The sequence below is a fragment of the Diceros bicornis genome, chromosome 31 (assembly GCF_020826845.1).
Source record: "Diceros bicornis minor isolate mBicDic1 chromosome 31, mDicBic1.mat.cur, whole genome shotgun sequence".
Classification (NCBI taxonomy): Eukaryota; Metazoa; Chordata; class Mammalia; order Perissodactyla; family Rhinocerotidae; genus Diceros; species Diceros bicornis.
This window is the reverse complement of record NC_080770.1, coordinates 18,524,354-18,596,442: the sequence shown is the minus strand read 5'-3', so window position 1 is coordinate 18,596,442 and position 72,089 is coordinate 18,524,354. Positions and strand designations below refer to the sequence as shown.

At 38.8% G+C, this 72,089-nt stretch overlaps 2 pseudogenes; both read left to right on the top strand.

The window, feature by feature from the left end:
* The first annotated feature begins 42,376 nt into the window (after positions 1–42,376).
* Positions 42,377–43,308, top strand: LOC131395667 (olfactory receptor 9G19-like; annotated as a pseudogene).
* Positions 43,309–51,343: 8,035 nt separating this feature from the next.
* On the top strand, positions 51,344–52,283 carry LOC131395089 (olfactory receptor 9G4-like; annotated as a pseudogene).
* Positions 52,284–72,089: the final 19,806 nt, after the last annotated feature.

Genomic DNA, 72,089 nt, shown 5'->3' with positions numbered 1-72,089 from the left:
TTCTGTGTGACCAGGTGAGTACCCTGTGGACCTGGTACCAACAGGTTCCGGCAGCCTCCGCTGTGCAGAAGACCTGCTAGTGGGCTTTCCTGGGCTCAGGTTGTCAGCACATGGACACTGAGAGTGAGGGTATCTTGAGAAAAGTTATTGATGTTTGATGGATTATATTCGAGTGAAAGATGGTAAGCTGTGTGTGGTTCTGTGTGGTAAATATTTCAGTAAGTAGAGTTATATGCAAATAAGAACACATAAAACAAGTGTAAATAACTGCAAATGTGTATTATAGTAGAAAATATAGATTTACTTGCATTGCATAATACTCAAAAGTCAGGATTTATATATAATATAAATACAGAAATGTTTTGCGTGTGTATGTAGTATTAGAAGACATCCCATTAAATATTAGCAGGGATACTCAGCAACATTCCTTAGACCCATTCAACTTGACTTCTGAAGTCCTATAAATCCTCTACAAAAATTTGAAATATAGGAGCATTGAGGGAAAAAGATGATTGGAACTTCTTTGTATTAATAACAAATTTAACATTGAATTTGCCAGTAGCCAGATTTATTGTGAGCATTTTTTTCTTTATGACATTTCAAATCATTTGGAGGAGTACTAAGCAACACTGTAGATTGCAGGGCAGGGCACTAGTCTCTAAAATGACTGTCCTCACCACCTTGCCTTGTAAAGGGAATTAACTTTGTTTCTTGAAACTTTTCTGAAATAACGGTCTGGTGATTCACGTTGCAGAGAATCTTGTTAAGTAATTTTGTATTTAGTTGTTGGCCTCTACTAATTGTGTGTGTATGTGTGTGTGCCTTTTTCATTCTAGCTTTCCTGTGATGTTCTTGAGGGTAATGTGTGCTTGTCATGCAATAGATAGTCTTTGAGTTTATAATTTATGGTGACCCACCATCCTTGTTTACTCAGGACAGAGGGGTTTTCCAGGACACAGGACGTTTAGTGTTCAAACCAGGGCAGTCCTAGACAAACCGGGATGGTTCCTCATCTGATGAGCTAGGCCCTGGGCCACATACATGGGGACCTGGAGAACCAGAGAGACCTTGTCCCACCTCCGTGGAATTTATATTGTATTTGGGAATTTGGATTTTAGACAGTTAATGATGAGAGTGATGTGGGAGTTTGGTACAAGGTGACTCAACCTGAGGGGACAGGGAAGCCCTCTTGAGAAGGACTGATATTTAGCTTGAGAGCTAGAGATGGGACTGGATTTAGCTGGTTGGAGGGTTAGACTGGAGTGAGGGTGTGGGAGTGTGTTCAAGAGAGCGTTTCAGACAGAGGGACCCGCATGAGGACACCCCTGAAGCAGAGAGCCTGGTGTGTCCATGAACTGAGAAGAGGGATGGCTGAGCCGAGTCAACACAGGGGGAGGGGTGTGAGCCACACCGGCGAGGGGGGACAGGCAGGACCAGATCAGGGATGACTTGGGACTCTGTTCTAAGGCCAGTGGGAAGACTCTGGAGAGATGCGAGTAGAAGGAGGATGTGATTAGCGTTTGGTCTAAGCACGTGGGTTCAGATGGACTTCATGGTTAAGAATGTAGACTTAAGAGGCGAGATGGGAGGTGCTGGGAATAAGATGAGGAATAAGGTGACTGTTCCCTAGGCCTGGGTGATGGCTGTGGAGCAGGAAAGAAGTAGAAAGAAAAGACCTTGGAGTGTGGAACTGAGAGAACGTAACGGTACTTTCTTGCCTGCATGTGTCAGATGGCACAGGGCAGTGACTGTTCTCCTCGCTGCTGTCCGTGCAGACCTGCAGGCGCCCCCTCACCCAGGTCTGTGTGTTCACCCCTCTTTGTCCCTCACAGGCCCCCCTCCACATCCTAAAGGAAGTCAGGCCTTACTTGTGAGGGGGTTGTCTCACATGGGAGACACCGAGGAGGGCCTCTCCAGACATCAGAGCAGCCCCTTCAGCCTCTCCCTCAGCCTCCTCCCTTCCCCTCTCTCGCTTTCCACACCCAGAAGGACCCCTGCTCAGTATTCCATGTCCCCACGTTCTCCCTCCCCCAGGCTTGAGAAGGGTGGGGTAGCCACTGAGGTGGACATCATCTGCACCTTCCACTCTGACCCCCGCAGGTCCCGGGCTGGCCAGAGAGTGACTCTACTGGGAGCCACACCATGAGACCCAGGGCGTCACCCACCTGGGCTCCCTCACCCTGGACGGGGACAGCCTCTACGTCAGTGGTGAGGGGCTGTGCTACAGCCACACTCTCTCTCCCAGTCAGAGTTCTGTGTTCCCTCCGTTGCTCTAAAGTGAGCTATGATCCATCTCTCTATCCTCCTGGTGTGGGTTCAGTCTTCTCATCACTGTGTGATCGCTGGGTCCAGCCACCTTCCATCTCATTGCCTCCCCCCTGAACACCACTCCCTCTTCCCCTCTGCTTTCCCCACAAAGCTCCCTACATCCTCCCTCTCCCTTAATCCTTTATGTTCACCCCAACCCTTGCTCAGCTCCTCTCGCCTTCTCTCCACAGATTACACCTATGGAGCCGCAGCCCCGACTACCACCAGTGAGTATTCCTGGCCCTGATCTCTTGGGTCCCGTCCACATTTGGGGTTGGGGAGCACTTGTTCTCCTTCACCCGCTGTCCTTGGTGAGGGAAGCACCTGGAAGGGCCCTAATTCATCCCTTCTCTCCCTCCCGGGTTCTGGTGGAGAGTCCCAGCCCAGGGTGAGAAAGCCTTAGACACAGACATGTTCTCCACCACATTCTGACCCCACGTGGTTTTCACTTTAATTCTCCTGAAGCCCCGCCCTTGGTCCTCCTTTTCCAGGTATCCCATCCGTCTGTCCAGTTTTCTGCCCGTCCATCTGTCTCTCCTCCGAGTTCACTCTCTCTTGTTCACATATCTCTCTCTCTTGGGCTCCTCTCATCCACAGGCTTGCTCATCCCTCTACTCACACAGTCACCCGTCCCCTCACTCTCATTTATGCTTCACCTGTGAATGGTGGTCCTGGGACAGCCACTGCTGGAGCCCGGGTGAGCCTGGGGGCTCCTCCCACTCTGGCCCTCCCTGATGACAGCCCTCGCCACAGCTCCCGAGCCAGCCACCACGTCCCTGCATACTTCATCATCACCTGTGCCACCAGAAGCCACCACAGGTATCTGGGGGCCCCTTTTCCTTCCCAAGAGAGGCTCTCCGGCCCCACTCCTCCACCAGCCAGTTGTGATCCAGGAGCTGGGAAGCCAGGGTGTGAAATTTTGGTTTTAGGGCAATCATGCTGATCACAAAGATTATACTGACGATTCAGTCTAAGGCCAGCCCTCAGAGAGCCCCTAGTCTTGTGAAATTAACACACCATTATAGTACAATGTGGGATGTTTCGGGGAGAGGGCCTGGTGTAATTTGGAGGGGAAGAGCTTGCTAGAGAAAGTTACACCAAAATGGAGTCTTTGAGAATAAGTAGGAGGGACCCTGGCAACTAGAGGATGAAGGGTTTTCCTGGCAGAGAGGATTCCATGATCAAAGGCTCCGGCCAGAAACAACATGCCCTATGGGGAGAATTGAAATGAATTTGGGTGCGTGAAGCATAATGTTTAACCCGCAGTAGATGGATAAAATGATACTGAAAGTTCAGCAGGAGCCAGATTGAGTAGAGCCTTGAGTGCCAGGTCAAGAAGGTTGAACTAAACACTGAAGGCCATAGGGAGCCATGGGTGGTACTAGAGCAGTGCTGGCCCTAGTGAGGTATTCATTTCAGAAAGATTCTTCTAGTGGTCCATGTAGAACATCCTTTAGACAGAGCATCCAGTGAGCCTGGTGGGGTGTTGGTCTGGGTGAAGGAAGTTAAGACCTGAGCTGGGACAGGGATGGAGAGAGGGAGTGTATGTGAGGACCAGTGCGCAACTGGAATTGGTGTTACTGGGAGGGAGGAGGAGCTGAGCAGATGTGCTGGTTCTGACTTGGGTGACCACACGGGTGGGTGGTGGTGCCACTGGGCGAGAAGACGACAGATGATAATGAGTGCAGGACTCTGGTGTGGTCTCAGGCCAGCTCTCAGTGATGGCCATCGCTCTCCCTCTCGTCTTGCAGCTTTGGGGCACAACCTGAAGACCCTCACAGTCACCTTCCCCATCTCCACCCTCCAGTATTCATCAGACAGGAGCAATGGCTCAGCCACGTTCAACTCCACTGAGAGGGTCCTGCAGAGCCTGGGGAGACCCTGGTCCCAGCAGCTCCTGGTGGGTTAAATCCCACCCAGCCCCTCCCCCAACCCCTGTCCCTCCTGCTCCTCCTCCTCCTCCTTCCTCCCCAGCTGGGTCCTTGTTCAAGAAGAGCAGCCTGGGCCTCTTCTCCTTGAGTTGCAGACTGGTCTCCCTCAGGCGAGACCCTCCCCTGAGCATTTGCCCCTAATGACCACTTTTGTCACCACCCCTCTCTGTCTCCCCCCGTCCTCCCATTTCCTCCTTCCTGTTCTGGCCCCCACCCCAGAGGTTTCAGGACCTCTCTCTAGAGTCCCCACATCCCTCTCTCCCCAGGCCTGAGAAGGATGGGGGAGCCAGCAGTGTGGACGCCGTCTGCACCTACCATCCTGACCCCGTGGGCCACCATGCCTCTGTGCTGGGAGCGGAGAGTCTCCACGTGTCTGCTCTTCCTCTCGGTGGCTCCAGGCTCTGCAGTCCAGAGTTTATCCATCCAGAGAGAGCACCAGCTACATTTCCACATCATCAGCTGGAACCTCAGCAACCCGGAGCCCACATCCTCGGAGTACACCGCCCTGCTGAGGGACACCCAGGACCAGGTGGGGTCTCCCCTCTCGCATCGCTCCTTGCCCTCAGGGCACCGTCATTCCTCCGTCTGACTTACATCTGTTACGTGATTGTTTCAACCCTTCACTTTCCCTGTGTGCCTGGGTTCTCTCAGTGTCTGGAGGTGATGTCCTAGCTGCCTTCCCCATTTCTCACATGGGTAAACTGAAGCTCAGAACGGAGATTTCTCACACAGTGAGTTAGGGGCAGAGCCAAGATTTGAAGTCATGTCTCCCTTGCCCCAAGGTCTGTGATCTTTCACTGGCTCCAGTGGCCCCCTGCGTCTCCAGGAGACCTCCATCTCACCCACTCTCCCTTGCGTTTGTTCCAGGTCACCAAGCTCTACAGAGGCAGCCAGCTGTGAGACATATTCCACTCCTGCCTGGTCACCGACTTGATGTGGGTTGAGGAGATTGGAAGCATTGGCTGAGCTTGTGGCTGATGGCTCTGAGCTCCCGTGACACATCCTTGATCTGGAAGTCACTGACATGGTGCCCATTCTGCCCCACATCCCTGTCAGCTAATCCTACCATCTCCTTCCATAGGTTTTCGGGGGTTGAGAAAAGCATTAACATTTGGGGCCACCAACCTCCAGCATCCTCCTCCTCCTCCCCTTCTGGAAACGTTCAACAAATATTAGCAGTCTAACTGTGCTCTCCAATATTGGAGCCACTAACCAGATGGGGCAATTTAAATTTTTTATACACCTATTGGGATACGATGCACATATTGTGTGTGGGGGGGGTGTATTTTTTAGGTTTTTCTAGATACAATATCTTCTCATCTGCAAAACAAATAGTTTTACCTCTTCCCTTCCAATCTGGGTTTCTTTTATTCCTTTTTCTTGCCTAATTGCCCTCATTAGAACCTCTGGTACCTGTGATTAACATAAGAGATAAGGGAAGACATCAATGTCTTGTCCCTGGTCTTAGGGGAAAATTTTCAGTCTTTCACCATTGAATATGGTGTTAGCCGTGGGTTTTTCATCGATGCTGTTTATAGGTTGAGAAAGTTTTTTTCTATTCCTAATTTGTTGAGTGTTTTCTTTTTTAGACATGAAGGGCATTGTATTTTGTGAAATTCTTTTCTGTATATGTGGTCGAGATTGCGTGGTATTGGCCCTTATTCTATTAATATGGTGTATTACATAATCAAGTTTTCAGATATTAAGCCAACCCTTCAACTAGAGGTGAGAGATTAAGATGTTCTCAAGTCTTTCCTGGGCGTGCCACACGCCTGAGCCCTTGTGGCCTTCTAGATGCCCGCAAATACCCTGGAGCTTTTCAAAGCCCCCTGTGGACATCTCATTCCCCTAATTTTTCTTCTAAGTTTTTGGCTCACCTCTTGCCTGCCTCAGCTGGTATCATTCCCTCAGGCAACTGCAATATAAAACAATTAGCCCTGATTGTTTTTAGCAAGTGCCCTGGGGACAGACTTTCCTCCCTGGGCAAGCTCTGAGTCTCGTAACATCAAGTCCTGAACATGGGGCGTTTTCGGGGAGCTGCCAGGCAGGTCAGCTAGTTGCAGTTGCGTGGGGATGGGTCTTTTCAGAGCTCCACACCCGTTATGGCTGCTGTGCTGCTGGTTGTCTCAGCTACCATGGTGCTGAGACTGACGGCTTTCAAAGTTATGGAGGCTATTGTGAGAGCAGGGTGGGAATAGTGCAAGTTATAATGCCACAAAGTTTGCTCCCGTTATCAAGATTCCACCATGTTTCTTCACTAAACCCTCCTCAGATTCTTACAAGCCTTTGATTCATTTCTAGACTTCTGAAAAGTTGATTTTGACCATTTTTACCAGTGTTCTCATTGTTTTTATGCATTTACAGACGTCCTTACTCCAAAGTTTCAAAAATGTTCTCCCTGTGGTTATTTATTTATAAATTAATTACTTGAAATGAAATTACATGAGAAATTCAGTTCCTCACTCACACACACTAGCCACATTTTAAGTGCTTGATAACAACATGGGGCTAATAATGACTTATTTGGTAGTGCAGGCAAATGTTGACATTATTGCACAAAGTTCTCTTGGACAGGACCCAGAAGCAGGGAATCTAGAATCAGGGTAGAATTCCTGACACCCTTGTTCATCCCTTGTGTCCTTCCAGGTTGGTCCCCCATGGTAACCACACTGCAGTGGACTCACTGTGTACCCAGCCGCCTTCGCACAGAGACTGGACAGAGTTGCCATCTATGAGGAATTCCTGCGGCTGACCAGAATGGTACCCAGCTGCAGAACTTTAATCTGGACGGAAAGAATGCCCTTGGGGATGGTAAGGCTCCCTGGTCGTTGGGGAAGAAAGTGAGGCCTTTCTAGGGACTCTGGAGGCCTGCGGCTGAGAGAACATTGAACTTTCTCAGGCTGGCGGGAGGTGGCATAGTCCCCCAGTCTTTAGCCACCATTGAGAGAGAGAAAAGGACACCAGTGTAGTATGGGAGGCCCTCACCTTCTCCTAGACAGCTCAGTGACCTCAAGCTAGTCACCTCCCCTCTCTGGACTTTTGTTTCCTTATCTCTGCACTGAGAGCCACTGGGCCAGATGGTCAGTGAGGGCCTCCAGCTGTGTGTGAAGCAGACTTACAGGTTTGGGAGTGGATGTGGTTTCTGATCCACAGGCTATAGTTTGCCAAGTCCTGCTCTAGATGAGCACCAATGCACTAGAACTTTCTGCAGTGGTGGAATGTTCTATATCTGTGCTGTCCAGTGCATAGCTGCATGTGGCTGTTGAGTGCTCGAAAGATGGTATTGTGACTGGTCTTTATTGTTACTGATTTTTAATGTTACTGAGGTTAGAATTTTTATTTTATTTAACTAAAATTAATTTTAATTCAAAAAGAGACTTGTTGCTGCTCCATATCAGACAGCACACCTCTAAGAGGTTGTCTGGGTAGAGGCACAAGTAGGGGGACCTGCACCCCTCCCCCCATGCCCACTCCCTCCTGGAGTTTATGTTGTAGCTGGCAAAAACAAGAATAGAGAATTGAAACTTATCAATTATTTGATCTGAACAAACTCATACTTGCAGGCGGAAATCAGAAAAGACTTCCTGCAGGAAATTACATTGTAGGTTAATCCTAGAAAATGAATATTAAGCAAATAGATAAAGGAGAAGGGAATGATGTGTTTCTAGGCACGGAAGAACAATTTTGAGTGGGAATTTACGAATTTAGAGAGATCCCATAGGCTTGCCAACTGTGATGACCCATTCTCCCTCCGGCCGTCATAAGATAGTCCGCCCCAAATTCAGTCCTCTGGGCACAGAGGTTTAATTTGGTTTAATTTATTACACTTTTGTTCTGTGATAATGGCCTTGGATTTTGTAGCAAAGTGTGCTCACTTTTTAGAGATGGAAAGTAAAATGGGGTGAAACATCATGATGTCTACTTGACTTTAATATTTCATTGAAAACATGGGATGAATCAAGGGTGGCAAGTGTTAATAATTTATACATTGATGAAATATTGTTTTAATTGGATGGAATATACATTGTGAAATCTAGATGATGGATGTTTATGCGACTGTTCCCTTTATTTTTCTGTGTCTAAAAAGTTTTATTAAAAAGAGTGAAACACACTCACATGCATTCTCCATTTCATTCACTTCCAGAATATTCTCCCAACAGAGATGACACCTTGACTGAGAAGCCTGGTAAACCTGCAGGAAGCCCCAGCCCACGGTAGGGGGCGAGTATCTTGATGCTGTGCCTCATCGAAGAGAACCATGTGCACAGGGTCTTGGATGATGAGGAAAGATGGCCAACCCTTGTCAAGGATGGTTGAGGCACAGTGGGGTCAGCAGGAGCCCTGGGGCAATGACAGGAGGTGGCTCACCCCAGCACGTGTCTCCCCAGACCACCCCGTCTGGGCCCTCATCCTCATCTGCTTGGCGGGATTCCTGATGCTCATCACAGGCCTGATCTGCTGTCTCCTGGTAAGCCATGACGTGTTGCTTGTCTTCTCACTATTGGGTTGTAAGAGCTCTTTATATATTATAAATACACGTCCTTTTCTAGGGATATGTTTTGCAGATGTTTTCTCCCAGTCTGTGCGTGGCTTGCCTTCTCCTTCACAACATGAGTCATTGAGGAAATGTAAGTGACAGTCATCATGAGATTCTACCACACTTGAGAATGGCTAAAATTAAAAAGACTGACTATAGCAAGTGTTGTTGAAGATGTCAAGTCACTGAAACTCTCATCGAGTGCTAGTGAAAATTAGCTTGGATGCGTCGTTAATAACTACATACGTCTACCCAGCCGTATAATTCTTATGTTCCTTTTAGAATTGAGTCATATATTTCTCCAAGAATTCCTTCATTTTCTAAAAATCTGAGTCCTTTCTCCTCGTCCACTGGAAGCATTTCTATATTTCTAGCCTCTAAATCACTTATTCTTTCAACCATGATATCAGCTCTATTTTTTAAGGATTCTAGATTCTTTTTTATCTCATTAATTATGTTCTTTCTATCCAGAATTTCTGCTTGTTTTTTTTTAATAGTTTCAGTCTCTTTGATGAAGTATTCCTTTTCCTCATTAATTTTATTCCTGAGTTCATCGAACTGTCTGAACATTCTTGTAACTTGGTGAGTTTCTTTATGACAGTTATTTTGAATTCTCTGTCATTTAGATTGTAAATTTCTGTGACTTCAAGTTGGTTTCTGGAGATTTGTCATTTCCTTCTGCTCTGAATTGTTACTGTAGTTTCTTATGGTGTTTGATGAACTAATCTTTTGCCTGCGTATTTGTGGTAGTATCAGGTCGCAGATTCCACCTGCTACTGCTGTGGGGGAAGCATGAGCTGTGTTTCTGATCCCCCCCATATGCTGGAAGTTGTGTGGGTACAGTGGGTGTTCCAGCCAGCTGGGAAAGCATTCACACTGGGATCAGAGCTCCCGCCACACGGAGGCAAGTACCCAGTTGTGAGAGCGCAGCACTGCTATGGGTGTTGTGCATCTGGGAAAGCATTCGCCTGTGCCCGTATATCTGCTGCTGCCTTTTCTCATGCTCATGCCAGCCTCTCTGCTTGGCGGGTGGGGCTTCTTCAAGGGTCTGAGCATTGGCCAATCACTGGGACTGCCGTGGCACGGTGGGCTCTCCAACCATCCAGGAAAACATTCAAGTGCAGATCCAGGGCTGCTGCCAACCCCTCCCAGAGTTGCACCAAGGCGCATTCCTACTTTTGGGGATGCAGCAGTACTGTTGGCTCTCACGCCAACCTGGGAAGCACTTGGGCATGTGCATAGTGCTGCCAGGGAAGGGTTGGGGATAGGAATGACTTCATAGTACATGCAATGACAAGCATAAATCTCAAAATAATTATGCTGAGTGAAAGAAGACAGTAAAAAATGAGTAGTATATGATCCCATTTATAAAAATTCGTGGAAAATACAGGAAAATCTATAGGGACATATACCGGAACACTGGTTGCTTGGGAATGAGAATGTGTTTGCAAACGGCAGGGAAGGAGAAATTAAAATGAGCATGAGGAAATTTGGGGAGGATGGGCATTCCTTTTCTTGATTGTGGTGATGGTTCAATAAGTTATAATCAAAATGTATCAAATTATTCACTTTAAATGTATACAGTTTACTGTATGTCGTTAATACCTCAATTAAGCTAGAACATGCAGGGGAAAGAGAGGGAGAGAGAGCCGAAAGAGGGAAAAGGGAAGGAAAAGAAGGACTGAGGGTGAATATTAAGTGGACAAAAGGAAGAGAGAGACACAGGAGGCATCGGGTCTCTGTGGCTTTGGCATCTCCTTCCCCTGGAGTCTCCCATACTGGGCAGCTGACTGGACCATTCTGATGCGCCCTCGTCACCTCACAAGTCACTTGTCTGCCGGCGGAAGAAGGAGGGCGACTATGAGGTCCAGTGACGACGCCTGGGCTATTACCTGCCTCATGGCGACCTACGGAAGCTGCGATGACTAGATCTGACTAGATCTGAGGTCCCCTTTTCCCAGACGGGGTCCGGAGAAGCTTGACTGGAACAGAACGAAACCACATTGGACAGACACAGGCTCCAAGCCTTTCTAGACTTGGCCCCTGACTGGCTCACAGGGGACTAAGCTGAAAGATTTCAACTTCCTTAAGTCCTGAAAGTGACTGCAACTTCTGTCCTGTGGTGTCACACCAGTTCATCCCTCAGGGACACCAGAATTGGTGAAACCAGCACAGACATTGCCATCATGTAAAATCGAATCCCCACTTCAGTGCAAGTTTTCCCTTCTTAGGAAACTTTGGAACATCCCTCCCCTTGACTCTGTGCAGCCATCACACCCCTGTCGGTTCCTCCATATTCCTCCCCCACTGAAGCACTGGCAGTCTCAGGTTCCCCTTTTCTGCTTCATTCTCTGAAGCTCAGATTCACCAGGACTTCCAGATCAATCTCCCTCAATGTCTCCTCTCCCCACTCATGGGTCCTCCATGACGGGAAACAGGCCAAGATGAGAGGAGTGTGTGAGACATGACTCTGCAGTCACCTTGGACCTTGGGAGCTGAAATGACTAGGTGTCTGGAGACCCTGAATCCCAGAGTAACACCAAGGCTCTGGGAAGAGAGTATCTGCTCTGGATGGAAAAGTGAATAAAACTCAGGCAGGGGGAAATCTGAGGGAAAAGAAAGAGTCTTTTTTCATCTTTCTCTGTACAGAGTCCAACTAGCCTCACAGCATTGGCCCCCACAACAAGCAGCCCAGAGCATCCCAGGCATGAGGCAGGCTGCGCTGTTCTGCCGTGGCTCTGTGGGAACAGATTGCATTATCTGTACACACTGTGCAGATGACCACAGCTGAAGATACCCAAGGGCTGAGAATTAAAGTCACAGTCATGCCACTCTCTCAGACTTTTTGTGTGTGAGCTTCACATTCTCAATCTTAAGCTGTGATTCTCTGAGAATGCACACTCTGAAGATTCTAATGATTAATAATAATAATATACTATTATTATACATTGCATACATTATACATTATACACTGTACATTATAATTATAAATTAATATATAATTATTATACATTAATATATTATTACAATATATTACATTATTATAACAACATCATGATAATGATTAATAATAGTTACCATTATTGACTATTTAATTTCTGCTAAGCAACATGACTGGCAAGCTCTGCGTGTATTATCTCAGTTACAGTCACCATTTTTAGAGTTTTACTCCCATTTTAAGCTAAAGATACGGAGGCTCAGAAATATTAAATAACTTGGCAAAGAAGAAAAAAAATTACTCCAAAGCTAAATTAAACACCTATTCACACTATGTGTCAAAGAAAGAAAGATGTTATCTGACCTACAAACAGTCTCCAAGTTGACCTCCCACAGGCCTGCAGTGAAAGAAGCGGTAAAGAATGTGCATCAGGAAGAAGAAATGTGAACCCAGGAAAACATAACAGGAGTCACGACGAAAGGAAAAAACAGTCTGTCTAATTTAGTATTAGTTTTAAAACAAGACATTAAAAACACATTCGAACCAAAATTCCAGATGATTACCACATGGAAGAATAGAGGAGAGAAGATTTAGCTAAAAAATAACTCATTTTTAGGGAAGATATAAATATTAAGATACTCTATTATTGTTTAACACATTGCTCTCAGAAACTGATAAATCTGTGGGGTAAAAGTAAGTAATGATAAAGAGGATTTGAAGAGTGCAACATGCTCGATCAGGCAAATAGACAAATCCCAACACACTGGCTTATTGTGAGACGTGTCATGCTGAAAACAGTCGTTCTGCTGACAGCATGATACCGCAATGGCATATCAATTTTCATGAATCAAATTTCCAACACATATAAATCTAAAAACAGGGAAAATCCAGTATTTCATTATATGCAACTGTGATTCAACGTGCAACAAATACCAGAAAAATAGAGACCCAGAAGTAGGTGTCTTTTTTGAGAATTGCTTTAAGCCAATGAAATAGAGGTCTTAATTTTGGGCATACCATCCAGGGCAAAATATCACACGTATCTAACACACATATAGATGCACATACACAAAGACTCCATAGCTATTATTTTAAAACTTTAGGATAATGTATCACACCTTGAAAAGTCTGCACAAATCATTTAACAAAGGCCCTCTTTCTAAGTGTGCAATTTAACCCTAGACCAATTTGCCCTGGGGGTTGGGGGTTTATTATCTTTTTTTTTTATCACCTGATATTAGCCTCTAGTTTTTATTTCATATCATGTGGGGGCTCAGACAACTCTATTGACTTCCTTTTAGTATGTTGAATTAACATCGTCTAAAGTGCAGATTTATATGCTGTCTTATAATTAGGCAGGGGAAACATTTGCCAGTGATACACTATGTCTATCACCACAATACAATCTATAATACAATCAGGCATAAACAGATGCAGTCACTTCACATAAAGTCTAAAAATATATCAATTTACCTACAAACTTTTGTCTGATTTCCATCAACTCTTATACCTCTAGTCATAGCTATCTTTAGGACTTTATCAATAGGTCTTGGTCTTATAATTTTGGATATGGGAACCATTCCCAGCCCGACATAATGTCCATCTTCAAAATGCATTCAGGCAAAGTTGATACAACCTCTTCATATAAAATTAGCTTAAGCATTCCAACCTTCATAATCTTATCAACACATTTTTACATTTTCTCAATTTAATTGTAACCTGAGTTAGAGTCTTAAGGTTAGTCATTATTTTATTTTTGTATTTCTTTATTAATTTAGTCTTTTTATAGGTACCAATAAAACAATTATGGTAAGAACTCTCAAATTTTTTTTTTTACAATTTAGAAGTTTTTCTAATTTAAATGATCCGTCATCTGACCACATTGACGAGTAGGATCTTAAGAGTGACTCAAACCAACAAGTCTTTTACAGCTTAACCATGGACATAAGAGCTGTCACCAAAAGAGAGTGCAAAAGAAGCAGTCCTCATAAGATCCAGAAAGTTCACTGCCAAAAATAGTCTAAGAAAGCAAAGGCCTGTATTGCACAGGCAGAGTGCACTAATAAGCAATGGAGGGTGAAACAACAAAGACCCCTAATGAAAGAAATTGGGACCCCTTATGACAAACTCCCCTGAGAGCTGACACAGCCAGACAAAGAGAGTGCTTCCTGGAAACCCAGTATATTCAACTGGCCACCGAGATGTACGTGCATCCTCTTGATGGCAGAGATCAGAAAGGTCACAAAGCCAAGCTCTCAAGACATAGACGTTTCATTATTTTTTTAAGTATCATATTATAACAATAAACAAAATACAAAATAGTAGGTAAGATGCTTTGAATTTATATAAAAATTACAAGGAATTTTTTTCCAAATTTTTGCGTGGGGAACTTGAATTTGCTTCCATGAGCATAACAGTTTTACCTCAGGTTTTTGGCTGAAATTATTATGAACGACTTCTAACAAATAATTTTTAATAATAATCTGAAAATTAATTTTTACGGCATTTACGTATTTAAAGGAGTTGAAATTAAATTTAAAGAAATCATATTAAAGCTATTCTTTTGACAAATGGCGATATTGAAATTTCTTGTTAAAATGAAAATAGAATTCAAATCCAGTTGAATGTTTATGTTACATATTTCAAAATCAGATAAATCTCGAATTTTCTGAATGTTCATGGATTGTTGGATAGTCATGTTCCAGCCTACCCATCAGTAAAATAATTAGCAGAAAGGTACAGACATATAGGGTAAATATGAAGACAGATTTGGGAGCCTGCGTGGAGCTGCTTTTTCCAGGAGATGTTGCCAGGCCCACCTCTCTATCAATTCTTGCTTGACTGCATCTCCACGGACACCTGGAGCATGTGCCATCCTGCAGCATCATGACTGCTTATCCACAATGAGGCTGTTGAAGTAGTGGTGCTACCACAGGCCAAACCAGCAGGTTGTGGTGAAGCAGAGAGCAGAGCAGTGGATGTTGGGGTTATTCTCTGTGGGGTCCGTGGGGCCTGCCCTCAGACCTTCTCTGCATGGGCTGCTTTCTGAAGAGTGCCTCGGGAGGCTGCCCGTGGTCAGAGCCTACCAGACCAGAGTGGCCAGCTGCCCCACATTTGTCCCCATATTTCTTGGCACATATATACTTTGCACTCTGATTGCAAAGCTCTTTTTGTTCACCACTGTTCCACTAGAAGAATGTCTGCTACAGAGTAGGTGCTTAGTAATATTTGTTGAATGAATGACAATAAACTGTCCAATATGTTATATTACCATATTCATCTTTATCTCAACATAAAATCTTTACTTTGTCTTTGTATGTCTAAAAAACTGACATTTATAGCAGCACTATTTGCCATAGCCAAAGTTGGAAACCACCCAAATGTCCACTGAGGGATGAATGGATTATCAAATGTGATATATCTATATATTGGAATGTTATTCAGCCTTAAAAAGGGATGAAATTCTGACACGTTACAACCAGGATGAACCTTAAATATATTATGCTTAGTGAAATAAGGCAGATACAAAAGGAGAAATATTACATGATTCCACTTATAAGAGATACTAAGAGTAGTAAAATTTATAGAGATAGAAAGTAGAATAGTGGTTACTAGGGGCTGGCGAGAGGAGGTAACGTGGAGTTATGATTTGATGGGTACAGAGTTTCGATTTGGAATGATGTAAAAATAATTCTGGAGATGAATGGTGGTGATGGTTGGGTGAATGTGAATGTACTTAATGTCACTGAATTATACACTTAAAAATAGTTAAAAGGGAAATTTTATGTTTAGTTTTACTTTACTATGATTTTTTAAAAAGGTGACTGTCAGGATTTGTGTAGAATAAGGGAACATATTTCACCTCAAAGAAGTATCCAGGTCTGTACCTTAAAAAAAAAACAGAGAACTTCAAAATGTTCTGAAAATGGCTTCTTATGACATTCATCATTGAAAGTAAAAGTTGTAGAGGCCAGGTGGCCCTAGCTGCAGATGGAATGATGAGCTATTGAAACAATAATTTCCCTCCAACAAACATTTAAGGCTAGTGACTTGTCACATTATGTCCTTTATAAGGAAATATTTTTCAGCTATTCCCAATCTCAAACAAATTTCTGTAAAATCATGAAAATATTATTTTTTCCTCTTATTAAGAAATAAAAATAAAATGTTATATATGTGTTTAAAAGTACTACACAGGGAAGAAAGAGTAAAAAAAAAAAAGGAAAAAAAAATAAGTCATCTAACTTAGTAGCAGTTATATTTGTGTAGTGAGACCACAGATGGCTGTAAAAAAATTTCTCTCTATGTTTCTGTATTGTTCAATTTTTCTGTAACGAGTGTACTTTTAAAAACATCTACTGAAAAGGGACCTTGGAATTCTCTTCAGAATGTCCACTTATATCTTTTTCAAGGATAGTAACTCTCCTCTTATTTATTTTTAATTGAGGCTAGGATTTTGGAATAAGCCTGTTTCAAACTATTTATTATCCATTACCAGTCAATAACAGTGTTTTAAGCATTGCCTTGCCAATGTATAGACTTCAAATATTTAATTTACTATTTGCTGGAGTAAAAGATGCATTAACTACTCCTGTCTCATATCTTCATTTTCCTGGTTGTAAACCTGAGACTCTGTGCCACAGATTTTGCCCCTGAAGAGGTGCTTCTACAGGCTCTTAGGAGGTTCTGGGTCTGTGGACTCTCTGGTGGGGAAGACTGTGCCAGGGAGGAGTGGGAAGGAGCAGAAAGGGGGAATTGAGAATGGGGCTGAGGAAGTTAATGCTTATAATTTTTACTTCATTTTGTTTTGTAAAATTGAGATCCAACGAATACTCTGGCAAATATGTAAGTAGCTACGTGGGAAGCCCAGGTGCATAAGGACCATCAACCACATTGACAAAGGACCATTGATCTTGTCCACATAAAGTTAAGAAAATATTGGGCTAGGAAGATCACTGGATATGAAGTCAGAGAGCAGAGTTTTATTTATTTATTTTTTTAATTTTTATTATTATTATTTTTTTTGAGGAAGATTAGCCCTGAGCTACCATACGATGCCACTCCCCCTCTTTTTGCTGAGGAAGACTGGCCCTGGGCTAACATCCATGCCCATCTTCCTCCACTTTATATGGGACACCGCCACAGCATGGCTTGACAAACAGTGCGTATGTCCACTCCCGGGATCCGAACCTGCGAACCCCGGGCCGCCGCAGCAGAGTGTATGACCTTAACTGCTATGCCACTGGGCCAGCCCCAAGATCAAAGTTTTAGATTTAACTTTGTCACTAACTTTCTGTGTGATCTCCAGAAGCTACCTTGCTTCTAGGAGGGCCTCATTTAGAAAATAGAATTATAATCATTTGTGAGCAATGAAATAAGGGTTATTTTATCAAAATTAAAATAGAATACAATTTTTTTTGCATTTATTACTATTATTTAAAATAACCAGAAAGATAAGGTCTCTATCCTTGCGAAATTTCCAATCTAATAAAGCATAGCTAATGTATAAATGACTAAAATGTATGACAGAATATAATAGCCATAAGAAGCAAATACATGGTTTGGTGGAGACTCAGTAAATAAAGAAGGAAGGAAAGAAAGAAAGAAGCTTCATATTGGATTAGGGCAGTGAATGGTTTCGTGGAGGAGGTGATCCTTGAGATTGGCAGTGAAGGTAGGACTTGGACATCTAGCAATGGTGAGAAGAATACCGGGTAGAGAAAATGGCACAGGAAGAGCATGACGATGTGACAAACAAGTGGTCTGATTTAGCTGGGATTATAGGAACTATGAAGTAAAGTGGTGGGAGATATGGATAGAAAAATCGATGGAGTCAGATTGCGGCCTATTTAGTTTGGGGAGTTGGGGCATTATTCTTTCTGTAGGAAGAGGCCACCATTTATAACATGTAGGCCTACCCAACTGGAGAGGTGGCTTTGTGTAGGATAGTCAGGAATAAAGAGCGACTAGAGGTGAGGGGACCTGGTAGGAGCTGGTGCAATAGCCTGGGTGAGAATGATAGTGATGACTAAACAATAATGACAATTAATATGTATTGAGTTCTTACTATGTTCCAGGCACATTATGTGCATTATCTCATTAAATTCCCCACTGCAGGTACTATTATTTAACGTGCTGTTGCATTTGAAATAATTGAAACTCGAGAGTTTTAATAACTTGCTGAGGATTAAGAGCTGGTGTTCAAACCTAGAAATGTCTTTGTGCAAGACACATGTTCTTCAACAGAGCAAAGATTTGAATTATAGCCTTTCTTACAGCTTCTGATTTTTATAAATTAATTTAATCTCCTGGGTTTGCCAGTTTTTGTTGAATTGGAATACATTTCTGTTTTTTTTTTGTTTTGTTTTCTTTTGTAGGGCAAGAGATCAAACCCCAAGAAGACAGGATAGCATCCAATGAACAGATAACGCTAGAAAGTGGCCCTCCTGTCTTACATCAATGTACAAAGGCATTGCCCATCCCCAGGATCAGTGCTTCTTTCCTTCCTGACCTGGATCAGGCCCCAGGAGCTAACTTTCAGAGCTAAACAGTAATTATCACCAGGGGAGTTTTGTTATTTAAATTTGCCTTGATTAATTAGTTCCTCTGAAACTTATTAGGAATGAGGCAAATAATTTCTTTCAAGTTTAGTAATTGCTGCCTCTGTGCACCCAATTGATCTTAATGATGCCCAAGGCATCTTGTTAGAAAGGGGATCAATAACCACGTTGGGCTTTGGGGCCTCAGTCTTAGATGGCAAGAATAGTTTGTCAGCATTTGGCTGTAACAATTTCTCTGAAGAATTAACTACTCATTGCTTAGGCTTCAAACTCTTATATAGTTTTTTTGAGTCACAGAAATGTTAGAAGTGAAAACTACCTTAGAGATGATCTGGGCTGAGCCTTTTCTTTGTCAAGTGAGAGAACTAATAGTTGGAGGGAGGAACTGACCTGTTCAAGGCCGTGGGGTTGGAAGCACAGCCGTGTTAAGAACCCGATCCTCCTGATGTTTAGGGCAGTTACTCCTCGCAGGGCACCGTGACAGCTGCTCATAAACAAAAGAAGGAAAGTAGGAAAGAAGGAAAGAGGGAAGGAAATGAAGGAAGAAAAAACAGCTCAAATAGCTATCATGCTAAAAGGGAATAATAAACATTTTATGATTAACTCATGACTATTCCGAAAGGACCGTCCATTGCAAAGGAAAAAAAGACAGTTATGTTCTTGTGGGATTGTAGCAATTTGTGGTAAAGAAGTAGAGGAGATATTTTTTAAAAGAGAGTCCATGCTTCCTGGTACTTTCTGATGAAGACAATAGGGGGAAGGAAATAGTTTTGAGCACAAAAATAAAGCTCAATACAGCATGAGGAAATAATTACACTTGCTCTCCTTTTCCTTTACTCTGTTCTCTTTTCTGTTCCATTTTTTTTAATTGGATCTTTCCTCTGAGAATTTGATCTAATCTTCTGAATGTATATATAGCTATGCTGCACACACACACACACACACACACACACTCACTAGAGCAAATGTATGGCAGAGAAAACATTGTACTAGCTTAGGGGGAGCTCCTAAAATGATGAAATGACGAGTTTAAATAGATACTACAATGCTAAGGTTTAAGATAAAAATAAGAGGGCTGCAATAAAAAGGCAGGTGGAATTATGCAAAAGGGTGATATGGGCCCCCATTCTTACAGCATACGCAATAATCAGCTCAATGGATTAAAGACTTAAATATAAGAACTGAAACCATAAAAACTCCTAGAATAAAACATAGGGGAAAAGATTTTTGACATTGATCTTAGCAATGATTTTTTGGATATGGCACCAAAGGCGCAGAAAACAAAAACATAAATAAACAGGTAGAACTACATCAAATTAAAAAGCTTCTGCACAACAAAGGAAACAATCAGACAATGAAAAGGCAACGTATGTATTGGGAGAAAATATTTGCAAACCATAGATATGATAAGGAGTTAGTATCCAAAATGTATAAGGAACTCAAACAACTTAATAGCAAAAAATAGACCTGATTAAAAAATGGGCAAAGAACGTGAATATTTTTCCAAAGAAGATACACAAATGGCTGATAGGTATATAAAGAGATGTTCAACATCACTAATCATCAGGGAAATGCAAATCAAACCGCAGTGAGATATCACCTCACACCCACTGGGATGACTATTATCAAAAAGACGAAAGATAAGTGTTGTTGAGGATGTGGAGAAAAGGGGACTCTTGTGCATTTTTGGTGGGAATGTAAATCGCTACATGCATTATGGAAAATAATATAGCGGTTCCTCTAAAGGTAGAACTACCATATGATCCAGCAATCCCACCTCTGAGTATATATAGATCCAAAGAAAATGTAATCAGTGTCTTGAAGAGATATCTGTGCTCCCATGCTCATTGCATCATTATTCACAGTAGCCAAGATATGGAAATAATCTAAATGTCCGTCAATGGATGCATGGATAAAGAAATCGTGAGATATATATATAGATATACTTTGCTTTAGAAATGAAGGAAATCCTGTATTTTGTGACAACATGGATGAATCTGGAGGATATTATACTAAGTGAAATAAGCCAGACTTAGAAAGAAAAATACTGCATGATCTCACTTATACGTGGAATCCAAAAAAGTCAAATTCATAAAAGTAGAGAGTGGAATAGTGGTTACCAGGGGCAGGGAGGTGGGGGAAATGAGGAGATGTTGGTCAAAGGATACAAAGTTTCAGTTATGTAGGATGAATAATATCTAGAAATCTAATGTATGGCATGGTGACTGTACTTAATAACACTTTATTTTATACTGGAAATTTGCTAAGAATGTAGATCTCAAGTGCTCTTACCACACACGCAAAAATGATAATGATGTGAGGAGATGCATATGCTAATTAGCTTAACTGTAATAATCATTCGCTATGTATATGTAAACCAAAACATCATATCGTGCACCTTAAGTATACAATTTTTATTAATAAAATAAAATTTAAAAAAAATGGGGAGTTTTATTTTCTCCCTTTTATATAATGAAAAATATAAGTAATTTGCTCTCTATGTTTGGTAACATTTATACTATTTATTGTTTGGTTTATGCTTTTATATTGAAAAATTTTATATGTTTATGGTAAATATTCCAAGGTATGCAAATGAATACACGATAAGAAGTGATCAGCTCAGCCCAGACCTCCAGCTTCCTTCTCTAACATGGATCAGTGTTAATAGCTCCTGTGTTTCCTTCCAGAGGGTTTTTATCCATTTACAAGAATATACGTGAATATGTCTTTGCACATCCAGGCAAATGGGAAGATATTGTAGACCTTGTTCTGTTTATTGCTTTTTTTAATTTGAAAAATAACTCAGAGATGATTATGTTCCAGCACATTAATTAATTAATTAATTAATTAAACTCAACAAATATTTATCAAGTGCTACTGTGCTATGTGCTGTGTAGGGGGCTATGCTAGGGTTGGAATATAATACATCACTGAGCAAAAACAGGAATGGACCCAGCCTTCTCGGGGTTTATGGTTTAAGGAAGAGACAGGAAATACGTAACCACAAATACATGTAAATTATTCAGCATAGTAGGTGCTACAAAGTAGGAATTCTTGGTCATGGATATTTTGAAGGGTATGGATTCTACAAAAGCATTTAGAGCAGCAGAGCCTGGCTAATGGAAGGTACTTCTGTTGAGTACATGTATATCCATACACTGAGCGTGTGTATTTCTTGTTCACACCACAAGGAAGCATAAATTCTCCAAGAAAGAGATCTTTTCCCCGTTAAGCTGAAGTTGGAATGTATTTTTTGGTTTTCCATGTATGGATAAAGAATTAGATGAGTAGGCAAAAGTTTTAAATATATCATTCATAAACAATGTCATTAATTATATTTAGTATGTTTATAAATATAGGCAAACCATTTTTAATTCTTTTTTATTTCTATTACATAGGTTACATTAATGCACATCTGTTACTAAAAGGAGTCGAAAACTCTCAAGAATATAGAGGAAAAATGAAAACCGCCTTCAACCTTCCTCATGTTCAGCCTCTTTCTGAACTCTTATCACGAGATAACAACCATCTCCTCCCACCTTTTAAATAAACTATGTTTTTATAGACCAGTTTTAGTTTCACAGTAAAATTTATTGGAAAGTACAGGCAATAACTCTTTTTTGACAGATTTTTTTCCCTTTTCATTTGCCTACAAAAAATATTGTGTTGTATTATCTGCGATTTTTAACAATGGCAATGCATGCTTAGCTTGGGGTTTTTAATATATATTTGTTTGATTTTTAAATAAGTGACCAAAACAATTTTAGTAGGGATGGGCTAGACTATGTTACAGTTCAAGTTCTGGTACATGCCATCTTTCTGCTACTTAGTGACTTGGAGATCCATTTCCCTTTCTTCCTTTGGCATCACCATCATCCAACGTGGCCACCATGGTATGGCAGAAGGGGAAGAGAGGGGGTGAATGATGTGGATGATTGTGTATGGGGTTTTATTTTGTATTTATATTTCCAGAAATAGAAATGGGGTACCTAACTCTTGTCATATTCCATTGGCTAAAATGTAGTCACATGATCCTGGCTTAGCTACAAAGTGGGCTGCGAAATGTAATCTTCGTGTGTGTCCAGAAGAGTAGATTGGCTTGGTGAACATCTAGCCTGTCTGTACTTAGTAGATGATAAGCTCCTTGAGAATAGGGTCAGTTTTTTCTTTTTAAGATAAAATTAAATGGAAAGACAAGCCGTTATCCTACAAATGTTTGCTTACACTGATGCTGTTATTCATACTTATGATTCGTAATCACTCTGCTCTGATTTGAAATTCTTTCATATGAAAAACAGTAAATCTTCATTTATCAAAAAGTCTTCTCTTTTTTTTTTTTCTTGTCACAACATTGATATGAAACATCAGTATACCCTTACTTACTTCCTCTTCTTGGAAATGTTTTCATAACATTGTACCTAAGTTTCTTCTTCTTCTGGATATGTTCAAAATGATAAAATGAAAAATTGACTTTAATGTTTGGCTGACAACTCTTTTCAGCAGTCAAATCTAGAAGGTTAGAGTTCTAAGGTACTCTAAAGGAAATTTCATCTAGTTTACCATTTTTTTGCCCAAATTCCTTTGGTAAAATCCATTTCAGGAAGTATCAACATCACTCTAGAAGGCATTCATTTTGAAGGATACAAATCTGAAACTTGTAGACAAATGGCTCTGAACTGTGGACCCTACTGAGAATCTAATAGACCTTCTTGAATACATAAGCACACAAAGAAGATTTCTCCTGAACATTTTCAGCAGGGAACCTTGTACACTTTGAAGCCCATCTAGTGAACAGTGGACCATCATTTAGAACTCCTGCTCCAGTAGAGGTAGAGAAAGCCATTTGGGTGAAAAAAGGGGATAGAGGACTAAGTTTTAGAGCATCTAAGACTTACAAAGTGTATTGCTAGGAGTTCTGATTATACTGGCTCTGCCACAAACTCTTTTCATGGTCTTGGGAAAGTCTTGCAACTTCTCACAATCACACTAAGCAATTGCTTTGCTCTGTAGTCATGACAACCTGAGCTATAAGCAGCAAAAGGACTCTTTCTATGTTGTTCACTGTTAGATCTCTAGTGATTTGCACACAATTGGATAAATTGTCCATAGCCACTGCTCAATAAATATTTAGGCTACATATTTCTATTTGATTCTTTTTCTGATTTGATCTAAAATCGGCATCATGAAAATAAAAAAAGGAAAATTGGCCAACCATAATTTCATTTATTCAGTCACTCATCCACGAACACTGAGAAAGTCCTCCTTCTACTACAGTTAAGTGAAGCTGAGGAAGGAGCACCTGGAAAAGGGCATCATCGGGGCACAGGTATATAGAAGTGTGGCCTTGGTCACACATACCTGGTTCACAATATACTGTGGGCTATATGGACAAGAGAGATACAGACTCCCAAAAAGGATGGAAGAGGTTTTATCACTTGTCGTACTCGCTCTCCAGCTTCCTGCCCTGAGAAATGAAGCTATTTCATAACTGCAAAGTGCAGAAGAAGAGTTAACCATTCACAAATTTATTATCTGATAAAAACAGATGCCAGGAAAACGTCCACTGATGTGAATACACTAACATGGGAAACAAAAACAATATTTTCTAGTACATTATAATAAAGTGTTTGATTGGAATAGATCATGGAGAATAAAACAAAGATCACGCAATGCTATACATAATTTCAACTATGTACCAGTTCATACATAAAGCTAATAAGAAATTAAGTATTGAAAGGGCATAACATTTTCAACACTTCATTATGGTTATTCATGGCTCATTCATAAAGAGTGTTCTTTTCACAAAATCCATTAGAGAACTTCATCAGTTCTCTCAAATGTTTCTCTTAACTTGCATATCTCAATTCTCTTTGAAGCTATTAAAATGTGATCCATATTGGTTCTTCTTCAATTGCTAAACGGTGACATGTCAGATCCTCAGAGCTCAATAGATGCATCTGCAATTTGAACGTTTATCTACCGTGAAAATTTCATTGTCAGCAATTTTCGTTATGTCTGCATTGTGTCGTCAGAGGATAACATTAAGAAATGAACAAAATTCTGACCTTCAAAGAAGTTAGCTTCTTGGTTGATCAGACTCTCTATTGTGAAGCCAAGAGGTATGCTTGAGTGTTCAGCATTTTCTAAGTTGTCATTTCTTTGAACACTTTTTATGTTTTTATGTTTCTCAGCATAACCACACAGTGATTAGGATTTGGATCGTAAATACACATTATAGAACCTCTATTTTAGATCCACTTCTTCACTGCTCTAGGCTTGCTGTCTCCTGCATTTGGGAATATCGTATCATAACAGAGTCCCCATTTTTTGGTGAGTGGCTGAGGCTGTTGTCAGTTTTTCTCCACATTCTGCCGTCTCTCATCCTTTCTTCATAGTACCAATGGGTGGAAATTTATGAATAATTAGATAGCAATTTTATATCACCAGAAAAGCTGTCATTTTTGAAATTTTAATGCCCTGTCTCCCCAAAAGAAGATATAAAAAGCACTTCAGTGTTCAAAATAGAGAAATTAAATGACACCAGCATTCATATTAGTTCTAAAATTATATATTGATTATTATGTATTCTAAATAAGATTCTAAAGACTCGTGTATTAGCTTATTTATCAAATTATTCAGAGAATGTTTAAACACAGTTGCTGTTCATTTTCTGATTTCTAAAATCAATTTCATTTCTTATGGAAATGTTATCTCATACATTTTTCTTTTTTCTCAATTTTATAACGTTTAGGAAAGTTCTCCACTGCTCTAGACAGGTTTTATCTCTGAATTGAATGAGATAATATCCATAACATGCTCAACCCTGTGTCTGGCATTTAGCAAGCACGTAGAATTGTAACTATTCCTTTATCAAGATTCGAGTTGGGGACAAGTGTGGCGGGAACTCTGACCTCAGTGTTAACTGTGCTGTGTACAGAGTGCACTATTTTGGGGGTCACCTGGTGCAAAGTAGAGGGAGGGATTAATTCTGTTTATGCAGAGGTATAGGGAATGTCAAATGTTTTAGGTTAACTCTTGACTTGAAATGTGTGGTATGAGTAGAAGCATGCCAGGTGGAACAGCATGCAAGAGCATTGCAAGCACAAGGAATAGCATGCAGAAATCTAAAGAGAGGTGGGCATGGTGGAGGCATTTCCAGGTAACAGCACAGAGTTCTGAGGGTCTGCACCACTGTGGGCATCATGGTCATAAGTAGCAGATGTGACTCCAGAGGAAGGCTGTAACTTATGAGTCTTTTGTATCTTGCAGAGGAGCTTGATCCATGATCTTGTCAAGTTGCCGTATTGGTCTGAGGTTGTTGAGAGGGGCAGGTGATTTATAATAGGGTCACAAACAACAACAGTAACGTTTTTCTATGATTTAATTTCTACTTCTAGAAGAGTAAATGACCCCTTAGTCTGGCCGTTCATTTTTCTTTTTCTTTTTTTCGGAGTCTCCCCCATCACGAAAAAGTCTCTCATAAATTGAAGAACACAGTCAGTATGAATTTGTTTCTTCTTTCTCTCCTTCCAAAAACTGGCCTCTGGATTCTAGTGCCTGACACAGTTGCACTGAGCATCTCTGTCCTCTTGTATTTCCTGTGTGGTCCTTAGCATTCTTAGGTGCTCTGTGATGTTATCTGCCTCTTGCTTTACGTTAATTCCTCTTCCATTCTGTGCTTCAAGAACGGGCATGCATGGATGAGGACTAGATGGGTTGCAGCGAATGAAGAAAGTACTCTTCAATCCCACCTGGAGTGGTGGTACACTTTAAGTCACAGTATAAAGATGACCTGTAGATTTTACAGAGAATCAAATATACAGCACTTTGCGTGACATAATATTCTTTCTTCCTTTTCTTTCCAGGGCTCAGATGTGAATCCTTGAGATTTCCATCAAAAGCTAATCTTTTCTTATTGACAAACAAAAATTACATCTATTTAAGATGTACATGATGTTTTGATATATGTATAGATCGTGAGATGATTATCACAGTAGAGCTAATTAACATGTCCATCACTTCCCATGGTTAACATTTTTTTTTTTTTTTGTGAGGAAGATCAGCCCTGAGCTAACATCTGATGCCAATCCTCCTCTTTTTTCTGAGGAAGACTGTCCCTGTGCTAACATCTGTGCCCATCTTCCTCTACTTTATATGAGACACCGCCACAGCATGGCTCGAGAAGCAGTGCGTTGGTGTGTGGCCAGGATCCGAACTGGCGAACCCTGGGCCACCGCAGTGGAGTGCGGGCACTTAACTGCTCGCGCCACCAGGCCAACCCCCCATGGTTACAATTTTTTATGAGTGGTAAGAGCAGGTAGGATTTACCCTCTTAGCAAATTCAAGTATACAATACAGTATTATTAACTATAGACACCATGCTGTACATTAGATCCCCAGCACTTATTCATCTTATGACTGAAGGTTTGTTCCTTTAGGCCAACATCTTCCCACTTCCTCTGCTGCCCAGTCCCCAGCAACCACCATTCTACTCTCTGATTCTAGAAGTTTGACTTTTTGCTTCTACATATAAGTGAGATCTGTGGTATATTTTTCTCTGAGTCTGGATCATTTCACTTAGCAATATATCCTCCAGGTTTATCCATGTTGTTGTGGATAGCAGGATTTGCTTCCTTTTTGTGGCTGATTAATAATGACTTAATCCACAATGTTCTACAAATCACCTCTGCCCCCTTGCCTTGGATCAAGTCTGCACGATTAGACTCTCTTTTCCCTAATGTTGAGGGCTGTGCAAGGAGGTTTCCTGGTTCTGTGTGTAAATTTAAATTTATAGGCCCACAACTGTGTCTTTCCTTATATTCCCTGAAATAACTAGAATTAAAATACGCAGCTTAATCTCACCCATAGACATACCTGTTTCAATCCTGTAGAAAATGGGGAACAAATATGATTTATTTTAAAGCACAGGAGTCACAACTTTAGACAAGTTTTTTGGCAGATTATTAGAGCAACTGCGTGGAGAATGGATTGCAAGTAGGAGAAACCAGTGGCCAGAAGTCTGGTGACTGCAGAATTGTCCAAGTACAGAGGGGGTGACAGAGAGATGGTGCTGATATCTTTGAGATAATGCATTGTGGTTGGTTCAGCAAAGATCGTAAAACCTGAAAACTCAAAGGAAAAAAAAAATCCAAGAGAAATTCCTGGCGGAAAACCTGACGATACCTCCTGTCTTCGTGCAAATAGTCGATTTGGGATGCGCAAGTTTGGGTATGGTATCCACCTGCAAGCAACACTCCCCCTTGTTGGGGAAGTGAAAGTAAACGTAGTTCCATTTTTTAAATTTTCATAGTTTACTAAAAACTGTTATTGAAATTATGAAAGCAATCTCCAGTAAGATTTTGGGTTTTTTATTTGTATTGTCTACAAACAGACTCCCTGAATTAAAACCATGATTCTGCTTCTTACTATCTGGGTATCATGGGTAAGTGATTTAACTTTCCTCGACAATAGTTTCCTCACCTATATGTTGGAGATAATAGTAGATACGGGGCATCGTGAGGAACAAAGGAGATAAGGAGCGCTTGTTACTGTGCCTGCCTCGTAATTAGGACTTGAATGTAAGATATGCAGTGGCCAATCAGGGGAACAAAAAGCAGAATGTGCTAAGCACTTTTATCAAAGAGGCAGATTTTAGAAAAATGCTCCTCTCTCTGATAAATTTTAGGTATTTTGAGGAAAAGGACTGTATTATGAATCATTCATTCATGCATCAATTTTTTTGTACTTCCGTATCTTTACATTTATGGCTTTCTTTGTAAGAAATTCTCTTTGTATCAGCTAGGATCTAGCCAGGAGACAGAAACCACACCAATTATTTGAACACAGAAAATTTAAATATAAAGAATTTCTAACTCGTTACTGAAGAATTAAAGAGACGTAAAGCAAAAACTTAGGTATTACAGAGGTAGCAACTTCAGAAAGCAGCTGTGGCATTTAGGAATGGGTTCAGAAAGGGAAAAGGTTGACATTATTAAAACTTAGAAAGTTGAAGGAGGGATCCTGCAGAGATAAGACTCAAACCTCAGAGAAGGGGTTTTGTTCAGCAAAGTTCAGAGGACCCTCCCTTCCCTATCTGCTGCATGGAGCTGGGACCCAGGTGTCTCAGGCTGGTATCTTTGAGGTGATGTAACAAGCCTGGTTCAACCAATGTAAGAAAAACTGCAAACTGGAATGAAATTCTCCTACTGGAACAAAATTGCTATGCTCTGGGTGGGGAAACATTGCTAGGGAGACACTGAGTGGAATAGGGAGTAAAAACAGAAAGGAGCAAGTCTTTTATACCTCTTGCAGGTTTCCAGCCTCTTTGCACCCTTTGTAGGTAGAATCAATCAGGAGACGAGTGGCAAGGAAGTAATGTGGTTTGCAGAGTCCCAGCCCAAGCATCCTAGAACAGAGTATAAGAGTGGGTTTGAAGCTGAGCGGCAATAGCTTATTAACTGGCACATGCTTCAACCAATTGATAAATTTTTACAAAGTTTTCAACAGAAATAAATATCTCCTTCATTTTACAAGCTTTATTAGGCACATAAACAATTCCTTTATTTCCCTTCATATCTAATACATGCCTTTTTCCCATCATTATACCTTTTAGATAAAACTGTAATTACATCTCATATATTTTATTGCACTTTTTTGATGATAGATGATTGTTTCTCCCACGAGACTATTATCTCCTTGAGAGTAGGGTCCATGCCTTTTTTATTGCTTGTTCCCAGTGACTGGCATATAAGTACCTGGTAGATATGGAGGATACTGTAGTAGTTAAGAGAACGTGTTTGAGAGATGAGAAGACGTGGATTTGAGAGTTATGTATCCCTGAAAGTCATTTTGTGTGTGACCCGGCACAATTCATTCATAACTAGTCCTACTCTTCAGTTACCTCGACTGTAAAATAGTCCTGTGGCTATTACAGTAATTGTACTCACTTGATCTCTCATGATTACATGCCTAACCTTAGTTGCAACTCTCTAGGATTCCTTTATTTTCCTTGAAGTCAAGAAACCCGATTTTGTGGCAGCATCTCTGACTGTCATTTTCAGCCTATTGAAAACAGTCACACAGAGATTTTCTGTGATCTTCTCACTAATGCATTTCCTCTGCTTTGAGAAAGGAATGTCCTTTGGGCTCTTGCAAGGGATGTGTTTAGAGCAGTGGTTCTCAGAGAGTAGTCTAGGGAACTTTGGATGTTCTTGAGATACTTTCAAGGGTTTCACAGTCTCAATACTATTTTCATAATAGTCCGAGATATTACAGGTATTGGATTCATGTTTCATATTGAAATTAACTTAAAAAATACTACTCGTGATTTGGTATATTATCAAAGAATAGTATCACAATTATCTGAAAAGGGTATAGGAATATTTTTCCCTTTTCTAACTGTGTATCTGTTCAAGGCTGAATTTTGTTCATATGCTTCAACCAAAACAGCATAACTCAATACATTGAATTCAGAAACACATATAAGAATTCAACTGTCTTGTATAAGCTAGAGATTTTTAAAACTTGAAAAAATGTATAACAGTATCACTCTGCTCTATACATTTTTGGTATGGAAATATAGTTATCTGTATTTATTAATCTATTATTCATGTTAAAATGTAATGGGTTTATTATTATTTTAAATGAATTAATAAAACATTTAAAATTTCTGTATTTATTTCTGAAATGGTAAATATTGATAGATATAACTCGTATAAACAAAAAATATTTGAGTCCCCAGTATTTTTTAATAGCGTAAAGCGTGCTGAGATCAAAACATTTGAGAACCACAGGTTTAGTAGATAGTTAAGTAGGTTGCACATAATTGATCTACACCAACATACCTATCTCTCTAATCTTTTTGACTCTTTCTTTTACAAAGGAAGTAAGGGATGGTCTTGCATCTCATTTGTACTGATTATAGTTCTCTGTTGATGTTATTTCTTGGTTTATCTTCCTTTGTTCAATTTCCTGAGTACCCATTCCCCACAAGCTCCTCAGACCCTGACAATCAGCACAATCCCACCTGAGGTGTATACACATGTCCTCATAGAGCAGTCCTTTTACTCCATGTCTGGATTATGCTCGGATCTAACTCTCTCTTGGACCTGGAAGCAAAGAGGCGTGTTGAGTGTAGGGACAGAGAAGATACTGACTTTTCCTGCAAGATACCTGCCCTTACAAAGTCATTAAAAGATTTTTTTCCCCTGAGAGAGAGGAAATTGGCTGTTTTCAAAGACAAGGAAATTTCAGAGCTATTTGTGTCTTAAAGTTTTCATCATCAACTCCTATATGTATATTACTTCCCAAATATCCCTCAGATCTGACTATTTACCAACAAATCCATTGCTATCACCCGGCCCAGGGCTATCAGCAATTGCATGGGTTTCCGAAATAGCCATCTGAACCTCTCTGCCTTCATACTTCTATTGTTCTTGCTGTAAAGATAGTTTTATTTCACCACAGCATGCATCTGATTAAACTCATCAATGGCTCCCAGTGCACTTAGAACATATGCCGAATCATTAACATGGGCACCCAGTCCCTTTGCTGTCTAACCTCGCCCACCTCTCCTGCCTAATTCAGTGCAGCTGTATTTATCTCTCCAGGGTCCAGCCACTCTGAGCTTCCCTCCCTTCCTGGAATCCATGGTGCTTTTTCCCTACTGGGATCTTTTCATTTCCTGTGACCTCACAAGACTCCTCTCCCAGCCCTCCCTGCAGCTGCCACCCCTCCCGTCATCACTCACTATGACTAGTGACCTGCTATTATTGTCACTCAGATCTCAGTTTAATATAACCTCCTCAGAAAAAGCTTCCCTAAGATCCCACACTATGTCAGGGCCTGTAATAAATATCATGACACCTTAATATTATGACTCTGCAATACTAGTCATAATTTATAGTTATAAATTTATATAATCATGTGATTACCTCCCCCATGAGGCCATAACTTCCACAAGGGCCGGCACTGTATCTCCCTATCTTTATTTTATTTTTATTTTTGCTTTTGTTTTTTTTCACTGATATTTATTAAAACCTTTATATACGTTATCTCATTCAATCTTCACACAACTTTATGAGGAAGACATGTTTTTTCCACTTTATAGATAGGAAAACTGAGGCTTGGTGAGTTTAAGTACACTGCATTTGGTCACACAACTAGTGAGTTGTAGACCTAGAGTTCGCTCTTAGGCAATCTCTGTCATGAGCTTGCCTCCTGACAGCAACTAAGTTCACCTCAGACCTTCCCTTCCCTCCCAGTTGTATCTCCCCCAACTTCTAACTCAGTGCTGGGTACCTAGGTGTTGCATGATAAATATGCTTTGAATGAATAAATATAATGAATATATGAATATATTGAATGAATATATATATAGTATATATTATATGTATATATATATTATATATATAATGAATATATATACCGAATGAATGAATATAGTGAATAAATAAAATCATGGTGATATAGAGATGAAGCTTCCTCTAATCATATGACTTTGGTTCTGTCTCTCAATTTAAATTTTCAAATTCTGCCTTTAAATTCATTGTTTGTAAAATGGGCACATTTTATTAAGTGACAGTTAACATGTTTCAGTACTAAAATCCTATGGTCATGTCATTATCATGTTATTATCATTATCATTATGGACTGCAAATAATTCTTCAGCATCTGCTGTGTGAAGACTATCCTATTGGTTATTCCTTTTTGCAGGTTTCTGTTTTACTAAAATGAGTGAGTGAAACTCACAAAGCAAAAGGGCTTTACAGATTCATGAGACCCAGTATATTCAGGATGCATGACTTCTCCCTACTGCATTCCAGAAAGATAGCTGAGCACTATAATTGGTCACTTGGCACCAGAATAGCACGTGAAGATCCTCCACGCTTTTAACAGCATATCCCAAAGGGATGCTCAGGCTTATATGTTACCATTGGAAATAGGATTCCTGTGGAGTGAAAAGAAGACACTTTTTATTCTAAGGTAATGTGAGAAATTCTGGACTTGAGTTGAAATTTAAATGAAGTGACTCTTTTTGTCCATGAAGTATTGTTTTAAACTAATCAGAGGAAAAAGGTCAGTAAATCACAACATGGACAAAAGACAGAACAATTCTTAATATAATCAAACCATAACATAATTCTACTTTGTGCGATAGCATAGTTATCTTTCCTACAATTATATTTGATGAAGGAAGCTGAAATGTCTCTAAATATCTTTTCTTCCGGCCCTTTTTTCTCTTTCAGTGCAATAAGCAATTAATGTGTACTTGATGGATGTTTTCATTCTCATAAACCCTCTCTAGCTGTGTGTGGCCCACTGTTGTCTCCTCTGGCATCTTGCCAGAAACTTATTAGTCCTTAGAGTAGGTGGAGTATAGAAAAATTAAAATAGGTCAATATTTTCATGAGTTTAAAATGTTTCTTATACTATGTTAGGAGTGCGTGATACAGGAGCTCCTTAGGAGAAGGAGTGCATGTATATATATATACATAAAATATAGAGATATAGAGGGGCCGGCCCTGTGGCATAGCAGTTAAGTGCGCACGCTCTGCTGCTGGTGGCCCGGTTCTGATCCTGGGCACGCACCGATGCACCTCTTGTCAGGCCATGCTGTGGCGAGATCCCACATAAAGTGGAGGAAGATGGGCACAGACGTTAGCTCAGGGCCAGTCTTCCTCAGCAAAAAGAGGAGGATAGGCATGGATGTTAGCTCAGGGCTGATCTTCCTCACACACAAAAAAAGAAAAATAGAGATATAGATATATCTTTGGGATCATACTGTACAGTTATAATTATCATATAACTCAAGAAATATCTGATTAATGTATCAAGCCGAATGACAAGTAGGTAGGTGCGTTATGCCTGGAGAAGATTCAGAGATCACCGAGACAGCAGTTACTTTTAGGTGACCGTTCCCAAAGGCATTTCCCTCTTCAAGAGGCCCCCCAGTGAAGGGAGATGTGTGGCAGATGGAGAGGAGAGATGTTTTGTGGGGAGAAGAGTCTGAGCGTCCCTACAGTCTAAGAAAGCATGCAGCCAGCTTTAAGTCTATGAATTAATGGCAAGTAAATGTAGCTCAAAATCTCCCTTTTGGGTCTACATACATAATAATACCATTCGATATATTATGCATTTTATTTGACTCATTGTTTTCACCAGAAACCTTAGGAGAAATGATTTCAAAGTTAGTATCAAGAATGGTAATATATTGCCCATCCTTTTGGTTGATTTGTTTATTTTGAGAGGTGCTTCTAATTGTATATATGGACTGCTAGAAAGTTTTGGTCACATCTGTGGTCTGCACAGAGCAGTGGGTTGGACTGGTTGGTGAGCCACAGGTTTGTCCTTGCCTCCATTTTATGTCCATGGCTTGTTTTTCCGTTTCACATTTTCTTAATTTACCCTATTTACCTGTCTCACAGCAAGATACCTTCAATTCTTTTTTATGTGTAAAAGCTTTGAATACTTATTCATATATGTAGACATTCACACTTGCATTTGTTTTATTTTATTTTTCTCTTTTTTGCTTCAGGAAGATTGTCCCTGAGCTAACATCTGTGCCAATCTTCCTCTATTTTGTATCTGGGACACTGCCACAGCGTGGCCTGATGAAAAGTGTGTAGGTCCATACCTGGAATCTGCACCTGCGAACCCCAGACCGCCAAAGTGGAACATGTGAATCTAACCACTACACCACTGGGCCGGCCCCTATTTTACTTTTTAATAACTGTAGAGGGAAGATATTAGGCAAGAAATGTATCTTGCAATGTTCATTCCCAGTTATAATTCTGCAAACAAGCTTTTTTTTTTTTTTGCAGATTCCCAACTGCAAATTCCCAACTTGTGTAAAAGCTACATATTAAAGAAGGGGAAGTTTCTGCATGAGAACATATGCAACTCTAGGGAGTCAATATCATAGGTAAAATTGGAAGTCCTTGGGAGGTAAAGCAAATATATCAGAAGGAGAGATTTTTTTCAGAGATAATGAAATTATAAGGAATGCAATGCATAGTTCTAACTTCTAGTTTTCAAAGTGCTTAATCACATCTGTGATCTCCTAAAGTCCCACTGAACTAAGCAAAGTAGGTGAGAAAATAGAGTTTTGGAGGTTATAATTTTATTTAAGGTTGGCAGCAGTCAACTAAAATCAAACACAGATCTCTTGGTTCTTAGTCTTAAGCTGCTTCCAGGAATATACTTTGTTGAAAATGACCTTAGCGTCTGACAGCTTTGAAATTCTAAGGGAGTTGAAAGGTCAATTATTCCAATCCTCTTTTGGTTATTATGAAAAATTTCTACTTTGATAATAACTATAGCATTAATATTTATTTTACAGTTAAAAATTATATATTTTCATCATCAAATAGATACAGTTCCAAGAGACGAATTCTCCATTTTTCTAGCTCAATTTAAAGTCCATAGCTAAGCATATGACCAAGATTAAGTTTCTTTTCCCTAGCAGAAGAGATTTTAAAGCCTTGGATCCAATAGCAGAAATACTACATCCCCTGTCAATTCAGAACCCTGACAATCATCATTTAGCCCTTTTTTGATTTTGGTATGTTATAGTAGGGGGCCCCCTGGGTTGTAACATAAAGAAGCAGAGAGAGTGCTTCCCTCAGTGCTGGCAATAATTCAGTCTCCTTCTACTTTCAAGGAAAAGAAGACTATTAGAGATTGAGGTCCATAACATTCTGTATTAGCAAATTACCAAAAACTTGGTGACTTAAAACAACAGAAATTTACTCCTTCATAGTCCTGGAGGTTGAAAATCCAAACTCAATGTCACTGAACCAAAATCAAGGTGTTGGCAAGAACACTCCACCCAGAGGCTCCAGTGGAGAATCCATTCCTTGCCTCCTCTGGCTACTTCTGGTTGCTAGCATTCCCTGTGGTTGTATCACTCCAGTCTCTGCTTCTGAGTTTCCATTGCCTCATCCTCTTTTGTCCATAATCAAATCTCCCTCTGCCTCCCTCACATAAGGATATTTGAGATTGCATTTAAGGCTCATCCTGATAATTTACTCATCTCAAGATTCTTAATTTAATGACTCTTTTCCCATACAAAGTAACATTCAGAGATTTCAGGAATTAGAACATGGATTTATATGGGGTCACTATTCAGCCTACTATATTTCCCCAAATTATTCAGTTTGGACAGTTTAGTTTTTTGGTTTCTTCCTTTCATTTTTAAAAATCTTGATTCTATAGGAAATTCAACTCCATTATGAACACAATTATCCATTGATTAATATGATTACTTACCTTCAGGGTATATTGAGCATCATACAGGTAGCTATTGTCTCAAATTCCTATTATCTAAGTAAATCTATTCTTTTATTCAAGTTATACATTTTCAACTTTATGCAAAGCTGTGTTCTTGGTTGTGGATAAAAAGTCGAAGAGAGGGAGTGACGTCAGCATCATGGCGGAGTGAGCTTTCCTGTGAATTCTTCCCCCACAAGATACAACAAAAGCAACAGCCACAGACCAACAACGGAATCCCAGACAGTGAAAACCTAGAGCGGAGGGATCCACACTGCCGCACATCTGAGAGCGGAACGTGCTGGGCCCCCGGAGGAAGTGGGGAGAGGTAAGGAGAACTCCGCTCCCTCCCCATCAGATCAGCGATCCCGGTCCGCGCGGCTCCCAGAGAGGGGGGAGGGGCGGCCCTCGGCGGGAAACTGTAGCTCTTCGGGCTCTCTCAGCCAGTGGGAAACTCCTGCACAGAGGGCTCAGAGGAGCCACAGGGCTACCATCAACATCTAAGCACCCCAGAGAGCGGATAAAGAGGGGCAAACGAGAAGCCTCCCACGTCAGGGACCCAGAGGGCAAAAGAGAGAGCTCCCCCCTCCCCGCATCCCGGAGTCTGCAGCTCGACCAGACCTAGCGATCCGAGGCAGACCTGAACAAACTGGACTGGACTCGTGGATCGCAGTGGGGAAAAAACAAAAAACAAACAAAAAAAAACTGCGGATCGCAGCAGAAAAACTGGGGCAGAGCGCAGGGGGCTTAGACTACACAGCCCTTTACCACCAGACAGTGGCGGCAGGTGGAAATTGCAACCAGAGACTTCCAGGATGAGGAAAATCAAAACCAACACAGGAACCACAATGCAAAAATATATGAAATCACCAGACCAGAAACAAAATGAAAAGCACCCAGAAATCAACCCCGAAGACACAGAAATCCATAAACTAAATGACAGAGATTTCAAAATAGCTATCATAAAAACGCTCAACAAAATACGAGACAACACAGACAAACAATTCAATGAGATTAGGAGTTTCTTCACAAAAGAGATTGAAATCATAAAGAAAAACCAATCAGTGCTGATGGAGATGAAGAACACAATGGAGGAGATAAAGGAGAATCTGGAATCTTTAAAGAACAGAGCTGACAATATGGAGGAAAGAATTAGTACTTTAGAGGATAGGAATACAGATATACTCCAGATGGAAGAAGAGAGAGAACTAAGACTAAAAAGAAATGAAGAAAGACTCCGAGAAATATCTGACTCTATTAGAAAATGTAACATAAGAATTATAGGCATTCCTGAGGGAGAGGAGAGGGAAAGAGGAACAGAGAGCCTATTCAAGGAAATAATAGCTGAGAATTTCCCAAATCTGGGGAAGGAGCAGGAAATACCAGTAAGCGAAGCCAACAGGACGCCTATATATATTAACAGACAAAGGCCTTCACCACGACACCTAGTGGTAAGGCTAGCCAGGGTCAACGACAAAGAAACAATATTAAGGGCAGCTAGACAAAAACAAAAAATAACGTACAAAGGAACTCCCATCAGGCTCTCAGCGAATTTCTCAACAGAAACTTTTCAGGCTAGAAGAGACTGGAATGATATATTCAAAATACTGAAAGACAAAAACTTTCAGCCAAGAATACTCTATCCAGCAAAAATATCCTTCAAATATGATGGAGAAATAGTAACTCTCCCAGATAAACAAAAGCTAAGGGAGTTCATGGCCACGAGACCCCCACTACAAGAAATACTCAAGAAGGCCCTCAGGCCTGAAAACAAGAAGAGAAAGGGAACACAAAGCTTGGAGGAAGGAGAAAAGTAGGTAGACAAAATCAGAGAAATAGTAGATCTTTACCGGAATAGGTTAGCAACCAATTAAATACTAAACTCAAAGATCAAAGGAAGAAATTCACCAAAAATAAATTTAACCTCATCTCTGTAAACACACAGACACAACACAAGATAGAATAAGGTATAACAAGAGCAACTTAGAAGGGGAAGAGGAAAGTGACTGAATTGACTTAGTATAAGGAAATAGGAGGCTATCAGATAATGGACTATCTCATATACAAGATTTTTTGCCCAAACCTCAAGGTAACCACTAAACAAATAATCAAATTAAAACCACATATGATAAACAAAGAGAAAACTAGAAGAATCATAAGACAGAACAACCAAACTGAATTGGCAGTCCAAAACAAATGGGACAAGAAACAAAGGAAATGCAAAAGAACCAGAAAATAAGTGACAAAACAGCAACATTCAGCCCTCATATTTCAATAATTACCCTAAATGTAAATGGATTGAACTCTCCAATCAAAAGATACAGAGTGGCAGGATGGATTAAAAAGCAAGACCCAACAATATGCTGCCTTCAGGAAACACTTCTTAGCACTAAAGACAAGCACAGGCTCAGAGTGAAAGGATGGAAGACAATACTCCAAGCTAATGGCAAACAAAAGAAAGCAGGTGTTGCCATACTCATATCAGACAAAGTAGACTTCAAGATAAAACAGGTTAAGAAAGACAAAGAAGGGAAATATATAATGATAAAAGGGACACTCCATCAAGAAGACATATCACTTATAAATATATATGCACCCAACATAGGAGCACCAATGTACATAAAACAACTATTAACAAACCTAAAAGGAGAAATCAACAACAACACAATAATAGTAGGGGATCTTAACACCCCACTTACAGCAATGGATAGATCATCCAGACAAAAAGTTAATAAAGAAATATTAGACTTAAATGAAAAACTGGACGAGATGGACCTAGTAGACATATACAGAGCACTCCACCCAAAAACAGCTGACTACACATTCTTCTCAAGCACGCATGGAACATTCTCTAGGATAGACCATACGTTGGGAAACAAAGCAAGCCTCAATAAATTTAAGAAGATGGAAATCATAACAAGCATCTTTTCAGACCATAAGGCTATGAAACTGGAAATGAACCAGGAAAAAAAAACTGGGAAAGTGACAAAAATGTGGAGATTAAACAACATGCTACTGAACAACCAATGGATCATTGATGAAATTAAAGGAGAAATCAAAAACTATCTGGAAACAAACGCAAATGATAACATGCCATATCAAACCATATGGGATGCAGCAAAAGCGGTCCTGAGAGGGAAACTCATAGCGATACAAGCCCACCTTAACAAACAAGAAAAAGCCCTAATAGGCAACCTTAAATTACACCTAACAGAACTAGAAAAAGAAGAACAAACAAAGCCCAAAGCCAGCAGAAGGAGAGAAATAATAAAAATCAGAGCAGGAATAAATGATATTGAGATCAAAAAAACAGTAGAAAGGATTAATGAAACAAAGAGTTGGTTCTTCGAGAAGATAAACAAAATAGACAAACCCTTAGCCAGGCTTACTAAGAAAAAAAGAGAAAAGGCTCAAGTAAATAAAATTAGAAATGAAAGAGGAGAAATTACAATGGATACCATGGAAATACAGAGGATTATAAGAGAATACTATGAGAAATGATATGCCAACAAATTGGACAATCTAGAAGAAATGGATAAATTCTTAGACTTATACAACCTCCCAAAATTGAACCAAGAAGAAATGGAGAATCTGAATAGACCAATAACAAGTAAAGAGATTGAAATAGTAATCAAAAACCTCCCAAAAAATAAAAGTCCAGTACCAGATGGCTTCTCCAGTGAATTTTACCAAACATTCAAAGAAGATTTAATACCCATCCTCCTCAAACTATTCCAAAAAATAGAGGAAGATGGAACACTTCCTGAATCATTCTATGAGGCCAACATCACCCTGATACCAAAACCAGACAAAGACAACACAAAGAAAGAAAATTACAGGCCAATATCGCTGATGAACATTGATGCAAAAATCCTCAACAAAATATTGGCAAACCGAATACAACAATATATTAAAAAGATCATACACCATGATCAAGTGGGATTTATACCAGAGACGCAGGGATGGTTCAACATCCGCAAATCAATCTATGTGATACATCACATCAACAAAACAAAGAGTAAAAACCACATGATCGTCTCAATAGACGCAGAGAAGGCATTTGACAAGATACAACATCCATTTATGATAAAAACTCTCAATAAAATGGGAATAGAAGGAAAGTACCTCAACATAATAAAGGCCATATATGACAAACCCACAGCTAACATCATACTCAACGGGGAAAGACTGAAAGCCATTCCTCTGAGAACAGGAACGAGGCAGGGCTGCCCACTCTCACCACTCCTGTTCAACATAGTACTGGAGGTTTTGGCCAGAGCAATTAGGCAAGAAAAAGGAATAAAAGGAATCCAAATAGGTAACGAAGAAGTGAAACTCTCACTATTTGCAGATGACATGATTGTATATATAGAAAACCCTAAAGAATCTGTTGGAAAACTATTAGAAACAATCAACAACTACAGCAAAGTTGCAGGGTACAAAATCAATCTACAAAAATCAGTTGCATTTCTATATGCTAATAATGAACTAACAGAAAGAGAGCTCAAAAAGATAATACCATTTACAATTGCATCCAAAAGAATAAAATACCTAGGAATAAATCTTACCAAGGAGGTGAAGGACCTATACAATGAGAACTACAAGACATTATTGAGGGAAATCCACGATGACATAAAGAAATGGAAAGATATCCCATGCACGTGGATTGGAAGAATAAACATAGTGAAAATGTCTATATTACCTAAAGCAATCTACAGATTCAATGCAATCCCAATCAGAATCCCAATGACATTCTTCACAGAAATAGAAAAAAGAATACTAAAATTTATATGGGGCAACAAAAGACCCCGAATAGCTAAAGAAATCCTAAAGAAAAAGAACAAAGCAGGAGGCATCACAATTCCTGACTTCAAAACATACTACAAAGCAATAGTAATCAAAACAGCATGGTACTGGTACAAAAACAGACACACAGATCAATGGAACAGAATTGAAAGCCCAGAAATAAAACCACACATATACGGACAGCTAATTTTCGACAAAGGTGCTAAGAACATGCAATGGAGAAAGGAAAGTCTCTTCAATAAATGGTGTTGGGAAAACTGGACAGCCACATGCAAAAGAATGAAAGTGGACCATGTGCTATCGTCATTCACAAAAATTAACTCAAAATGGATCAAAGACCTGAAGGTGAGACCTGAAACTATAAAACTCATAGAAGAAAATATAGGCAACACACTATTTGACATTGGTTTTAAAGGAATCTTTTCGGATGACATGCCTACCCAGACTAGGGAAACTAAAGAAAAAATAAACAAGTGGGACTTTATCAGATTAAAGAGCTTTTATAAGACAAATGAAACCAGAATCAAGATGAACAAACAACCAACCAGCTGGGACAGAATATTTGCAAAACATACATCTGACAAGGGCTTGATGTCCATAATATATAAAGAACTCACACAATTGAACAACAAAAAAACAAACAACCCGATCAAAAAATGGGCAGAGGAAATGAACAGACACTTCTCCAAGGAAGATATACAGATGGCCAATAGGCACATGAAAAGATGCTCAACATCACTAATCACCAGGGAAATGCAAATCAAAACAACACTAAGATACCACCTCACGCCCATTAGAATGGCTATAATCACCAAGACAAAAAACAACAAATGTTGGAGAGGATGTGGAGAAACAGGAACCCTCATACACAGCTGGTGGGAATGCAAATTGGTGCAGCCTCTATGGAAAACGGTATGGAGATTCCTCAAAGAATTAAAAATAGAGATGCCCTATGATCCAGCCATCCCACTACTGGGAATCTATCCAACGCACCTGAAATCAACAATCCAAAGAGGCTTATGCACCCCTATGTTCACTGCAGCATTATTCACCATAGCCAAGAAGTGGAAGCAACCTAAGTGTCCCTCGACTGACGATTGGATTAAGAAAATGTGGTATATATATACAATGGAATACTACTCAGCCATAAAAAAAGACAAAATCGTCCCATTTGCAACAACATGGATGGGCCTGGAGCGTATTATGTTAAGTGAAATAAGCCAGAAAGAGAAAGACAAACACTGTATGATCTCACTCATATGTGGAATATAAACCAACACATGGACAGAGAAAACTGGACTGTGGTTATCTGGGCAGTGGGGGTGGGGGGTGGGCACAAGGGGTGAAGGGAGTCATATATGGGGTGATGGACAAACAAAAATGTACAACCCAAAATGTCACAATGTTAGAAACCATTAAAACATCAATAAAAAAAAAAAAGTCGAAGAGAATATAAATATTGGCTTTGAAGAAATTGCAGTAAAATGCAGTTCCAAAGGTATTCCAATAGATAATTAAAATAATATAGGTGTGCTTCCACATGTAATTCTCTAGAAAAAGACAAAAAGATGAGAAGAGAACAGAAGAGAAGAGAAGAGAAGAGAAGAGAAGAGAAGAGAAGAGAAGAGAAGAGAAGAGAAGAGAAGTCAGTGCATCTTTTCAAATTTTCTTCTTCATATCTTCCACATGGTTCCCAATCACCCTAAATGCAAATAGAAGAGAAGATACACAAATCACTCCCTCCAAAAAGTAGGAAAAATAGTTTAAAAATATAAGGTGACACACACTATGTTATGTGCATAGTAACTCATCTCTCAGGGCAGCATAGAATAATTTCCCAGTTATCCGCAAGAATGATACACAGTTCAGCATATACGTCTCACAATTTACACAGTAAAAGCATCAGTTGGATTTTTTAATCATTTAAAATGACAAATGATGGGGGAGCTGATATACTAATATATTAAATCAAATCATGACATTATTTATTAATGTCTTCACAGAAAAGGACCATAGAAACCCAAAATCAATGGATGAGAAAAATTCCACCAAAGTGAAAGAGTTCATACTTTTGGGGTTCACAGAAGACCTGTGGTTACAGAAAGTGCTCTTTTTCATCTTCCTCATCATTTATGTCATCAGTCTCTTAGGGAACATCACCCTGGTTTCTCTGATCTGTACTGATTCTCCACTCCACACACCCATGTATTTTTTCATTGGAAACCTGTCATTCCTGGATCTCTGGTATTCTTCTATGTCCCCAAACTCCTGATGACCTGCATCTCTGATGACAAAAGCATCTCCTTTGCTGGCTGCCTAGCTCAGTTCTTCTTCTCAGCTGGTCTGGCCTATAGTGAATGTTACCTGTTGGCTGCCATGGCTTATGACCGTTACATGGCCATCTCTAATCCCTTGTTTTATTCCCAGGCTATGTCTGCAAGGTTATGTGCCAGTCTTGTTGCAACTTCGTATATTGCTGGCTTTCTTAATTCAACTATCATCACTACTGAAACATTTACTCTGAGCTTCTGTGGCAACAACATCATTGACGATTTTTTCTGTGATGTGCTCCCCCTTGTAAAATTGGCCTGTGATGTGAAGGAGAGCTACCAGGCTGTGCTCTATTTTGTACTTGCCTCCAGTGTCATCACTCCTGCCATGCTTATTCTTGCCTCTTACCTCTTCATTATTGCTGCCATCTTGAGGATCCACTCCACCCAAGGCCACCTCAAGGCTTTCTCCACTTGTGGCTCTCACCTGACAGCTGTCACCTTGTACTATGGTTCAAGTCTCTTTGTTTACTCTCGACCAAGTGCTAGCTATGTACTAGAGAGGGATAAAGTTGTGTCGGTGTTCTATACTGTGGTGATTCCAGTGTTGAATCCCTTGATCTATAGCTTAAGAAATAAAGATGTTAAAGATGCCCTGAAGAAAATGTTATATAGAGCAAAGTTTTCTTAAATGGAAATATATGGTGAACAATGACTATATTTTATTTCACAGATTATCTCCCTGTCATTGTTTTCAGACTGTACTCTCAGAAATACACAAAAGAAGAAAACAAAAAGAAATCTTTGGATAATGTTGAAACACCAGTCTGTATTTGTTTTTTAAGTTGGCACTGATGTATTTGAATGTGTTTTTAAAATGAATAAGGCTGGGGCATTTGGAAAAACTGCTACATCTGCTAGCTTGATACAGCGTTTATAAAATTACTGGAATTCTAGAAGGTTGAAAGAAAGAAGTTTTTTTTTTCTTCTAATTTTCAATTGACAGTTTATAAGTCACTTGCATGTATAATATTATAATCTATAATTGGGAGTAATAAAATTGGTGACAGAGTCATTGCCTGGTTCAGATGGATTAAATGACTTCCTTCAAATCATGTAGTTCATTGGTGAGAAAATAGGAATGCCAAGCCAAAACTTCTGACTGCAAAGGTTTTTACCCCAGTTGTTGGGAGACAGAGTCAGATAGGAGGTCGTATGTAAAATGTCTACTGTAAAATGCAATTGGAAATAAATTTATTTTTTCTTTCTGATTCTCATTTCTTGGCTTACCACGATGTGAAGATTTCCCTGGCAATAGATAGAGGAGGGAATAAATATCTTTACTAGAGTCACTGCGAGCTTTTCAATAAAGAGTATTTTCCCCCAAAATTAAAGAATTAAGGATAAAAATATAGCAGCTGTCTGAAATAGACAGAAATGGAGATGTAGATAGAAATAGACAGATAAGTAGAGAAATAGAGAAAGAAATTTCAAAAAGCTTTACATCCAGGAAAAGATTTAAAGTGAAATTGTCTCCTAGGTGCAGCAATGATTGATAACAATTAAGGTTCTATGAATATTTATATTTCTTTGGTTGGTCAGAGTTGTGTATGTATTAATGAATAACGAGAGAATATTTCATTATGACGCACCACCTTTCCTAATTTAATAGCCTTTCTACATATAAAACATGGGATGGCACCAACATAAAAAAGCCCTAGTGTTGATAAGCAAGTACATTAGTTTGCTAGGGCTCCCACAAAAAAATACCACAGACTGGGTCGTGTTAACAACAAAAATTTATTTTCTCACAGTTCTGGAGGCTAAAACGCCAAGATTCACGTGCCATCAGGGTTACTTTCTTCTGAGGCATCTTTCCTGGGTTTGAAGATGGCCACCCGCTTGCTGTGTCCTCACGTGGTTTTTTCTCTGTGCACACCCATCCCTGGTGTCTCTTTGGGTGTCCCAATATCTATTTCCCCTTTTTTTAAAGAGACACCAGTCAGATTTGTTTAGCACTCACCCTAACCACATCATTTTAACTTCATTACCTCTGTAAAAGCCCTATCTCCAAATATAGCCACATTCTGAGTTACTGGGCATTAGTGCTTCAACACATGAATTTCAGGGGATACAATTTAACCTATAACATCAGGGATTGATAAGAGTTTCTTTTTTTTTTTTTGTGAGGAAGATCAGCCCTGTGCTAACATCTGCCAATCTTCCTCTTTTTTTTTTTTTTGGCTGAGGAAGACTGGCCCTGGGCTCACATCCGTGCCCATCTTCCTCCACTTTATATGGGATGCCACCACAGCATGGCTTACCAAGCTGTGCATTGGTGTGCACCCGGTATCAGAACCAGGGAACCCCAGGCCACCACGGAGCGTGACCACTTAATCGCTTGGCTGGCCCCAATAGGAGTTTCTTGATGAATGAGATAAGGGAGGATAGCCTAGAAGAGAGAGAAGAGCATATGGGAAGGAAAAAAATTATAGACTGTATAACATATTCTGGAAAAGTCTAATTAGTACAATTAGAGAGTTTCTATCATCAGAAATGTTAAATGATTCTATTGTAACTCAGATCTCTTAAGATAGTGTACTCAGTAAAATATTCCACATTTCATCTTATCCTAATTAGTATATGATCTCCATTCTCCAAATTAATTCTAATTGAGTCCCTGGAGACTGAGGTACATATCTCTGGGATGCTCTGTGGAAGGAGTCCCAAAGGGCTGTTGAGAAAATACACATATTGGGTCCAACAGAACACACCAAAACATCAGAGGAGAAGAAAAAGAGTGTCACTTCCTGGAGTGTCCTTCCTGACCAAGGGTAAGCAACTGCATCAGGAGAAGCTAAGTGGTTTGGCTTCTCTGTGACCTCAGATGCAATTAGAAGGGTGATACAGAGTCTGACCTGGCTCTCAAAGTATCGTTGTTATGCCAAACGCACACACACCTACACCCTAAATAGAATTCGAACCAATGGTATATGTGACTTTCATGTAGAAATCAATATTCAGTGTGGTGGTTATGCTGAGTCATCATATATTCACTTACACAGTAGAGAAATCAAGGGGACAAAAAAGGTGACATGCTTTTTCACTCCAGTGGTTGTGGTACTCTGTGCTGTCCAAACTACTAATTTATGGTGTTTTCATTTCTTTACACTCATTTTCAGGTGCTAGAGGGACATATTCTTCCACAGAATTTTAAGTGCTCTAGTGAAGGGAGCAGGGAACAGAGCTTCTACAGGAGAGGAAACACACACAACTTGAGAAGCCGTTCTGCACGGAATGCTTAGCATGATCAGCTCTGATATTTTCTGTGTCTTTTATTTCACATTCACATTTTAGTTGCAATTCATTTCAAATTCAAAGTGGACTTTAGTCCATCTTGATGGTTATGAGGTTGATGGTAATGAGTCCCCTCTTTATTTACTCTTCCTTCTTATTACTAATAATGACACTGATCCAGGAAAGTCCACGTGAGGGTAGATTAGCCCTGAATAGTTAGAGCTAGGTTAGTAGTAGACAATAATTTGAGAAAAATAGGTTTAAGATATAAAGGTAATTACCCAATTACTTATTCTAGAAATATTTATTAAGTGCCAGTTAGTTACTAGGAACTGTTCTGTATGCTGGGATACAGCAGTAAACAAAACAAAATATCTTTTTTTCTCCATAGTTAATGCATTCTCATTGGGAAAAATGGACAATAAACTTAACAAACAGGAGTTTGATGATGACGATAGGTCTGCGAGAAAATAGAGCAGAGTCTGAGCAGAAAAAGAAGGATGGGGATTGTTCATGAGAAGGGGGCATGGAATTTAAAATAGTGATGAGGATGGGTCTTAGTCAAAAAACGGCATTTAAATAGCACTTAAAGATAGCACTTAAAGGAGATAAGAATGTGAGGCTTGCAAATATCTGGGGATAGTTTTTCAGGCAGAGGAACAGTCAGTTCAGAAATTTTTGATGCTGAGGCAGGGCTGGCATTTTTGAGAAACAGTGAGAAAGTCAGCAAAACTGGAGTAGAATGAAGCAAGAGGTGAGTCTTTGGGGATATGGACCTGAAGGTAATAGAGAGCTGCCTCTGTGAGGACATTTAGGTCATTGAATGAAATTTGACTTTAACTTAGAATAAACTGCAAATACTTTAGGGTGGTTTTAAGAACAGGCCTAAAGTGATTAGCCTTATTACTATTTTTTTGTAAAGGACCACACTGACTGAGATATTGAAAATAGGCTATAGAGGGACAGGAGTGCAGACCAGTTAGAAGACTATCACAATATTCCTGGCAAAACACGATGATGTTTTGGACGTGAGTGGTAATGGTGGAGGTGGTAGGAAGTGCTCAGATTCAGGGTAGGTCTTATAGGTAGGGGCACCAGCATTTCCTGGAAGACTGAAGAGGAGGTAGAAGAGAAAGTGGGTAAGTTGTTTCCTAATTTGTGTCTTGAGAAACTAGAAGAGTAGATTTATTATCTGATATGAGAAGTGAGCAGATTGATCAATTTTTGGGAGTAAATATTAGGAAATCAGCTTTAAACACACAAAGTTTGAAATATTTTTGACTCATCTCTTATAATTCTAACACTCAATCTCTTATAATTGAGTGTTAGCACTCAAAAGAAACTTAGGCATATTTTAGTGGTAGAATTTTTAATTGAGAGTCATAATGACAAAATCAATGTATAGATTTCTGGGGATCTTGGAACCCACTAAAATTGTGTGTGCTTATACCTATAAATAGTTTGGAGGCTGGAGAGAAGAAGCATTGCTTCTATCACATTCTTTAAGAAGTCCGTGAATCTAAAAGTTTAAGAGCCATTAAATTTTTAATGAAACAAAGGATACCACAGTTAGAGAATATACACAATTTCACATGATTGATTTTTAGGGAAGGAAGAATGAATACGCAAATCTTAAAGTGAAAAGAAGAATGCTCTTATCTTTGGTACATTCCATCTCTCACTTCAACCAAGGCGATGAGAATGCCCCATGTATCCAAAAATATATGAACCTATAAGGATTGTTAATCTATTCTAACACACTGTATTGTTGTAGATGAGGTTTCTACACTTATCTTTATGATGGATTCTATAAGAGATGTTAACAAATTGGTATCGTAGAAGGTGGGTACTGGAAAAGGATCAGCCAGTTTTTCATGTGGGTGAAATTATGTTCCAGAGAGGACATGTGATGCTCTTAAATGCACACTGGTGATTAGCCTCAGGCTCCATTCCTATCACAAGACCCCTCAATCCAAGGCCAATGAACTGTGCACTTCCAAGCCTGCCACTCCTGTGTCAAATTGCATGTGAGTATGTAACAAATATATTAACTCTCAGGGTCTAGAAAGATTCTGAAGGACACCACCATATTGGATTAAATTATTTCGTTGTAGAAAAGCGGCTTTATTTTTTTTCCCTCAAGCTCAGATTTTGTAAATAAGTCATGTATTATTTGGAGGCTGTTAAAGACTTTCCCAAGATTGTAGAGCTAACATTGGGTAGAATCAAGATTTGAACACAAGTGCCTTTTCAATTGTGCAAATATACAAGTCTGCCTATTCCAAACCTGTCTGCTCTCAGCTGGGTTTGCTCATAGCTCTGTGTTTAGCTATTGGCTCAGTTGGGGGCTGGATGATGAAGAATGGACCCACTAACATGACTGGGGGCCAGCTTGCTGTCAGCTGGTGTCACAAAGAGAATGCAGCCAGATATCTCACTATTCAGCAAGCTAACTGTGGCTTATTTATATTGTGGTGGCAGGATTCCAAAAGCAAGAAGAGAAGTGTGCAAAGGCTCTTGAGACCCAGGCTTTGGCATCTGCATAGCACTGCCTATTCTGTGAACTATTGGCCAAAACAAACCACAAGGCCATGCAGACTCTAGGGTAGAGTAACAAAATCTACTCTTGAAATCAAGAAATCAGTAAAGACTTGTAGTCTTTTGTAAAAATTTTGAAATATATCACATAGATTATTGCTTTGTGGTTATTTACTTCTTTCTCTTTTAAATATTAGAACTTTCATACAAAATATAACGTGATGAATTTGTGATACAGTTATGCTTTACACAGAAGTCAGAATGAGGACCATATCATTCTTTTAACTGAATGGTCTAAACCTTTAATCAAATTGATTTATCCACTTCATCCAAACTTTGTGGTTTCTTGTAAAAACAGAGGAGATGCTTTCATTACCAACCAATACTTTGAAAGGATCTTGTCTTTTAGAGTTTTCTTGTATTTTGAGGTTAAATTACTATATAAATACACATCCATGGCTAGAAGAGAGATTGAGACTGACAGTCTTTGAGTCTTGTCTATCAGGATAAAGTCCCAGTTAAACAATCCCTAGTAATTCTATCTGGAAGTTTGAATGCCTCTCTTTCCTGCCTTTACCAGAGGACTGGTTTCAACAGGTCATAGAAGAGTGAAGATTTCAGAGAGATTCCTAAGAGGCAACTTTTCCTCCCTTTCAATCCGTTCTCTGATCTGCAGCCAAAGTAAACTAAAAATATAAATCTCATCATGCTCCTTCCTCACAAATGGCTTCCATTTGTCTTGGTTTAAAAGCCAAAATCCTCAATATGGCTTTCAGTAAGCTTTGCGAGCTGCTAACTCTTGTGGCTCATCCCTGGTTCCCCTCTCCATCCCAATATCTTTATTTAACCTCTTTCAGCTCCTTGAACTCAGCAGACTCTCTCTAGGAAGGGCTGTGTTATATGTTCTTTCTTCTCATGGAACTTCTCTTCCCTCTCACCTTACCCTGACGATGGGTTCAATGCTCAGGTCTCATCTGAAGATCTCTTCTTCTGAGAAGACTTTGAGTTTAGACCAGAAAACTTATTTTATCAGTTATTTGCCTCTTTAGAGGGTAGTAGAAGAGAAGTAGTAATTGGCTCTGTCTTGATATTTCACTTTTTTCCCCGAATTATATTATACTAAAAATGAACTTAGTTAAGTCCCAGATATTTTTCCTTATTTAGGACAAGTGATAACATACCAGAGAAAGTTCATAGTAACTACTGAGAAGGTGGCTATAACCCACCATTTTATACATTATCAATATAAAAACGATACATTCCTGCCAAGATAATTCTACTGAAGCTTCAGCATATTCAGAAAAACATTGTACTGTACAAATGAATAACTGCTATATAGTATAGCACTATAACTGTGAAGCTCCCAGCATGTTTGAGAATATTATGGGGAAATCATTCATGTCAGTGATATAGTTTGGTTGAAGTACTAAATTGATGAGGACAAGTGGTGAGGGAGAAGTTTATAAAGGTAAGTTAGAGCAAGTTTATAGAACCTCGTGTGTATGCCTAAAGCATCTGTACTTTGTGTGCTAACAAGAAAAGATCCAATATATACTAGTTAAAAAATGGAATGGTCTTCAGGACTCCAAGCTGCATTTACCACAGTGCCATTAATGAAGTCACATTCTCTATGAACATCATCACCTACATTTGAAAGGTTAAGATACCTCAATAACTAACAAGTCAGAACAGTAACGTTGAGGAATAAAACTTGGATTTGCATTATAGTTACAACATTGACTCTGGCTTAGCGCAAAGGTAAATGTTTTAAACATTGAAGTAAATCACAGTCCTCTTAGTTTTAGCTTTCTCCCACGGCCTTTACACCTAAGGGAAGGTCAGCTGACTACTGGGGCATCAACTCTAATTCTGTAATGTTTTATGTTAGATACCTCCTTTTAGCTTCTCTCTGAGAGCTTTGGAACTTCAACTTTGAAGGATTCATGATGTCTTAATATATCCTTGACACCAAAATTTGGATCTTCCTAATGTTCATCATCCACTATGTGAAAAAACGCCTCAACTCTGTATATAAACCTCACATCAACTAGAGAAGAGTGCAAAAAAAAAAATAGTGTTTAAAAAAAGAGCTTTTTAAAGCTCTTTTCAATAGGTAACAAAATTCAGGTTGTCAGAGGATGATAGGATTGCCTTAGCTAGGAGAACAAGAAAGAAAATAATTCACCTATAAAAGACACAATGACTTAACAGTTGAGAGCATATGTCCTTGATAAAGATAATCCTGGGTTGAAATACCAGCTGTGCTGTAGACTAATTCTGTGATGTTGAAAATGTTGCCTAAACTTCATGAGCATCATAATAACAGTTACCTTATAAAGTTGTGGAAAGGATTAAGTGGGTTAAGTATAGGACTCAGGATACTATCTGTATGTAGTGGTAATATATATACACATATATTTTCTACTTGTACTAATAAGAGCAGCAGTAGGATATTATATTTGTTTGTGTATAACCACCAGCACAATGCCTGACATAAATTCTCGATAATACATGAAGGATACTCAAATTTTTTGAGTGCTCACTATGTACTGAACACTGGGCTGGGTGTTTCGATGTATATATTCTTCACTTGATTAGACAACCTGTGAGGGGGCTTCATTTTTCTCATGTGTTTGGTGAGACTAAGGGACTTGCCTTGCATTAAACAATTAGTAAGTAAAAGTCTTAATTCCAAAATCAGATTATACTCCAATTCTAGTGGTTCCCAAGTCTCAGACTGAAATTATATCATTCTAGATAATAATAGATAAAAGTCCACAAGCCTCTAGTAATTGTTGACTTAATAGATACCTTTGTTTATTTCTTTCAATAGAAAAATAATAAATGATTTTTTTTCTCGTAACCTTTATCAGACTTTCTCTTCTGTGGACATGGAAGTCGGAAATCGCACCACCCTGACTGAATTCATCTTGGTGGGCCTCTCAGCAAACCCCCATGGCAGCTGATTCTCTTTGGAATATTTCTGATGCTCTACTTGATGACCGTGTCAGGGAACATAACACTGGTTATCTTAATCCATATCGATTCCCACCTGCACACGCCTATATATTTTTTCATTTGCAATCTGTGGTTTTTGGACTTCTGGTACACCTCTGTGTATACTCCCAAAATCCTGGCCATTTGTGTCTCAGAAGATAAGTGCATTTCCTTGGCTGGATGTGGAGCCCAGTTGTTCTTTTGTTGTGCTGTAACCTACACTGAGTGCTATCTCTTAGCAGCTGTGGCCTATGACCGCCACGTGGCCATCTGCAACCCATTACTTTATTCAAGCACTATGTTCAATTCTCTCTGTACTCGACTCGTTGCTGGCTCCTACATAGGAGGCTTCCTGAGCGCCGTAGCCCATATTGCCAACACTTTCCACCTGAGTTTCTGTGGTAAAAATATCATTGACCACTTCTCTGATGCACCACCACTGGTAAAAATGTCTTGGACAGACACTCAGGTCTGTGAAAAAGTCCTCCTGGGTGTGGTGGGCTTCACTGTCCTCTCTAGCATTTTTACTATCCTGATTTCTTATTTCAACATCCTTCTGGCTATCCTGAGGGTCCAAACAGCCTGAGGAAGGTATAAGGCCTTCTCTACCTGTGCTTCTCACGTAATCTCAGTCACGCTTTTCTATGGATCCTTGCTCTTCATATATTCAAGGCCAAGTTCCACCTACTCCCTGAGGAAGTGACTGCTCTGTTCTACACTGTGGTCAACCCAGTGCTCAACTCTGTGCTCAACTCTCTCGTCTATAGCCTGAGAAACAAAGATGTCCAAGAGGCCTTCTGGAAGGCAACGTAGACCATAAGGCCAGAGAGATAAAGCTCATCTTTTTGCAGAATGCTCTAAAAGTATTTTACAAACGTTTAGTTATACACATATTTGAAAACATTACAATATTTCAAGTAAATTCATCAAACTGTACTTAAAACAATGAAACATTAAACAAACCACTCTTAATTGTTTATTTTTATTTTGTTGTAATTACAATATTTTAAACCTGAAATATTGGGTTGTTGGATGTCCCACAATATTGACATTTCGCAGTATAGATTTTTTAAAATTTATCCTCTTGATGCTCTTTGGGGGATTTGGAAAGAGAAAAGAAGAATCAGATGGTTTTTGTGGGTAAAGTTTGACTTTGAAGTTTGGCAAGCAAACTTTATTGTGTGGGGGAAAACCTTTGGAATGGTTAAAGTGGTGGAAATTTGCTTAAGATTTTCCAAATATTTATTTCTTCATAAAGCATTCCCTCCAAATTCCTTCATAATGCTCTAATTGAGTATATAGAAAATGTCTTTGTAAACTTTTTGCATTCTATGTCAATTTAACACTAGACAAATCTTTAAGAGTTGTTATTACCAAAAACAAATAGATAAATAAATAAAAAATAGAAAACAAAACAACCAAAACACTTTTCTAAATCCATGGAGAAAGATGTGTCTTTAGGATTGTATATCACTATAAAACAGTGATCTCTTCCACAGAGAATGAGTACTCTGCATTCCTGTCTCTCATTCCATACCGCTCCATATTCCCTATGAAACAAAATAACATCAAGGGGATCAAACTGCAACAAACAAATCAACAAGCAAAAACCCACTATATTCTAGACTCAAAGCTTGTTTTTTTGTTTCTTCCCCACCAGAAGATTTTAAGTACGAAGAAAGTTACAGCTAATATTCAGTATGTGGCAGATAGTTGATATTTTTTTCAATACTCTTTATAACAACACTACAAATTAAGGATTATTAGTTATACTTGACAAATGGTTAGTTTGAGCCTAAGAACTTAGAAGTTTGTTACTGAAATATTATAGCTATTGTTTTAATGAGTGCATTTATAAAATGCACAAATTTAAATTTTAAAACATGTAGTTGTAGTCGCTTCACCATTTGTATTAGCTCTGACATTTGTGATCTTTCTTTTCATCTGCATATATTATCTAACCCATCACTGCCCTCTCTCTTTTCATCACAAAATTCTTAGCATTCCTCATTCTTCCCTTGCTACAGAAGCTCTGTTTGTATTGGACAGGAAGGATTTTGGGTGTATTGCACAAACCTCAAGAATCCATGTAACATTTTCTTCACATCCCTGTAATGCCCGTAATGTAGGGGGAAAAAATGGGGTCAATCTCAGGGTAGATAGTTAAGTAAAATGTAATTCTTTGGGATACTAGAAGTAATGTATACACTTCTATTTTGCACTAAACCCTGATGCTGCTTTCTAAAAATCTATATTAATATTAAATTGAACCTATACTCTACAGTATATAGTTCAGTCACTAAAACAAAACAAACTAATACAAGAAATAAAATCTCTTTCACTGGATTTCTGTGAAGAGGAAAATAAAGCTTTTTTTTTTTAATTTGTTTTTTTATTGGTGTTTTAATGGTTTCTAACATTGTGAAATTTTGGGTTGTACATTTTTGTTTGTCCATCACCCCATATATGACTCCCTTCACCCCTTGTGCCCACCGCCCACCCCCACTGCCCGGGTAACCACAGTCCAGTTTTCTCTGTCCATGTGTTGGTTTATATTCCACATATGAGTGAGATCATACAGTGTTTGTCTTTCTCTTTCTGGCTTATTTCACTTAACATAATACGCTCCAGGCCCATCTATGTTGTTGCAAATGGGACGATTTTGTCTTTTTTTGTGGCTGAGTAGTATTCCATTGTATATATATACCACATTTTCTTAATCCAATCGTCAGTCGAGGGACACTTAGGTTGCTTCCACTTCTTGGCTATGGTGAATAATGCTGCAATGAACATAGGGCTGCATAAGCCTCTTTGGATTGTTGGTTTCAGGTGCGTTGGATAGATTCCCAGTAGTGGGATGGCTGGATCATAGGGCATCTCTATTTTTAATTCTTTGAGGAATCTCCATACCGTTTTCCATAGAGGCTGCACCAATTTGCATTCCCACCAGCTGTGTATGAGGGTTCCTGTTTCTCCACATCCTCTCCAACATTTGTTGTTTTTTGTCTTGGTGATTATAGCCATTCTAACGGGCGTGAGGTGGTATCTTAGTGTTGTTTTGATTTGCATTTCCCTGATGATTAGTGATGTTGAGCATCTTTTCATGTGCCTATTGGCCATCTGTATATCTTCCTTGGAGAAGTGTCTGTTCATTTCCTCTGCCCATTTTTTGATCGGGTTGTTTGTTTTTTTGTTGTTCAATTGTGTGAGTTCTTTATATATTATGGAGATCAACCCCTTGTCAGATGTATGTTTTGCGAATATTCTGTCCCAGCTGGTTGGTTGTTTGTTCATCTTGATTCTGGTTTCATTTGTCTTATAAAAGCTCTTTAATCTGATAAAGTCCCACTTGTTTATTTTTTCTTTAGTTTCCCTAGTCTGGGTAGGCATGTCATCCGAAAAGATTCCTTTAAAACCAATGTCAAATAGTGTGTTGCCTATATTTTCTTCTATGAGTTTTATAGTTTCAGGTCTCACCTTCAGGTCTTTGATCCATTTTGAGTTAATTTTTGTGAATGGCGATAGCACATGGTCCACTTTCATTCTTTTGCATGTGGCTGTCCAGTTTTCCCAACACCATTTATTGAAGAGACTTTCCTTTCTCTATTGCATGTTCTTAGCACCTTTGTCGAAAATTAGCTGTCCGTATATGTGTGGTTTTATTTCTGGGCTTTCAATTCTGTTCCATTGATCTGTGTGTCTGTTTTTGTACCAGTACCATGCTGTTTTGATTACTATTGCTTTGTAGTATGTTTTGAAGTCAGGAATTGTGATGCCTCCTGCTTTGTTCTTTTTCTTTAGGATTTCTTTAGCTATTCGGGGTCTTTTGTTGCCCCATACAAATTTTAGTATTCTTTTTTCTATTTCTGTGAAGAATGTCATTGAGATTCTGATTGGGATTGCATTGAATCTGTAGATTGCTTTAGGTAATATAGACATTTTCACTATGTTTATTCTTCCAATCCACGTGCATGGGATATCTTTCCATTTCTTTATGTCATTGTGGATTTCCCTCAATAATGTCTTGTAGTTCTCATTGTATAGGTCCTTCACCTCCTTGGTAAGATTTATTCCTAGGTATTTTATTCTTTTGGATGCAATTGTAAATGGTATTATCTTTTTGAGCTCTCTTTCTGTTAGTTCGTTATTAGCATATAGAAATGCAACTGATTTTTGTAGATTGATTTTGTACCCTGCAACTTTGCTGTAGTTGTTGATTGTTTCTAACAGTTTTCCAACAGATTCTTTAGGGTTTTCTATATATACAATCATGTCATCTGCAAATAGTGAGAGTTTCACTTCTTCGTTACCTATTTGGATTCCTTTTATTCCTTTTTCTTGCCTAATTGCTCTGGCCAAAACCTCCAGTACTATGTTGAACAGGAGTGGTGAGAGTGGGCAGCCCTGCCTCGTTCCTGTTCTCAGAGGAATGGCTTTCAGTCTTTCCCCGTTGAGTATGATGTTAGCTGTGGGTTTGTCATATATGGCCTTTATTATGTTGAGGTACTTTCCTTCTATTCCCATTTTATTGAGAGTTTTTATCATAAATGGATGTTGTATCTTGTCAAATGCCTTCTCTGCGTCTATTGAGACGATCATGTGGTTTTTATTCTTTGTTTTGTTGATGTGATGTATCACGTTGATTGATTTGCGGATGTTGAACCATCCCTGCGTCTCTGGTATAAATCCCACTTGATCATGGTGTATGATCTTTTTAATATATTGTTGTATTCGGTTTGCCAATATTTTGTTGAGGATTTTTGCATCAATGTTCATCAGCGATATTGGCCTGTAATTTTCTTTCTTTGTATTGTCTTTGTCTGGTTTTGGTATCAGGGTGATGTTGGCCTCATAGAATGATTCAGGAATTGTTCCATCTTCCTCTATTTTTTGGAATAGTTTGAGGAGGATGGGTATTAAATCTTCTTTGAATGTTTGGTAAAATTCACTGGAGAAGCCATCTGGTCCTGGACTTTTATTTTTTGGGAGGTTTTTGATTACTATTTCAATCTCTTTACTTGTGATTGGCCTATTCAGATTCTCCATTTCTTCTTGGTTCAATTTTGGGAGGTTGTATAAGTCTAAGAATTTATCCATTTCTTCTAGATTGTCCAATTTGTTGGCATATAATTTCTCATAGTATTCTCTTATAATCCTCTGTATTTCCATGGTATCCGTTGTAATTTCTCCTCTTTCATTTCTAATTTTATTTACTTGAGCCTTTTCTCTTTTTTTCTTAGTAAGCCTGGCTAAGGGTTTGTCTATTTTTTTTATCTTCTCGAAGAACCAACTCTTTGTTTCATTAATCCTTTGTACTGTTTTTTTGGTCTCAATATCATTTATTTCTGCTCTGATTTTTATTATTTCTCTCCTTCTGCTGGCTTTGGGCTTTGTTTGTTCTTCTTTTTCTAGTTCTGTTAGGCGTAATTTAAGGTTGCCTATTAGGGCTTTTTCTTGTTTGTTAAGGTGGGCTTGTATCGCTGTGAGTTTCCCTCTCAGGACCGCTTTTGCTGCATCCCATATGGTTTGATATGGCATGTTATCATTTTCGTTTGTTTCCAGATAGTTTTTGATTTCTCCTTTAATTTCATCAATGATCCATTGGTTGTTCAGTAGCATGTTGTTTAATCTCCACATTTTGGTCACTTTCCCAGTTTTTTTTTCCTGGTTCATTTCCAGTTTCATAGCCTTATGGTCTGAAAAGATGCTTGTTATGATTTCAATCTTCTTAAATTTATTGAGGCTTGCTTTGTTTCCCAACATATGGTCTATCCTAGAGAATGTTCCATGCGCGCTTGAGAAGAATGTGTAGTCAGCTGTTTTTGGGTGGAGTGCTCTGTATATGTCTACTAGGTCCATCTCGTCCAGTTTTTCATTTAAGTCTAATATTTCTTTATTAACTTTTTGTCTGGATGATCTATCCATTGCTGTAAGTGGGGTGTTAAGATCCCCTACTATTATTGTGTTGTTGTTGATTTCTCCTTTTAGGTTTGTTAATAGTTGTTTTATGTACATTGGTGCTCCTATGTTGGGTGCATATATATTTATAAGTGATATGTCTTCTTGATGGAGTGTCCCTTTTATCATTATATATTTCCCTTCTTTGTCTTTCTTAACCTGTTTTATCTTGAAGTCTACTTTGTCTGATATGAGTATGGCAACACCTGCTTTCTTTTGTTTGTCATTAGCTTGGAGTATTGTCTTCCATCCTTTCACTCTGAGCCTGTGCTTGTCTTTAGTGCTAAGATGTGTTTCCTGAAGGCAGCATATTGTTGGGTCTTGCTTTTTAATCCATCCTGCCACTCTATATCTTTTGATTGGAGAGTTCAATCCATTTACATTTAGGGTAATTATTGAAATTTGAGGCGTGAATGTTGCTGTTTTGTCACTTATTTTCTGGTTCTTTTGCATTTCCTTTGTTTCTTGTCCCATTTGTTTTGGACTGCCAATTCCGTTTGGTTGTTCTGTCTTATGATTCTTCTAGTTTTCTCTTTGTTTATCATATGTGGTTTTAATTTGATTATTTGTTTAGTGGTTACCTTGAGGTTTGGGCAAAAAATCTTGTGTATGAGATTGTCCATTATCTGATAGCCTTCTATTTCCTTATACTAAGTCAATTCAGTCACTTTCCTCTTCCCCTTCTAAGTTGCTCTTGTTATACCTTATTCTATCTTGTGTTGTGGCTGTGTGTTTACAGTGATGAGGTTAAATTTATTTTTGGTGAATTTCTTCCTTTGATCTTTGAGTTTAGTATTTAAGTGGTTGCTAACCTATTCTGGTAAAGATCTACTATTTCTCTGATTTTGTCTACCTACTTTTCTCCTTCCTCCAAGCTTTGTGTTCCCTTTCTCTTCTTTTTTTCAGGCCTGAGGGCCTTCTTGAGTATTTCTTGTAGTGGGGGTCTCGTGGCCATGAACTCCCTTAGCTTTTGTATATCTGTATATCTTCTTTGGAAAAATGTCTGTTCAGATTCTTTGGCCTTTTTTAAATTGGATTGTTTCATTTTTTGCTGTTGAGTTATATGAGTTCTTTATATATTTTGGGTATTAAACCCTTATCAGAAATATGATTTACAAATATCTTCTCCCAATTCATAAGTTGTCTTTTTGTTTTGATGATGGTTTCCTTTGCCATGCAGAAGCATTTTAGTTTGAAATAGCTTATTTTTTTCTTTTGTTTCCCTTTCCTGATGAGACATTGTATTCAAAAATATACAGCGAGTACCAATCGTGAAGAGCATACTGCCTACATTTTCTTCTAGGAGTTTAGAGGTTTCAGGTCTTACATTCAAGTTTTTAATCCATTTTGAGTTTAATTTTTTGCGTGGTGTCAGATAATGGTCTACTTTCTTTTTTTTTTTTTTTGCATGTGGCTGTCTAGTTTTCCCAACACCATTTGTTGAAGAGACTTTCCTTTCTCTAGTGTATGTTCTTGGCTTCCTTTTGAAAATTAGCTTTCTATAGTTGTGTGGGTTTATTTCCTGGCTCTTGCTTCTGTTCTGTTGATCTGTGTGTCTGTTTTTGGCCAGTGCCATGCTGTTTTGATTACTAGAGCTTTGTAATATATTTTGAATTCAGGAAATGTGATGCTTGCAGCTTGGTTTTTTGTTCTCAGGATCCCTTGGCTATTCAGGGTCTTTTGCTGTTCCATATAAATTTTAGGATTCTTTGTTCTATTTCTGTGAAAAGTGTTGTTGGAACTTTGGCAGGGATTGCATTGAATCTGTAGGTTGCTTTAGGAAGTATAGACATTTTAACTATGTTAATTCTTCCAATCGGTGAGCACAGAATATCTTTCCATTTCTTTGGGTCTTCTTCAGCTTCTTTCAGGAGTGTTTTATAGTTTTGACTGTAGACGGCTTTCACCTCTTTTGTTAAATTTATTCCTAGGTATTTAATTATTTTTGTTGACGTTGTAAATGGGATTATATTCTTAATTTCTCTTTCTGCTATTTCATTGTTAATGTATAGAAACAATTGATTTTTATATGTTTATGTTGTACCCTGCAATTTTACTGTATTTCTTTATTATTTCTAATATTTTTTGGTGAATTCTTTAGGTTTTCTATATATGTGATGATGTCATCTTCAAATAGTGACAGTTTTACTTCTTCCTTTCCAATTTGGATCAATTTTATTTCTTTTTCTTGCCCGAGTGTTCTGACTAGAACTTTCAACACTATGTTAAATAAGAGTGGTTCAAGTGGGCATCTTGGTCTTGTTCCTATTCTTAGAGGGATAGCTTTCAATTTTTCATCATTGAGTTTGATATTAGCTACAGGTTTGTCATATATGGCCTTTATTATGTTGAGGTACTTTCCTTCTATGCACATTTTCTTCATTTTTTTTATCATGAATGCATGCTGCATCTTGTCAAATTCTTTCTCTGTATCTATTGAGGTGATAATGTGATTTTTATTCCTCATTTTGTTAATGTAGTGTATCAAGTTGATTGATGCAGATGTTGAACTTCCTTGCATCCCTGGAATAAATCCCACTTGACCATGATGCACGATCTTTTAATGTATTATTGTATTGTATTTGCTAGTATTTTGTTGAGGAATTTTGCATTTATGTTCATTAGCAATATTGGCCTATAATTTTCTTTATTTGTGTTATCCTTATCTGATTTTTGTATCAGGGTAATGTTGGCCTTGTAGAATGAATTAGGAAGTATCCCGCCCTCTTCAATTTCTTGGATGAGTTTGAGAAGAATAGGTATTAAGTCTTCTTTGAATATTTGGTAGAATTCATTGGGGAAGCTGTCTGGTCCTGGACTTTTATTTTTTGGAAGGTTTTTGATTATAGTTTCAATGTCCTTACTAGTGATCAGGCTATTCAGATATTGTATTTCTTCTTGATTCAGTTCTGAAAGGTTGTATGATTCTAAGAACATTTGTATTTCTTCTTGATTATTGAATTTGTTGGCAAATAGCTTTTTGTAGTATTCTCTTTTAATCCTTTGTATCTCTGTGGTGTTCATTGTAATTTCTCCTCTTTCATTTCTGATTTTATTTATTTGTGCCTTTTCACATTTTTTTCTTGGTGAGTCTAGCTAAAGGTTTGTCAGTTTTGTTTATCTTTTCAAAGAATCAGCTGTTAGTTTCATTGATTTTTTTTCTTTTTTTGGTGTCTATTTCATTTATTTCTGCTCTAATTTTTATTTTTTCCTTCCTTCTACTGATTTTAGGCTTTGTTAGTTCTTGTTTTTCTAGTTCCTTTAGGTGTATAGTTAGATGTTTATTTGAGATTTTTCTTGTTTCATGAGATTGGACTGTATTGCTATAAACTTTTCTCTTAGTACCACTTTTGCTATATCCCATAAATTTTGGCATGTTGTGTTTTCATTTTCCTTTGTCTCCAGATATTTTTCGATTTGTCCATTCATTTCTTTCCTGACTCAATAGTTGTTCAGCACCATTTGCTTTAATCTCCACATGTTTGTGGCTTTTCCAGCTTTCTTCTTGTAGTTGATTTCTAGTTTCATATCATTGTGCTCAGAAAAGATGCTTGGTATTATTTCAATCTTCTTAAATTTATTGAGACTTGTTTTGTGGCCTAATATATAATCTATCCTGAAGAATGTTCCATGTACATTTGAAAAAAATGTGTATTCTGCAGTTTGGGGATTGAATGTTCTGTATATATAAACTAAGTCCATCTGGTCTAATGTGTGATTTAAGGCCAGTGTTTCTTGATTGATCTTCTTTTTGGGTGATCTATCCATTGATGTAAGTAGAGTGTTAAAGTTCCCTACTCTTATTGTGTTACTGTCAATTTCTCCTTTTGTGTCTGTTAATAATTGCTTTATATATTTATGTGCTGCTATATTTGGTACATAGATATTTATAAGTGTTATGTCCTCTTGTTGGATTGTTCCCTTTATCATTATGTAATGCCTTCTTTGTGTCTTGTTACAGATTTTATTTTAAAATTTTTTGTCTGATATAAGTATTGCTACCCCACTTTTCTTTTCATTTTCATTTGCATGAAGTATCTTTTTCCATTCCTTCACTTTCAGTTTGTGAGTGTCTTTAGGTCTGAAGTGTATCTCTTGTATGCAGCGTATATATCTGCATCTTGTTTTTTACTCCATTCAGCCACCATATGTCTTCTCATTGGAGCATTTATTCCATTGACATTAAAAGTAGCTATTGATAAGTATGTACTTATTGTCATTTTATTACTTTTTTTCTGGATATTTTAGTAGTTCTCTGTTCCTTTCTTCTTCTCTTGCTTGCTCTCTTCCCTTGTGATTTGATGGCTCTCTTTAGTATTATGTTGGGTTCCTTTCTTTTTGTGTGTATGTGTATTTATTTTAGCTTTCTGGTTTGTGATTACCGTGAAGTTTATATACAACAAGCTCTGTAAGTAGCAGTCTATATTAAGACGATGGTCTCTTAAGTTTGACCTCTTACTAAAAGCCCTATGCTTTTACTCCCCACCCCCCACATTTTATGTTTTTGATGTCATATTTAATCTCTTTTTGTGTGTGTGTATTTCTTAACCTCTTATCAGGGGGATAGATACTTTTAGTACTTGTGTCATTTTTTTTTTCTTGTGAGGACGATCAGCCCTGAGCTAACACCCAATACCAATCCTCCTCTTTTTGTCCAGGAAGATTGGCCCTGGGATAACATCTGTGCGCATCTTCCTCTACTTTATATGGAATGCTACCACAGCATGGCTTGACAAGAGGTGAATCAGTGTGCTCCCGGGATCCGAACTGGCAAACCCCGGGCCACCAAAGTGGAGTGTGTGCACTTAACCACTACGTTACCAGACCAGCCCCAGTACTGGTGTCTTTTAACCTTCATACTAGCTTTATAGGTGGTTGATCTGTTACTTTGACTGTATGTTTGCTTTCACCAGTGATTTTTTTCTTTGATAATTTTCTTGTTCCTATTTATGTTCTGTTCTTTTCCATTTAAATGAGTCCCTTTAACATTTCTTGTAAAGTTGGTTTTGTGGTGATAAACTCCTGTAGTTTTTGCTTGTCTGGAAAACTCTTTGTCTCTCCTTCCATTCTAAATTATAACCTTGCCAGGTAGAGTACTCTGGGCTCTGAGTTTTTTTCTTTTGGCACTTCTAGTATTTCATGCCACTCTCTTCTAGCCTGTAAGGCTTCTGCTGAGAAGGCAGCTGATAGCCTTGTGCAATTTCCCTTATATGTAACTTGTTGCCTTTCTCTTCCAGCTTTTAGGATGTTCTTTGTTTTTTTATAATGTGTCTTGATGGGGGCCTCTTTCAGTTCATCTTCTTTGGTGCTCTCTGTGCTTCCTGTACCTGGTTGTCTGTTTTCTTCCTTAGGTAGGGAAGTGTTCAGCTATTATTTCTTCAAGTAGGTTCTCTGCCCCTTTGTCTCTCTGTTCTCCTTCTTGGACACCTATAATACTGATGCTAATAGGCTTGATATTGTGCCAGAGGTCACTTAGTCCTCATTCTTTTTTTCTTTTTTCTGTTCAGATTGGGTAATTTCCTCTAATCTTTCATCTAACTGATCCATTTTTCTGTGTCACCTACTCTGATGTTGATTCCCTCTAGGGAATTTTTCATTTCCATTATTGTATTCTTCAGTTCTGATTGCTTCATTTTTAAATTCTTTCTTGAAGTTCTCACTGTGTTCATCTATTTATCTCGCAAGATCAGTAAGCATCCTTATGACTATTAGTTTGTACTCTTTATCAGGTAGATTATTTATCTCTGTTTGGTTTAGTTCTCTTTCTGAGAATTTGAGCTGTTCTCTTATTTGAAAAATATTCCTTTGTCTCCACATTTTGCCTATTTCTCTGTGCTTATATCTAGGTATTAGGTAATTCAGCTACATCTCCTAATCTTGGATAAGTAGCTTTTTGTAAGACATGCCTTATGAGGCCCAGCAATATGCTTCCCTCTTGTCACCAGTTCCAAACGGTCCAGGTGTGTCCCCTGTGTGGCCTATGTGTGCTCTTCTGTTGTGGTGGGTTTGCTTCTGTTGCAGGTGCATAGGAAGTCTAGGCTGGCCCCCTAGGCTGGCTGGTTGTAAGGCTCAGCCATGTGCAGCTGCTAGGTCACTTCAGACACTTTATTGGTCAAGGCAAGCCCCACAGGGCTGGCTACAAGGTGTAATAGCACAGAAATGCTGTTGTTTTGCTGTTAAGTGATTCAGGCTCCAAACTTGGCTGGTTGCTAGGCTCAGGGACTCACAATTGCTACAGTTCTCTGGTGAGACTCCCTGCAGGGTGAGGCTATTGTCAGTTGTCTCACAATCACAGATAGGTGGAGCTGCCCCCAGTTGTGGCAGCACAAAATCATTTCAGATGTTGGAAAGTGCAGCAGATCTCCTGTGTGGAAGTTTGGGATGACTAGCAGTGCAAGTCTGCTCCAACAGACACAACCTACTCCTGCAGGCCCACACACCCCACCAAGGAAGGTACACAATTTGTAGACACTCTGCTGAAGCTGACCCACTTGCTCTACTTCAGAGATCCCATAGATCCCACCTATGTGGGCCCAAAAGTACCCCTTGGGCTTGTTGGTGGGTAAGGCCAGTCCCTGGAGTGGGCTGTCTGACCTGGCTGTTCTGGATTAAATTGGTGCTCTAGTGAGTATGGCAAACCCCTTCACTAACAGGACAGAGGAAGAAATTCAATGGCATCTGCCAGCGCCCCTGTCATCATGACTGCACTAGGTCACAGCAATGGCTGCTGCCAGTATCTCAGTCCCTGGGGAGGTAGGCCCAGCTGCCTCCTGTCTCTCTGAGATGCTCTGAGAGCTCAGCAAGTGATTCTCTTTTACCAAAGGACTATGCACCTTTCTTTTTGGTGTTTTTGTGTTAGATTCCAGAACAGGTGAATCTGTGCATGGGCACCTTAAGACCAGGCTTTTTTTCTCTCTGAAGTTTGATAGTTTTTCTGGGAGTGTTCCCCAGTGGTTTTCAAAGCCAGCAAAGCCAGGTATTATGGAAACTCATCTCAGTTGTTCTGACTCTAAAGACTGAGATGCCTATTGTGGCATAGAACTCCCATTCAGATCCCTCTGCTCCATTGGGAAAAGCTTCATAACTTCAATGTTAGTCCTGGACTTGAAGCTTCGTGTCTGGGATGTAGTTTATTTTCTCAACAGAGGTGTATTTCTGTCTTTTCCACCCCTGTCACTGTTGTCTCTTTGTTGTGGTGGTTCTTTTTATCCAGTTTCTAGATCTCTCTCAGTGGTAATTTTTCCACAGGCAGTTCTAGATTTGTTGTTTCCATGGGAGGAGATAAGTTTAAAGACCTTTTATGCTACCATCTTTGAAATCTTTTAGACAATTGTGTTTTAAGTCATTAATATTCAAGCATATAAAAAAAGAAAATTCTGCCATTTGAGACCACATAGATAACCTGGAGGACTTTATGCTAAGTGAAATAAGTCAGATACAGAAAAACAAATATTCCATGATCTCACTTATATGTGGAATCAAAAATTCACAAAAAACAGAGAATAGAATGTTGGTTGCCAGAGGCTGGGCAGCAGGGGAAATGGGATGATGTCGGTCTAAGGGTACAAACTCTCAGTTATAAGATAAATAAGTTCTGGAGATCTAATGCACAGTATGATGACTATACTTAATAATGATGTATTCCGTACTTGAAATTTGCTAAGAGATTAGACTTTAAGTGTTCTTACCACACAAAAAAATAATGGTAACTAATTGAATTGATGGATGTGTTAATTAGCATGATTGCAATAATCATTTCACAATGTATCCTATATAAAAACATTTTGTACACCTTAAATACATATAATTTTTGTGTGTGTGCGTGAAGAAGATCAGCCCTGAGCTAACATCCATACTAATCCTCCTCTTTTTGCTGAGGAAGACCAGCTCTGAGGTAACGTCTATTGCCAATCCTCCTCCTTTTTTTCCCCCAAAGCTCCAGTAGATAGTTGTATGTCACAGTCGCACATCCCTCTAGTTGCTGTATGTGGGATGCAGCCTCAGCATGGCTGGAGAAGCGGTGCATCGGTGCGTGCCGAGGATCTGAACCCAGGCTGCCAGTAGCAGAGTGCGCGCATTTGAGCGCTAAGCCACAGGGCCGGCTCCAAATACATACAATTTTTATATGCACAAAAAGAATGCCTTTTGATGGAAATCTCAGGATTCATATCAGGGCCCTGGAAAGAAAAGGAAAAAAAAAAGTAATATGTCAGGCAAAATGCTGTCTCTTTCAGTCTCTGCAAAACCTAAAGGTCATTCCTATACTGTGACTTACAGAGTACCACCACTCCAGGTGGAATTGGAGTCCTGTTCCTCCATCCAACCCATCCAGTGCTCATCTATGCATGCGTACTCTTAAAGCGCAGAATGGAGGAGGAATTAATGTAAGGCAAGAGGCAGAGAACATCATAGAGAACCTAGGACTGCTAGGAACTGCACAGGGACAGAGAACAGAGGAAAGAGGACAGAGCTACTTGGTGCAATTGTGTCAGGAACCAGGGATCGTAGGCCAGTTTTTGGAAGAATACACAGAAGGAACAAGGATCATATTTATTAACTGTGTTCTTCAACATATGAAAGACTCTTACATGATGTGGGAGATTCCAAAATAACACACTAGACAGGTTAGAGGTGGGTCATTTGCACTTCTGTAAGTAGAAACGAAATCAGAGAAAAGTGTTACTGTTGTTATTTGTGACCCTATTATAAATCACCTGCCCCTCTCAACAAACTCAGGCCAATATGGCAACTTGACAAGATATTGGGTCAAGCTCCCCTGCAAGAGACAAAATGTTCATAAGTACAGCCTTCCTATGGAATCACATCTTCTGCTACTTACCGTCACCATGCTCTTGATCGTGCAGACTCTCAGAACTCTGTGCTTTAACTAAAATAGCCTCCACTATAACCACCCCTTCTTGGATTTGAGCATGTTGTTCCTTGCGGTTGCAATGCTCTTGCATGCTACCTGCCTGGCATACTTCTCCTCATACCACACAATTCAAGTCAACAGTTAACCTAAAACATTTGGCATTCCACACACCCCTGCGCAAACAGAATTATTCACTTTATACCAGGTGGTCCCCAACCCAGTACATTCTGTACAAAGCACAGTTAACACCATTAATACTAACACGGTTAACATAGTTAATACCACTACATTCTGGCCAATGGGATACGGGCAAGAGTGAGGTACATCTTTCTATTTCTGGGCATAAATCTCCATACACAATATCCATCATTTCTCTTCTCTTTTTGCCAAACCATGGTGGCCATGTATAGGTGATGGTGAAGTCAGAAGAGGGAAGGAAACTGGATCTCCAAGTCATTGCCTAGTGGGAAAGAGAAAGCTTCCCAAGAACTTGAACTGTAACATAGTATAGCCTATCTTGACTAAAATGATTATGGTCATTCATTCAAATATCAAACAAATATATATTAAAAACCCAACTAAACAGGCATTGCAATTGCTAAAAACAAACAAAAATGTAGTCCCTGCCTTCCGTTTAAAGACAAAATGGAGATGGCACTTGAGAATTCCTTGAGCAGACAAAGCCATTTAAGCCACATAAGTAAAAATCAAATCTAGCTTAATTTATGAACATGAGAAAACTTAACTTAGGTTATTTCTTGTAAATGTCTTTTATAATCAAAAAAGAAACTTAGGTCATCTTACTAACAATGGTATGAGATAATCACTTTTAACCAAGCCCATGCATTCCGGAAACTCCCATCTTAAACCAATCATTGTAAAAGTTAAAGAACTTCCTCATTTTCACTTCATAAACCATCCAGTAACTTCATGCCCCTGAGTATTTAATCAGTTTTAAATTTGATAGCTCTCAGTTTGAGAACTGTTCTTCAATGCAAAATAAACTCTTACTAAACGCTATTTACTGATCTGGTGATTTTAATTTTGCTATTTCTGGATTTTGACACTTCAAGAAAGATAATTTAATGATGGAAAATGTAATTGCAAGCAAGATATTATAATACAATATCTCTTGCAGGCAAATGTAAAAGAAAAAAAACTGTTAAAAGGTGATATCTTCTTTACTTTTCATTCAATTTGGTTGTAAAACTAAAACTACTCAAAAAAACCTGTTAAAAAAGGTGGGAAGGGACCTCATGAGAAGAAACTTGACTCTTTTTAGTACCAGGTATTCATTAATATATTATCTATGGAATATAAATTAAAAAGAATTTAAAATCATTTTCCTATTTTCTAATAAATATATTAAATATAATTAATGCCTTTTTTATGAATTATATATTTAAAATTTTGCCTTTATATATAATCATTTATCCACTTGTAGACAGCCAAACAATAAATTTAAACTTCAGCTTAACAGGGAAAGACACCTTTCTTGGAGTCTTTTTGACATCTTGTGGTGTATAAAAGTAACAGCACATATTTAGTGTAGCTGTATATATGCTCAACAAGAAACACCCTCCATTAGCCAGGCTCTGTTGCTCTAAATACTTTTATAGATTCACGCCCATCAAAATATCCATGACCAAGAATCTCTACTTTGTAGTGCTAATTTGCTGTAAAATTTACATGTACTTGAGATTAATATTTCCCTGTCTCTTCCTGTGATATTGTGATTTATAACGGGAAATACAGTCAGCCCTTGTACCCGTGGGCTCTGCATCTTCAGATTCAACCAATCGCAGATCAAAAGGCCTATGGTGGTTGCATCTGTACTAAACAGTTACAGACTTTTTTTTCTTGTCATTAATCCCAAAACAATACAGTATAACGACTATTTACATAGCATTTACATTGCATTAGATATTATAAGTAATCTAGAGATGATTTAAAGTACAGTCTTGCACCACATAATGACATTTCGGTCAAGGACAGACTGCATATATGATGGTGGTCCCATAAGATTAGTACCATGTACACTAGGTGTGTAGTAGGCTATGACATTGAGTTTTGTGTAAATACACTCTATGATGTTTGCACAATGACAAAATCACCTAATGACACATTTCTCAGAACTTGTCCTCGTCATTAAGTGACACACGACTGTATATGGAAAGATGTGCATAGGTTATATGCAAATACTGTGCCATTTTATATAAGGGATTTGCATATCCACAGATTTTGGTATTGGAGGGGGTCCTGGAACAAATCCCTTGTGGATACTGAGGGACAACTGTATATGTTTGGGCAAACTGTTCCCATTCCATGCACAGAGCTCCTAAACATTTGGAATTTTCTAAGTGATGCATGCTCTCAAGGTGTCTTTTGTTATGTCAATGAGGTGAATTGTGGAAAGCCCCTAGGTAACCTAAGGATGGGGGCTGGTTTGCCAGGGGAACCAATTTGAGATTAGAGGATTGGATTTTCAGTCACATTTTTAGACCTCCAAGGAAGAGAGAGAGGCTGTGGATTGAGTTCAATCACCAGTAACCAATCATTTAATTAATCATGCCTCCAAAAAGTCTCCAAAGAAGGTTCAGAATGCTCCCAGGTTGGTGGACACAGATAAGCAGAGATTCGGAGAGAGTGGCACACTCAGAGAGCATGGAGGCTCCGTGCTCTTTCCCCATACCTTGCTGCATGCATCTTTTACATCTGGCTTGTCCTGAGTTATATCCTTTTATAATAAAACAGTAATCTAGCAAGTAAAATGTTTCTCTGAGTTCTGTGAGCCACTCTAGCAAATTGATTGAACTCAAGGAGGGGATCATTAGAACCTCAAACCTATAGCTGAACAGTCAGAAGTATAGGAGACAACACAGAAATGAGATTAGTATCTGAAATTGTAGGGGGAGCAATCTTGTGAGACTGAATCCTAACTCATAAACCCAAAAAGACTGGGCTATATCTGTTTTTGCTCACCAATATATTACAATCCAGCTCTAGCATAGCCCTTTGCAAAGCACTTAGCACAGAAGAACTTGATAAATATTTGTTGAGTTAATTAATTAATGTGCTGAAACATAATCATCTCTGAGTTATATTTTAAATTAAAAAAAAGTACAGAACAATGTGCACAATATCTTCCCATTTGCTTGGATATGCAAAGATATATTCACGTATATTCTTATAAATGGATAAAAATCCTCTGGAAGGAAACACGGGAACTATTAATACTTATGTTGTTAAATAAGTAAACTAGAAGTCTGAGCTGTGAAGATCACTTCTTATTGTCTACCCATTTGCATACATTATTGTAATAATTACCACAAACATATATTATTTTTCAATATAAAAGCATAAAAAAAATAGTATAACCATTGCCAAATGCAGATGGCAGATTGCTTTTTTTGATGATGTAAAAGGGAGAAAATAAAATTCCACATGCCTTTTCAATTTTTTAACATATATATTTAAGGTGGACAACATGGTATTTTAATATACGTATGCATAGCGAATGATTACATCATCAAACTAATTAACATACCCATCTCCTCACATAATTATTATTTTTATGTGTATAAGAGCACCTGAGATCTACACTCAGTGAATTTCCAGTGTAAAATACAGTATTATTAACTATAATCACCATTCTATACATTAGATTTCATTCATCCTACGTAGCTGAAACTTTGTACCCTGTGACCAATATTTGCCCATTCCCCCAACCCCGCCCCTGATAACCAGTGTTCTACTCTCTGCTTTTATGAATTTGACTTTTCTAAATTCCACATATAAGTGATATTATGCAGTATTTGTCTTTCTGTGTCCGGATTATTTAACACTTGCCGTAATGTCCTCTAGGTTCATCCATGTTTTCCCAAAGGGCAGAATCCTCTTCATTTTTAAAGCTGAACAATATTCCATTGTAGACGTATGAATACTACAATTTATCCATTTATCTATTGATGGACACAGATTGTTTCCGTATTTTGGTTATTGTGAATAATGCTGCAATGAACATGGGAGCACAGATATCTCTTACAGGTACAGGTACTGATTTCATTTCCTTTGCATATACACCCAAAAGTGGGATTGCTGGATCGTTTGGTGGTTCTATTTTTAATTTTTTGAGGAACTTCAATACTGTCTTCCAAAATGTCTGTGCCAACTTACATTCCCATGAACAGTATACAAGGGTTTCCTTTTCTCCACATCCTCACTAACACTTATCTTTTGATTGTTGATAACAGCCACTCTTACAGATGCGAGGAGACATTTCACTGTGGTTTTCATTTGCATTTTTCTGATGATTAGTAGTGTTGAGCATCTTTTCATATACCTGCTGCCTATTTGCATATCTTCTTTGGAAAAATGTCTGCTTGAGTCCTTTGCACATTTTTAGATCAAGTTGCTTGTTATTTTGCTATTCAGTTGTTGCAGTTCTTTATATATTTTGAATGTTAACTCCTTAACACATGGATAGTTTGAAAATATTTTCTACTGATCTGTAAATTGCCTTTCCATTTTGTTGATTGTTTCTTTTGCTGTGTAGGAACTTTTTAGTTTAATGTAATTATATTTGATTAATTTTGCTTTACTTTCCTGTGTTTTTGGTTATCTAAAACATCACTGCAAAGATCAATGTCAAGATGCTTTTTTCCTATGTTTTTATCTAGAAGATTTATGGTTTCAGGTCTTCTATTTAAAGATTTAATTCATTTTGAGTTGATTTTTGTGTATTCTTTAAATTTAGGTCCCTTTTAATTCTTTTTGATAATTCCACCTGAACTTTTATTGTGACTATCACATTTTATCTTAAACCTTAGCATTCTAATATCTAACTATTTAAACATTATTTCAGCAAACATTGAGCAAATACATGTAAATACATATATATATACACAAACACAAATATATATACACACATATACAAACTTTATATCTTTATATCTATAAGAAAATACATAAAATATATTTGCATAGCTAAATCCCTTCAGAAGATTATATCAATCAAATATCTCTCAGAGGAAAGATCCAGGGAAATTGAAAAAAATGTTGGGTAGAAAAGAGTAGAGGAAAAGGAGAGCAAGTATCATCACTTCCTCGTGTGCTCACAATCACTACCTTCCGTTTACTGGCTCCATCAGAGAGTACCAGGAAGCACTGACTCTCTTTTCAAAAAAATCTGCTGTACTTCTCTATCACGAATTTCTAAATTTCCACTGGAACATAACTTTTCTTTTTAATAGAAGGCCCTTTGGGTATAGTCATTTGTTAGTGAGTTACAAAACTGTTTAATATTTCCTTTCAGTGTGATAGATATTGGAGCTTTCTTTTCCTCTTTCGTATTCTTCCTTAACTCTTTCCTTCCTTCTTTCTCTTTCCTTTTCTTTTTTTTATGTAGAGGTATCATGGCACCCTAGAATCTACCAGGAGGACCAGGTTCTTGATAAGGTTGTGCCTCTTACTAACTCTGTGACCTTGAGAAGATCATCCTCACTCTACTTACAAGTTGCTTCACCTGACAAAGAGAGGGCTCATCCAGATCATCTCTAAGGTACTCTTCACTTTTAACATTTCTGTGACTAAAAATATATATGTGTGATTTTGAAGCCTGAGCAATCATTTGTTAAATGTTCAGAGAAACTGTTAGAGTAAAATGCTAACTTAAACTGTTCTTAGCAGTGTGAGACTGACAGTAATGTTTTGCAGCCTGGTTTCTGACAACCTGGGAATTCACTCCCACGGCAGCTTCTCTATTGTCATTATCCCTGGTTTACTAATGGTAGCATCTGCCTAGCTTTACA